Genomic DNA, 60,948 nt, shown 5'->3' on the forward strand with positions numbered 1-60,948 from the left:
CTTGCCACATCTGCTTCAGCTCAGGGCTGCTTGAGTGTCCTCATGACAGAGCAGCGAACCTCCCCAGAGGAAGTGATCCAAGAGAGCGAGACAGAAGCAGCATTGGAAGGCAGACTTCTGATGATAGTGTCACACTGAGGAGATCACATAGGACAAGAGAGCAGTTGGAGAGGAGAAGGAAAGTGGAGAGGGAGCCAGACATGGAATCTGAGGAGCAGGCGTCAGGAAAGTCGGGAGAGACGGGAAAGTGCAGCATCAGGAAGGAGAGGAGCATGAGGACGCAAGAGTGATCCTTGAATTTGGTAACACAGAGCTGCTGCTGCCCTTGGTGACAGCAGTTGCAGTGGAGCGGTGGGACAGAGCCTGACTAAAGGGGGCTGAGGAGAAAAGGGAGGTGAGAAGCAGAGAGAGCACACACCCACAGCCATCTTGAAAGTTGTGCTTCAAAACACTGCAGATGAGTGAGACAGTAGACTTGGTCTGAGCTCTAGAAAAGGAGGGAAAGGTTAAGTAGGTTGTGCTCAGTTTCATTTGCAATAAAGAAGACTTTCCCAGGGAGGTCCCGCTGCTCCAGAAAGGATGCCATCTCGTGCTCAGCCAGGGCATAACTTCTGCCCAGACTAACTCCCTGGAATAGGTTGGGCATCTTCAGTTCAGAGCAAAGCATTACTGGTACAGGGAAAGTAAAGTACTTTTTCTTGCAAATTTTAAATCCACTTTAGAGTAAATTGCCAAAGGAACAAGTAAACACTGTTGAGTGACAGGCTGAGGTGGAAAGTTCTCCACACTTCTCCTTAACCCCTTCCAGTTTATTCCAAGTCTTCATCTTACACTCTCATCTCTTTACCTCCATCCATCAGTCCCTCTTTGCAGCTTCCTTCTCCATTGTCCATTTCAGTGACATAGATGGAGGGATGCATCCACAAGCCAAGGGGTGCTGGTAGCTGGGAGAAGCTGGGAGAGAGGCATGGAACAGATGCTCACTCGGAGCCTCTAGAGTGAACCAACCTTTTCTGTCCTTGGTTTGAGAACTCTGGCCTCCAGAACTGTAAGAGGATAAATTTCTGTGGTTTAAGCCACGTGGGTTGTGGTCATTTGTTACAGCGGCCACGGGAAACTCATACAACCACTTTGCAATAAACAGGAATGACTACAATCAACAACATCAATGAATCCTCAAAATAATTATGCTGAGCAGAAGAAACCAGACAAACAAGAGCACTTCTTGTATGGTTGTATTTATATGAAATTCTAGAAAATGCAAACTAGTTCATAGTGAGAAGAAGCTGATTTGTGAGATAGGAAGGGCAGGAGGAAGGCATTCCAACAGGGCTTGAGGACATGGCACGTTCACTATATTGATAGTGGTGGGTCTGTCACAGGCATATACATATGTCAAAATGCATCCAGTTGTATTAAATTGTGTGCACTGTCTTATATGTCTGTTAACCCCAAGTACAGTAATAAAACTAATAGAGGTGAATAAACTCCACAACTTCATCTCATAGATAGTCTTTTGGCACAGTTCCTCTGCCCGCCATGCTGTCTTGTCTGCCTCTCTCTCCTCTGCTATGTCTCCTAATAATTACAAACAGACTTAGGCCTCTCCTGTCCTAACCCCCTTAGTCACCTTCATTCTCACCCTTCAAAAAACGCAACAAACCCTCCAAACAAACCCAAACAGTCTTTCTTTATCCCCGGCTGGTTTTCTCTCTCGCTATTTCTTTTCGTCTTTCCTGCCACTTCCAAAACTCGGTAGTCCACACTCAGGCTCCCAGTCCTCTCTCCCAAGTCCTGAACTTTTGTTTCTTAACTAATTAACGATTTGCTGTATTCGTCCTGTTAGTTCAAAGGTCTTTGCTCAGTTCCATCTTCTTCGACCTCTTACTGCAAATCCAAGCCCAGCCTCCCTTTCCATCAGCAACTTTCTTCCAGAGCTCCCCACCACCAAACTCCCTGCTCGTGCTGTGCAGTGGCTCCCTTTTCTCACTTTGGTGATTGATATGCTTTTCTTGCCAGCATGTGGTCACACTCATCCCCACCCATCCCGCTTCATTTCAAAGGGTGAGAATTTTCACAAAGTGAATAACAAACTGTCAAAGACAGCCCTCCCTCCTCCAGAGCCCAGGCCTGTGAAGAATGCTCTGAAAAGCGTCCAGAGTCTGACACTGGGTGGTGAAGGCAGCGTTTGGCAGGGCAGATGGCTGAGCCTCAAGAGTGGTGTGATCGCTCTCCCCCTCTCTGGCCTCCCCTCCTTCTTACGCTGAACTGCTCTCCCCACCGCCCTCTCATGCTAGCAGTGTCTTCTCCGTCATGAAGCCTTCACTGTGAACTCAACAGACACTGGGCCTTCCACAAGGGGTCCTTCTAGAAATGATGCTTTTTTCTGTTCTGTTCCCGTGTCCTCAGGTCATAGTTTCCTTGCCCTAACCCTGGGGAGGATGTGGAAGAGGGTGGTGGTGGTCAGCAGTCTTGGAGAGCGTCTCCTACACGGCAGGCCGGTGGCTGTTAGGCATTGTAGGTGGAGGCTGGGCCCCCGCACCTGAGTTGGGGATGCACTGAAGCTGATTAAATTCTGTTATTGTACCATCCTGACCCCTTGATTCTACCTCAAGACCTAGCCATATTTTTTCTGAGGTTGCCCTAAATACTGGTTGTTCTAGTACTGTTTGAGAAAATAAGGAAGGAAGAGTCAAGCCTGGAAACTTGGCAGCCATCTTAACCTCAATACATGGAATCTTCCTCTCCAGTGTAGATGAGTCACTGGGGTCCACAGAGGTTGGGATTGGTCTAGAGTCACACAGCGTTCACTGGTAACGTCAGCCTAGAGGCCAGGTCTCCTGAATCGCAGGCCAGAGCCTTTCCTATTTATTCGTTGTTTCAGGAACTACTTTTTGAGTTCTAATATACGAAGCTTAGCCCTAGATGCAGAGATAGCAGCCTGAACAAGAGGAACAAAGGCCTTTGACCACTAGGAATTTACATTTTAGTCGGAGCAGAAAGACCAGAAAGAAGAAAACAAACAAATCTCACAATCATAGTCTGTGATAGGGACGTGAAGAAACGTAAACAGGGACTCTAACAGAGTAGATGGGGGAGGGGATGGGAGGGCTGTACTTTATTTTTTCCTGGTTTACTGAGGTATAATTGAGAAATAAAATTGTAAGGTAGTTAAAGTGTACAAGACAATGTTTGATACACATCTACATTGTGAAAGGATGGCCCCCAGCGAGTTAATTAACACATCCATCACCTCATGTATTTATGTATTTATCTTGATGAGAACATTTCAGTTCTACTCTCTTGGCTCGTTTCAATTACACAACTCAGTGTCGTCAACTAGAGTCACCGTGTTACACATTAGATCCTCAGACCTTGTTTATCTTATAGCTGAAAGTCTGGCCCTTTTTCCAACAACAGCTCCCATTTATATGGTGAGGGAAGGTGACTCTGGGGAGGTGACATATAAGGTGAGATGTTAAAAGTGAGAAGAGGGGCCAGCCTGGTGGCGCAGTGCTTAAGTTTCCACGTTGGGATTCAGCCGCCCAGGGTTCACTGGTTCAGATCCCATGTGCCGACCCATGCACCATTTGTCAAGCCATGCTGTGGCAGGCATCCCACATATAAAGTAGAGGAAGATGGACATGGATATTAGCTCAGGGCTAATCCTCCCAAAAAAAGTGAATGAGAGGAAATCAGGCAGGCAGGGAGGTGGGCAAGAGGGTTCCAGATGAAGGACACAGCATTTTCGAAGCGCTGAAGTGGGAATGCATTCAGGGTCTTTGTGTACCCCAAGACAGAGGAGGCCTGGCTGGAGAGTAAGGGATAGTGGTATCGCCTGCAAAGGGGATGGCAGATGGACACTCCTTGATGTCCTGTCAAGGAATTTGCATTTTATTCTAAATGAAAGGAGCATCCAACATCTGGCTCTCTTCCATAAGATTTTGACTGGATGATACGGTATTTGGGAGGTGAAGTTTCACTCTGTAGGTATTTGAAAACATAACGTGAACTAAAGAAGAAAAACTCATCTGCTCCTGCACCAGAAAAGGATGAAGAAAAAACAGAAAACCAGTCATAGTGTGTAGATTTACCAGACTAAATTAAATCACCTTTCTGGAGTTTCCTGGATAAGCATGATGGTATAATTTGTAAAATTTGTAAAATAGGTGAATTACAATGTCCTGACATAGACAGGACAGGGGCCTGACTTTAACTATGACCACTATTTGCCAGGAGTGACCCACTGAGGAGGTGTGAGGGACTGGAATTGGCCACCCCAACATATGTCTCTGTGGCATAAGGATTATTTTGGGCTGGTTACTTTTAAAAACTGCAGACATGAGAGAAACTCTGAAAAGTAGAAGTTACCCTTTGTAAGAGACATTTACATTTTCAAGGGAAATCTCCATCTGTAAAGATGTCTCCCTCTCTGTACCAGGAAGAAGTCATCTCTAGAAATGCTTATCAATGTGGAAGGAAAGGACTTAAATCTGCATAATAACCTTTGTCTCCTTTACTGTGCTTTTCTGTTAATCTCCCATAGCTTCTCCTCCCACCCCTATCATCCTCCTTTTTAGCTGAAGGTGGTATTTAAGATGAGAACCTCCACCATTTTGGCCAGTTGCTCAGTTTTCCTGAATGTCTCCCATGTATACATATTATAAAGCTTTGTTTGATTTCCTCTTGTTATTCTGTCTTATGTGAATTTGATTTGTAGCCTGGCCAGAAGGACCTAGAGTGGGTAGAGGAAATGTCTTCCTCCTCTACAGAGGTGCGTGAGGATTAAAACGTTTTATCAGAACTATTTAAATATGCTCAGGGAGCTTCCTACCTAATCACCAGATTATTTCAAAACCAAAGCAGCTCTGTAATGGTGTCAATAATTGCCTCTAATATTGTGTTTTGTAAATTAATATTTTTATGCTGAGCTTCTTGAAATGAAGCTTCCGGTTCAAGAATATACTTGTGCATTCACACATATGCTCCCCGCATACACACATATGTGATGAGACAGGCACTAAATGCCCAATGGCTGAACTGCACTTAATTGAGAAGTTCCATGTTTTAAGATTGTTTGCCAATTTTAAAACATTGGAGGAAGATATATATGTGACATTGGGATTTCTTAAGGAAAGAATTGATTCTGCTTAAATTCCTTTTCTAATATAGTTTAAATGCATTTGTTTGCTTTCCTAGCTCTCATCTGATTGTCTTACAAAGCCTCATTTTCCACTGCGAGTAACAATTTAGCTCCCAGTTACCAAGTGACCCTCCTGCAAGGAGACTGAGGCACAGACTTTCCAAATCAGACAGACGTGTGCCGGGACAGCACCTTTATGGGAGCAAGCAAACCTCATTTTATGTCACAAGCAGGATAAATATTTTCCATAAAACAGAAAATGTGTATCAATACCCAATGACACTGGAAAATATACTGTGTGCTAGGATACTGGATGGACTTTCGCAGAGGGGAAATCCTTATTCTTTCTCCTAAATTACCCAAGAATCCGCATTACTAAAGCCCACATTCAGGAGACAAAGCAGAACAGAGGCATAATGCTAAGATGATTGGAGATAGAACTCCAGAATGCTGGGCTGAGGATTTAAAAAAAAAGACATGCAGTTACTGGTCTATTTAATTCATTTATTCTTGCACATTTTAAACAACGGATTATTCCCTTTGTTTTTTTTCTTTTTGTACTGCAGGGGTGAGGCAGGCTCCAAAGCTGTGAAATTCCCTGCTGAGCAGGTTTGTTTGCCTGCTGAAGTTCCTCGGGCCAGAATGAAATAAAGGCACAATAATTACTTCTAATCCCTCCTTTTCTGCAAATAGGTGGGGAGAGCTGTCATCAATGTTCTTAGAGTCATTGAGCCATCTTTTTATGATTTCCCTTGAATTAAGTAAAAGATAGATTGGAAGTAGTTAAGGAAGGGAAGAGAGAGCTGGAAAAAGCTGGTGGAAGATGATATTCGATTACTTTTGTTACTCAGAGTTCTGTTTGGTGTCATTTGTCTGAGGAAGTCAGTATGCTGTCTTCAGCAGACAAGTTCATTTGTAAAAATCCAGCAATTATTCTTGAATGTGTTTACTATGTACATAATACTTGAGTCACAGACATTAAAAATGTTTCTAATTTTTCCAAAGTTCATAATAAAGTTTTAGCTTTATTGAAAGCCAAAATTACAACTTGAATGGTTTAAAGTTAGTTGACCATATTGATTCAGTTATATTTGAATACTGGCCTGGGGATTTACCATTATACATGACATGTATGGCTAATCTCAAACTACATCTAACTGAGTTAGAAAAAGGACAAGAAACAAAGCCAAAAGTCAACAGAGGGAGAGAAATAATAAAAATCAGAGCAGAAATAAATGCAATTGAAACAAAAAAGGCAGGAGAAAGGATCAATGAAACAAAGACCTGGTTCTTTGTGACGATAAACAAAATTGACAAACACCTAGCCAGAGTTACAAAGAAAAAAAGAGAGAAAGCTCAGCTAAATAAAAATAGAAATGAAAGAGGAGAAATTACAACAGATACCACAGCAATACAAAAGATTATAACAGTATACTATGAAAAGCTATATGCCAACAAAATGGACAATCTAGAAGAAATGGATAAGTTCTTAGACTCTTACAACGTCCCAAAGCTGAATCAAGAAGAAATAGAGAATCTGAATGGATCAATCACAAGTAAAGAGATAGAAACCGTAATCAAAAACATCCTCCAAAATAAAAGCCCAGGACCAGACCGCTCCACAGGAAAATTCTATCAAACTTTCAAAGACCATTTAATACCTATCCTTCCGAGGCTATTCCAAAAAATTGGGGAAGATGGAACCCTTCCTAACACATTCCATGAGGCCAACATCACTCTGATACTAAAGCCTAACAAAGACAACACAAAAAAGGAAGACTACAGGCCAATATGGCTGATGAATATCAATGAAAAAATCCTCACCAAAATATCAGCAACTCAAATATAGCAATACATCAAAAAGATCATAGATCATGACCAAGTGGGTCTTATACCAGGGACACAGGGATGGTTCAACATCTGCAAATCAATCCATGTGATACAACACGTTAACAAAATGAGGAATAAAACCACATGATCATCTCAATAGACACAGAGAAAATATTTGACAAGATCCAACAGCCATTTATGATCGAAACTCGACAAAATGGGGGTAGAAGCAAATTACCTCAACATAATAAAGGCAATATATGACAAACCCACAGACAACATCATACTCCGTGGGGAAAAACTAAATACCATCCCTCTGAGAACAGGAACAAGACAAGTGTGGCCACTATCACCACTCTTATTCAACATAGTACTGGAGGTTTCAGCCGGAGCAATTAGGCAAGAGAAAGGAATAAAACGAATTCAAATAGGAGATGAACAAGTGGGGTTGTTGAGGGGAGACACACTTGCTGGATATTGAGTGTGAATCAGGAACATGAGTGTGTGAATCGGGAACATCGTGGAATCTCTCTAGTTCTCATTTTCTGTTGACCAGGCAAAGGTTTATGACATGAGGACCTTTGCCCCGGTCTTGACCAGGCCTTTGGAGGTGAGGAAAGTTGCCTTAAGGAAGAGAATTATGATCAAATATTATCTAAGATAAGATTCCTTTCCCTTTGTAACTTGATCCTCAGTCACAGGGCAGGGAGCTGAGTGTGAGGTGTGAGTCATTTGGCTCTGTGAACCTTAGGCCCCAATAAACACACCTCCCACCATAGTGCCAGCTTTAGTCTCCTGTTCATTCTGCTCCTCATAGCACCTCCACTTCCCATGATAGGAAGGTACAAACTCCACTATCTCCAATTACAGGACAGAAGAGTTGATTGAGTATGTTTCCAAAGGGTTTTTTACATTTCTCTGAATGTAATGAATGAATAAATAATTGTTCCTAAATGTTACACTATTGAGTCCCGCATTAAAGATGTGGATATTGAAAACATTTTGAATCTAAAATTCAATTCACACACACTTTTTTAGAAGTACATCTGATGCGGGCATCGTAAACCAAGGAATCAAAACAAAGATTTCTTTTTTTTTCGGCTTTTTCTCCCCAAATGCCCCCAGCACATAGCTGTATATTCTAATTGTGCGTACGTCTAGCTGTGGCATGTGGGACGCCAGCTCAACGTGGCCTGATGAGCGGTTCCATGTGTGAGCCCAGGATCCAAACCAGCGAGACCCTGGGTTGCCGAAGAGGAGCGTGCGAACTTCACCACTCAGCGAAGGGACCGGCCTCCAAAGAAAGATTTCTTGACCTCTCAAGGTCCAGTAGCAGTGCTCCTTTGTTCAGAGAATAGCACGGAGAGAGGACCCATGGGCAGTGAAGAGCTGCAATGAGTTGAGGGGAGGGCTAAATTTATAAAGCATCGGTATGTGAGTCATTTCTTTACAGGACAAAGGAAAGATCACGTAAAAAAGTCATTAAAATAGGATCAGTGCAGGTGGGCTCTGGTTATCAGGTGGTCCTATAGCTTTGGACTGGAGTCAGGTCGAATCAGGTGAGGACGGCCTGTGCTTCCTGGAGGATGACGTAGATCGGCATGTAGGCCAGGACGCCTTGGGCTTCTCTCCCTGGGGCAGCCTTGATCCACTCCATATCCACTGGGGAAAGAGAAGTATATTTTTGTCCCAACTCCACAACAATACAATTTTGCAAGAAGACTGTTAATGTTTTCTAAACAGAGCCTGGGATTTCGAGAGAAAATGCAACTGTTCCTCCCTAAGTCCTGGCTTTGGGACTCACACTTCTACTGACTCCTGCGTGCTTCCACTGACACGCACGAGAGAACCAGCCATGTCCACTGTTGGAGCCGCTGGGTGTCAGTCTCTGGTCCCCTGCTGTGTCAACTACCCATGCAGCCTGGGATGGAACAAGGGCTTTCAGAGTTTGCTGACTAGACACAACCAGTGTGTCTCTTACCATCACAATGACCAAATGAGTGTGCACACATCCACGCATGCAACACACTTATGACTTAAGCTAAAACTCCTGAAATGATCTTCACCTTGTCTGCATATGTTGCACTTGGATGGTTTCTATTGTCTTCTATTTCATTTTAAAAGTTGATGGATTTCACAATCCACTGGAACGTTGTCACGCATTTTTTTTAGGAAGATCAACCCTGAGCTAACATCTGCCAATCCTCCTCTTTTTGCTGAGAAAGATTGGCCCTAAGCTAACATCAGTGCCCATCCCATCTTCCTCTACTTTATATGTGAGATGCCTACCACAGCATGGCTTGCCAAGCGGTGCCATGTCTGCACCTGGAATCCGAACCTGCGGACCCCAGGCCGCCAAAGCGGAATGTGGGCACTTAACCTCTGCACCACCAGGCCGGCCCCTGTCATGCATATTTTTTAATAAACACTAATACAGAAAACGAGTCCTAGACTTTGATTTCAAATAGAAGTGGGTTTGAATCCCAGGTCCACCACCTACATTGGGCAAGTTACTCTAGAAACTCAGGATCCCCAGCTGTAAAATAAGAGTAATAATGGACTCCACAACAGCTGATTTTCTTTTTAAGATTTTGTTTTTCCCTTTTTCTCCCCAAAGCCCCCCGGTATATAGTTCTATATTTTAGTTGTGGGTCCTTCTAGTAATAGCATGTGGGAAACCACCTCAGGATGGCTTGTTGAGTGGTACCATGTCCACGCCCAGGATCCCAACCAGAGAAACCCTGGGCCACTGAAGCGGAGTGCGCAAACTCAACCACTCGGCCATGGGGCCAGCTTCCAGCTGATTTCCGTAGGATTAAATGAATATAAATGTTTGAGCATGGCCGCTGTATGACAGACAGTGATCAAATGTCAGTTCCACTCCATGTAGCGTAAAGTTAATGCAGTAACGTCCCTTTTTCAGGATTATAAGAAGAGGTAAAATGTAGAATTCCTTAAAGAGGAAGGAATCAGCATCCTGCGTCTGTGCAAAGGATTATTTGAGCTTCAGTTCAGCAAGTGTGAGCCCTAATTCCAGCTCTGGAACAAATGTAGCCTTAACTCTGCTCCCTCTCCCTGCTCACTGTCAGGAAAGTCCTCTGGTTCAAGGCCCTCAAAGGCTCCCAGGACCTGTGTCTGTGTGGGTTCCAGCCCGCCCTCCCTTTAGTCCTGGGCTGGATTTCCATGTCCCTCGCTACCTGGAGTGTGATTGTGTGCATGTTGTTTAACCGCTGAGCCTCGGTCTCATTAACTGACAAATGGGGATAATGACAACTATTTCATGGGGCCAGTATCAATTTTATAGGCAATTATGCCACCATTACAGAGCTGCTTTTGGTTTTGAAACAATTTGGTGAGTTTAGATAGGAAGCTCCCTGAGCATATTTAAATAGTTCAGATAAAACGTTTTAATCCACACTCACCTCTGTAGCGGAGGAAGACATTTCCTCTACCCAATCTAGGTTCTCTGGTCGGGCTACAAATTAAATTCACATGAGACAGCATATCAGGAGAAAATTAAATAAAGCTTTATAACATGTATACGTGAGACAGACTCAGGAAAATTGAGTAACTTGCCAAAATGGTGATTCTCATCTTAAATACCATCTTCAGCTACAAAGGAGGATGCTGGGGGTGGGGGGAGTCAGTTGTGGGAGATTCCCAGCAATGCTCAGTAAATAAGAGTGAGATCATTATGCAGATTGAAGTCCTTGCTTTCCACATTGATAAGAGTTTCTAGAGATAAGGTCATCCCCCTTCTTCCTGGTACAGAGAGGGAGACACCTTTACAGATGGAGATTTCCCCTAAAAACATAAATGTCTCTTACAAAGGGTAACTTCTACTTTTCAGAGTTTCTCTCATGTCTGCAGTTTTTAAAAGTAACCAGCCCAAAATAATCCTTATGCCAAAGAGAAATATCTTGGGGTGGCCTATTCCAGTCCCCCACGCTTCCTCAGTGGGTCACTTCTGGCAAATAGTGGTCTCAGTTAAAGTCATCCGTGTTAAAGACAGGCCCCTGTCCTGTCTATGCCAGTACATTGTAATTCACCTATTTTACAAATTTTACAAATTACACCAACATGCTTATCCACAAAACTCCAGAAAGGTGATTTAATTTAGTCTGGTAAATCCACACGCTGTGACTGGTTTTCCATTTTATCTTCATCCTTTTCTGGTGCAGAAGCAGATGAGTTTTTCTTCTTTAATTCAAATTATGTTTTCAAATAGCTATACAGTGAAACTTCACCTCCCAAATACTGTATCATCCAGGCAAAATCTTATGGGAGATAGCCAGACGTGGGATGCTCATTTCATTTAGACTAAAACGCAAATTCCCTGACAGGACGTGAAGGAGCATTCCATCTGCCATCTGCCGCCCCTTCACAGGCCACACTGCCATCCCCCACCCTCCAGCCAGGCCTCCTCAGGCTTGAGGTACACAAAGACCCTGAGCACTTTCCCACTGCAAGGCTTTGAAAATGCTGGGTTCTTCATCTGGAGCCCTCTTGCCCATCTCCTTGCCCGCCTAGTTTCTTCTCACTTTTTTTTTTTTAGGAAGATTAGCCCTAAGCTAACATCTGCTGCCAATCTCCTCCTTTTGCTCAGGAAGACTGGCCCTGAGCTAACATCCATGCCCATCTTCCTCTACTTTATATGTGGGACACTGTCCACAGCAAAGCTTGATAAGTGGCGAGTATGTAGGTCAACACCCAGGATCTGAACCTGCAAACCATGGGCTGCCAAAGCGGAAGGTGAGAACTTAACCGCTGCACCCCCAGGCTGGACCCTCTTTTCACTTTTTACCTCTCATTTTATATGTCGTGTCCCCAGAGTGGCCTTCTCTCACCATCTAAACGGGAGCTCTTGTTGGATAAAGGGTCCAGAATTTCATCTGTAAGGTAAACAAAGTCTGAAGACCTAACGTATAACATGGTGACTCTAGTTGATGACATTGTGTTGTGAAATTGAAGTGAGTCAAGAGAGTAGAAGTGAAATGTACTCACCAAAATAAATCAGTAAATAAATACGCGGGTGATGGATGTGTTAATTAACTCGCTGGAGGCCATCCTTTCACAATGTAAATGTATATCAAACATTGTATTGTACACTTTAAAGAACTTACAATTTTATTTGTCAATTATACCACAATAAACCAGGAAAAAATAAAAATATAAAGTAGAGCCCTCCCCTCCCCTCCCCCATCTACTCTGTTAAAGTCCCTGTTTGTTTCTTCACGTCCTTATCACAGACTATGATTGTGAGATTTGTTTGTTTTCTTCTTTCTGGTCTTTCTGCTCCGACTAAAATGTAAATTCCTAGTGGTCAAAGGCCTTTGTTCCTCTTGTTCAGGAGGCTATCTCTGCATCTAGGGCTAAACTTCATATATTAGAACTCAAAAAGTAGTTCCTGAATCAACAAATAAAAAGTAGAGGCTCTGGCCTGTGATTCAGGAGACCTGGCCTCTAGGCTGACGTTACCAGTGAACGCTGTGTGACTCTAGACCAATCCCAACCTCTGCGGACCCAGTGACTCATCTACACTGGAGAGGAAGATTCCATGTATTGAGGTTAAGATGGCTGCCAAGTTTCCAGGCTTGACTCTTCCTTCCTTATTTTCTCAAACAGTACTAGAACAACCAGTATTTAGGGCAACCTCAGAAAAAATATGGCTAGGTCTTGAGGTAGAATCACAGGGTCAGGAGGGTATAATAACAGAACTGAATCAGATTCAGTGCATCCCCAACTCAGGTGCGGGGGCCCAGCCTCCACCCACAATGCCCAGCAGCCACCGTCCTGCCGTGTAGGAGACGCTCTCCAAGACTGCTGACCACCACCACCCTCTTCCACATCCTCCCCAGGGTTAGGGCAAGGAAACTATGACCTGAGGACACGGGAACAGAACAGAAAAAAGCATCATTTCTAGAAGGACCCCTTGTGGGAAGGCCCAGTGTTTGTTGAGTTCACAGTGAAGGCTTCATGATGGAGAAGACACTGCTAGCCTGAGAGGGTGGTGGGGAGAGCAGTTCAGTGTAAGAAGGAGGAGAGGCCAGAGAGGGGGAAAGCGATCACGCCACTCTTGAGGCTCAGCCATGTGCCCTGCCAAACGGTGCATTCACCGCCCAGTGTCAGATTCTGGAAGCTTTTCAGAGCATTCTTCACAGGCCTGGGCTCTGGAGGAGGGAGGGCTGTCTTTGACAGTTTGTTATTCACTTTGTGAAAATTCTCACCCTTTGAAATGAAGCGGGATGGGTGGGGATGAGTGTGACCACATGCTGGCAAGAAAAGCATATCAATCACCAAACTGAGAAAAGGGAGCCACTGCACAGCACGAGCAGGGAGTCTGGTGGAAGGGGAGCTCTGGCAGAAAGTTGCTGATGGAAAGGGAGGCTGGGCTTGGATTTGCAGTAAGAGGTCGAAGAAGATGGAACTGAGCAAAGACCTTTGAACTAACAGGACGAATACAGCAAATCGTTAATTAGTTAAGAAACAAAAGTTCAGCACTTTGGAGAGAGGACCAGAAGCATGAGTGTGGACTGAGTTTTGGAGGTGACAGGAAAGACGAAAGGGAATAGTGAGAGAGAAAACAGGCTGGAGATAAAGAAAGACTGTTTGGGTTTGTTTGGAGGGTTTGTTGGGTTTTTTGAAGGGTGAGAATGAAGGTGACTAAGGGGGTTAGGACAGGAGAGACCTAAGTCTGTTTGTAATTATTAGGAGACATAGCAGAGGAGAGAGAGGCAGGCAAGACAGCATGGCGGGAAGAGGAACTGTGCCAAAAGACTATCTACGAGATGAAGTTGTGGAGTTTATTCACCTCTATTAGTTTTATTCCTGTCCTTGGGATTAACAGGCATATAAGACAGTGCACACAATTTAATACAACTGGATGCATTTTGACATATGTATATGCCTGTGACAGACCCACCACTATCAATATAGTGAACGTGCCATGTCCTCAAGCCCTGTTGGAATGCCTTCCTCCTGCCCCTCCCATCTCACAAATCGGCTTCTTGTCACTATGAACTAGTTTGCATTTTCTAGAATTACATATAAATACAACCATACAAGAAGTGCTCTTTTTTGTCTGGTTTCTTCTGCTCAGCATAATTATTTTGAGGATTCATCGATGTTGTTGATTGTAGTCATTCCTGTTTATTGCAAAGTGGTTGTATGAGTTTCCCGTGGTCGCTGTAACAAATGTTACAATGTTGTAAAAAAACCCGCATGGCTTAAACCACAGAAATTTATCCTCTTACAGTTCTGGAGGCCAGAGTTCTGAAACCCAGGACAGAAAAGGTTGGTTCACTCTAGAGGCTCCGAGTGAGCATCTGTTCCATGCCTCTCTCCCAGCTTCTCCCAGCTACCAGCACCCCTTGGCTTGTGGATGCATCCCTCCATCTATGTCACTGAAATGGACAAGGGAAAAGGAAGCTGCAAAGAGGGACTGATGGATGGAGGTAAAGAGATGAGAGTGTAAGACGAAGACCTGGAATAAACTGGAAGGGGTTAAGGGGAAGTGTGGAGAACTTTCCACCTCAGCCTGTCACTCAACAGTGTTTAGTTTATCCTTTGGCAATTTACTCTAAAGTGGATTTAAAATTTACAAGAAAAAGTACTTTACTTTCCCTGTTCCAGTAACGCTTTGCTCTGAACTGAAGAGGCCCAACCTATTCCAGGGAGTTAGTCTGGGCAGAAGTTACGCCCTGGCTGAGCACGAGATGGCATCCTTTCTGGAGCAGCGGGACCTCCCTGGGAAAGTCTTCTTTATTGCAAATGAAACTGAGCACAACCTACTTAACCTTTCCCTCCTTTTCTAGAGCTCAGATGAAGTCTACTGTCTCACTCATCCGCAGTGTTTTGGAGCAAAACTTTTCAAGATGGCTGTGGGTGTCTGCTCTCTCTGCTTCTCACCTCCCGTTTCTCCTCAGCCCCCTTTAGTCAGGCTCTGAACCACCACTCCACCACAATTGCTGTCACCAAGGGCAGCAGCAGCTCTGTCTTACCAAATTCAAGGATCACTCTTCTGTCCTCACGCTCCTCTGCTTCCTGATGCTGCACTTTCCTGTCTCTCCCGACTTTCCTGAGGCCTCCTCCTCAGCTTCCTTGTCTGGCTCCCTCTCCACTTTCCTTCTCTTCTCCAACTGCTTTCTTGTCCTACGTGATCTCCTCAGTGTGACACTATCATCAGAAGTCTGCCTTCCAATGCTGCTTCTGTCTCGCTCTCTTGGATCACTTGCTCTGGGGAGGTTCACTGCTCTGTCATGAGGACACTCAAGCAGCCCTGTGATGAAGCAGATGTGATAAGGCACTGAGACCTATTGCCAACAGCCAGAGCGGAACTGAGGCCTCTGCCAACAGCCAAGTGAGTGAGCTGTCTTGGAGGTGGACCCCATGACCAGTCGAGCATTGAGATGACTGCAGCCCCTGCTGATGGCTCGACTGCAACCCTCTGACAGATCCTGACCCAGATTCACCCAGTTCAGTTGCTCCTAGGTCCCTGACCCTCAGAAACTGCATAAGCTGAAAGATGTTGGAGGCAAGATGAATCAAACTCAGCACCAATTAAAGTTGTTATGACTCCTGGCTGCTTTGTTCAAGCAGCTGTGGTTGGCAGAATGTTTCTAATAAGTATCTGCTCTTCAAGAGCATTTTGGATAATTGACAAGTAATGGCTCAAATCGTGACCCAATTCCCGTAGTTCAGAGGAATTAATATCTACGTTCAATTCAGTTTTAGATACATGTGCAAATTTTCTACGAAAATGGTGGATGGTGTATGGATTCTATACCAAATGAAAATAATTTTGTCACAAGATATTTATGTGGTTATGTCACAGATTACCCAGGAGCAATATTCAAAGTATATAACCTCTGGTATGGCAAATATAAATTAATACATAAATCAGTACATATATGGAAAATTAAAAGCATATTTGGCTTTGTTTTGTAACTAAACTATGTGTAACATAAAAAGGGATAAAGCTATAATGCAAACCAGTCATGAGTCATTCTGACAGTTTCAAGTCATTTGTGATTTTTATAAACTGTCCATGTGTTCTAGGCTGTTTGGGTTGGCCGTGGGTACCTTCTTGTATGAAGGCCATCAGCTCTGTTGGGGTGGCCATTTCCTACACCTATGACTCTCAGCGCCTTCCCTGGTCCCTCTACTGCTCCCTGCCCTTGTCTCGTTGAGAGCTGGGAGCTAGAGGGCTCCCATGGTGGCTTGCTCCAGGGTGCTTCACCATGTTCTGGGTGCCTTAACCCTATCCCCAGCTTTGCACACAGGCATTTCCTTACACTCTCCTCACCACACTTTCTGAGTTAAGGCGAAATCATCTTCTTCTTGTATTCAGAGCACCAGCCACAATGAGGTAAATCTTACGAAACTCACTTCAGAATAATAAAAGGGGATTATGAATATATGTTATAAACTGGGATGAGGTTAAGAACTTCCGTTCCAGAGCAGGGATATGAGAGTACATTGTTGGAGGGATGTATAAAAATGGTGTGCCCTCCTCATCCATCCCTTGAGGAGTCTAGAACTGGAGAGAGAGCAGGTAAACTCATACAGGGAACTGGTAACGTCCTGGGAGGACATCTCGGCACATCTTGGTTGGGCTGAGTTGACCCAACGCTGCACAGACATAAAGGACACAAACCATGTGTCCCACATCTCTGTCTGCTCCACCCCACCCAGCTGTGGGGATGTTCAAGCTATGAAAATGGGCAGTCAGGACTAGGATCCTGGGCTCAGTCTCATAGATTCTGGATTTCCTGGTGGAGCCCCAATTATGGGCTCAGTATGTGGCTGGAGCTAGAAATGACTCTCTCCCAGGTGCTCCTGCACAGTGACACGACAGGGAGAAATGAATAGATATCTCAGGCTGCAGTTTAGATCGCAGGCCTGAGTGTCAGGAGGGAGGGAACACTCCTCTTCCATCCCTCTGCCTCTACAGGGCATGAGAATGCTGCTGTGTAAGTGGACTAATCGTGGCCAGGCTTTCCACCGAATCTACCCAGGTCAGAGGGTCGATGGGACACAGGAGCTCCAGGTGGCAGAAAGGGCAGCACAGACCAGGGATGGCAACAGAGGACGGGGGATTTTCCGTCAGTCTCAGGGCTATGTGACCCTTTGAATGGAGTCAGCCCCTGGTTGTTGGATTTAACACGGGAAGGAGACTCCAGGGAGGAGAATGTTCTTGCTGCTCTGAGATGGATGCTTGAGTGACTTAAAATGAATATTTAAAGGATGTGATTTTATCCTATTGTATATCAGGCTGGTAAGCAGGTGTATGGCTACACTTCAGTGGCTTCCTATTTTCCTTAGGACAGAATCCACAACCCTTGCCATGGTCTTCAAAGTCCTGAGCACTCTGGGTTCTGTTCTCGGACCTCACCTCCTTGGTGCTCCTCCCGGCCTTATGGCTTAATGCTCCACTAAGACCCAGTGACTCCTCTTTCCTCAAACACACCATGTTTAGTCTCTCTCAAGGCCATCAACCCTGCTGACCTCCTGCCTGGATTCCATCCCTGCTGCCCGATCAAGGTTCCGCCCACTTCCCTACCTGCCACTTGTCTCTCCTTCAGGGCTCACGGCAGCCCTAACTCCCCTCCTTGAGAAACCATGACTGACCCACAGATTCCAGCAAAGGCATCCTGGTTAGGGTTATGCCTAGCACTATCTCATCCCCTTGCATGGTGCTGTAGATTATCTTGCGTCTCCTAAGAAGAAGATATGCTGAAGTCCTGACCCTGGGTACTGATGACTGTGACTTTATTTGCAAATAGGGTCTTTGCAGATGTCATCAAGGTAAGATGAGGTCATACTGTACCAGGATGGGCCCAAACCCAATTACCGGTATCTTTATAAGAAGAAGGAACTTTGGGTAGAGACACACACACGGGAAGCACACCATGTGACAACGGAGGTAGAGATTGGACTTATGCATCTACAAGCCAAGAAATGCCAAGGCTTGCCAGCAAGGATGAGAAACCAGGAAGAGGTAAGGATGAATCCTTCCCTGAGGCTTCAGAGAGAGCGTGGCCCTGCTCAATCTTGAGTTTGCACGAAGAGTCCCCAGAACTGCGAGAAAATCAATTTCCAGTGTTTTAAGCCACTAAATTTGTGGTCATTTGTTACAGCAACCCTAGGAAATTGATGGACACGGCACGCATGATTTTGGATTAGAATGACATATTTTTTTCTTTCTCTCACTAGAGTGAACCCCATGAGGACAGAGACTCTATCTGTTTTGCTTGTCATCATTTATCCGCTCCCTGGACACTGTATATCACACATTAGATGTAAAGAAAGATTAGTTCCATAAGTGAACAGGAAAAAAAGTTCATTACCTGGTTTTGTAAAAATAAAAAGGGAGAAAAAAGTTTTTAGGTTGTAGGTCAGAAAGACAGCAAGTACAAAAGGAAAAGACAATTTTTGTGTAACTGAGAATATAGGTGAAAATTTCTGCTTCACTCTTTTTGACCAGGTATTTCATGACTGTTATATGACAATTTTTGATTAGATCAAAGAGTCCATGAAACTTTTTCTCGTTCTATTTATTTTTAAGTCCAGGAGACATCCTAGGAGGAAATAATTTCATGTTTGATCAAAACAAATAGATTGCTTTGCAACCAAATTTGCATAGTGGATTTCTGTTAAATTAGCACTTAAACAATGGATTAGTTTCTTAGTGTCACAATATTCAGGGTCTACATGTAAGACAAGCACTTCACAGTTGGAAAACTTCAGAAGATCGGTCCTGCCTGTGCTGGGGGCCAGGCCTGCTTTATCAAAACTTGAAAATCTTCCTTGACTTTTCTACAGATTTCTCATCCCCTGGAGGCTTCCTCGCCCCACCAGGCTGCAGAAACTTCTTCACGGTGGGCAGGTTGCTGATTCTGGCTTTCAGGGCCTGCAAGGCACAAGAGCAGAGCCTCAGAGTGGAGCCAAAGACCAAGCCGGTCATTAGCACAAGCCAGGGAATCTGAGACCCTCCTAGACGAGGACCACCTGAGTCTCCTCCATCAACATCAGCCTGAGGCTGGGAACGGACACCCGGTGAGACATGAGGATAACAGCAAGAAAATCCAGCTCAATAGCATTTTCTTCCCTATGTTCTTCCCTACACACTCATCCTGTGGATTCATGGCTTTTGGGCAACACAAGAAAGAGTAATGTGTCTGTCCGATATCAGCACAGATAAAGTCTCCAGTCAGGAAAAGCAAAGATTTAGGAAAAGTGGGCAGGACCTGAAGACAGGAAATATAAAAGGTAAACCATGAGGCTGGTAAAACCAATTTGCCCACCGAGAGAAAGAGACGAGGAGAGAGGGGAGACTGTGCGGAGAGAAACACAATGTGTGGAAGGAGGAGCAGGAGCCGAGGGGAGGACAGCTGCTCACAGACTCGGGTGTGGAAGGAGAAGGACACTCCTGGGTTGAGGGAATCACAGAGAAAAGAGGACAGAATCCGGAATGGAACGGAGGCCTGGGAGAGAGGTGCTGATGCTGGGTCCCCCTCATTGTAAAAGACAAATTATTCTTTTGGTGGCAGAATCCACTCAGATTTCTTCAGCCAAAGGAGATTTTGTTCATGCCTCACACCAGGGTCTAGAAGCTAAGTTTAGAGACCAGAGGGCAGGAAAGGCCTGCACAATAGTGGGGACCCTAGAGGCCAAATATTACATTCCAAGATGGGAGGTGTGGGCCTTCCGTCCTGAGGGCTGTGAAAGAGATCACCTTCAGCAGAGGGAAGTTGGCCAGAAGGCTGGGGTCAAGCTCTTCAACAAGGTAGAGAAGTTCCACCAGGTGGATGTCAGCCCTGCTCAGCCTGTTTCCAACCAGATAGTCTTGTCCGTGGCTCTTTAACACCTGGCGAATTGGAGGAATCGCATCATGAACACAGGCACAGGCAGGCTGGGCCCCCTGCTCCTCCCAGCTCTCTCCAGCCCGCTCTCCCTCCTCTGCTGCCCACTGGGCGGATGTGGAGCTCCAGACCTTCTCCACCGGCCCTGAATCCCTGACACAGAGGGAGGAGTGGGCTCTGCTGTTCTTCCCTCACTCCTCAGTGAAGCCTAGGATACCATTTCCTTTTCTCCTTCCCACATCACTGGGGCTCCCTACCAGCATCTTCCACTGGGTTAAGGGCTTAGCACCTCTGTGCCTTGATTCTTTCAGTCTCACACCCTACACTGTGCAGCCCTGAAACATCAGGACATGGCTCTTCATCTGTATCTCTCAGTCTCTCTCTCTCTCTCCGTTTTTCTTTCTCCTCTCGTCCTTGGGCAAACACTCCACCTTCATGACATCCTTCCTCAGTCCTGAGCAGACTATTTCAGAGTCTACATTTCTCCTCTGGTCTGCTCTCCTCATTTCCTGGTCTGTCTCTCTGGGACCTGAAATAACCCTGGGTCACCTTGAACTCACCATCCCCTTACAACACTGGCTCTGACTCCTACCCGACCTGTGTCTGTCAACAACATTGGTGGAATATGTTCTAATTTGCCTGCTGAAGAGTCTAGCCGTGACTGCACTGACGTCTGCACCTGCTTTAAAATGCAGCAAAAAATAATGTACTGAATTGGAGGAGAGGAGGATGGGGACACATATGATTAAGCAAACATCATTAAAAAAGGCTAATTTTTTCAATATAGGTGATGGCTATATATGAGTTCATTGTACTGTATTTCAACTGTTATGTATCTTTGAATAATTCATAATAAAATATTGAAGAAAAAATGTGATATTTATGAAAAATATGCAGAGATACGGAAATCACAGACAAAAAAGGGAAAAAACACACATGGCACCACCAACTAAAGATCATAAGAATTTGGCAAAGACCCTTCCAGAATATGTATGCTCATAGAAGTATGGATAAAAACAAATAATATAATGAAGCATGAAATGCCATATTGTAATGTGTATCTTTCAGTTATGTCATCACAGAGCTCTTTGATCTCAGAGGACAGATGTCCTCAAACTGCAGTGACTGAGGAGCTTGTCACCTGTGAATGTGCTGAACTCTCAGCACCACAAGGGCCAGGAGAGTGGACTTCATGGTTAGTGCTACACTGTTCCCGGCGTGAACAGGAGCTGACACACTAGCACTGAGTGCACACTTGTTGAATGAATGAAAGAATGATTTCATGCTCCATAATGATGGGGATGGCGAGATCAATCCTTTTATTTACATGTAAGGCTCCTGTATCTCTTACAATCAAGTTTTGGTTCCTGATTTCTATTTAGCATGATTTCAGGTAGTTGTGGTCTTGAAATATCCTCCTTGACCTTCAAAGACAAACATCCACTAGCACAGGTACTATGCTAATGATGGAACTTTGCATGACTTTTCTCAAAAATCTACTAGCTGTGCTCCCAAATTTGTAGATTCTTTTCCCTTAACATCCTTTCATCTCTCTCTTCTTCTTTATCCATGTCCCCCATCTCTGTTTCAATACATCTCGTTCATTCCCTGAAATTCCACCACATTCTCCTGATGGGCAGCTGGTCTCATGTCTCCCTACACGTGATACCAGAATATTTTCTTCTTGCTGAGGTAGGTTATCCCTGACTTCACATCTATGCCAATATTCCTCTGTTTTTTAGTATGTGGGCCACCAGCACAGCATGGCGCTAACAGAGTGGTGTAGGTCCACACCTGAGAACCAAACCCAGGCCCCTGTGGAGTGCCCTGAACTTAAATGCTAGGCCATGGGAGCTGGCCACAGAATATGTTCTGATGTATTGCTTTCATCGTGTTCCTCTTGGAGTTAAGCCCCTCTATGGTGTTCTGCAAGATCTGTTCCAATCTCTAGCATGGCTCTCAGAACCTTGCACAGCCCAAGATCTATGACCCCAAATTTCCGTTGAAGAGAGAATTCTAGATTGAGTCCTAGTAAATTGAAATTTCGCTAGCAATTAGAACTTGGCTAGAACTGCTACAATTCTTCCTCACAGTGGATTGTTATAAAATGCCTTGAGAGTCAGGATGCTCCATTAACTAGGATTCAGGAAGGCTGATTGGGAGTGAAGGTCCTTGTCCCAGGAATGCCCAGTTCTCTTCTTCTTTCTCCTCTAATCTCAGTGCCCCCAAGATGCTGAACAGCCAACTCACTTTTTCAAACGCAGGCAAATAACGATTTGTTGTTCTGTCTTTGATCAGCGTAATCTTAGCATCTTTTTCAGCAGGTGGGGTTATGGGTAAAAGCAGGATCATTTCATTCAAATCTGCCACACCTTCTATGTACATATCAATCCTGAAAGACAAAAATGAACAAAGTGTCAAATCTCTTCTACTTTTGGTTTAATAGTTTAAAAATATAAAGGAATGGGTCATCAGGAGGTGGCAGAGGAATCCACCTGCATTTTCGTAGGCCAGTCATCCACCCATGATTTTTTCTTAACTTTCACCTTTCATTTTAGAACAACCTTTCAAGGTAGATTATGTCTAAAATTTTTGGTATACGCAAGACAAAACATAAGGACAGAGCATCGGTGACCTGCCCCGAGTCACAGGCATGAGAGACATTGGTGGAATCACTGCAAGTGACCACTGAGACCCTAGCTAGGGTTTGCCAGCTCTGCTCGGTTTTTTGTGTGCACAAACTCAGTGTGATTCACACGGCCAAAGACCTGCCACCTAAGTCACCTCCACAGGGGGTCCCTGGCATTGCTGTCTCAGCCACGTCCCTCTGCTTCTTATCCTGTTACACCACCCAGGCCCAGACAATGCCCAATGTTAGCAGCTCCTCCAATGATTTCCATAGAACATGGTTCACAGCCCTCTCCAGGTGCTGCTGCCCAATGCTGACCATGTTTGCATTTCTCAAGAACAAACCTAGAGTATCCCCTGAAATGGTGCAATTCTTCATTCACTTCCCACCAGAGCACAAGCCAGGTGATTTGCTTTGTGTGTTCCAAACGAAGCTTCCTGCGAGAGGTTTTTAAAAATAAAAGCTTTGTTCACATATAATTCACCTACCATAATGTCATCCTTTTCAAGTGCACAATTTTGTGATTTTTAGTAAAGCCGAAGAATTCTGTACCACCACCACACTCTAATTCCAGACTATTTTTATCTCTCCCGAGGAGCTGCTGTGTGATTTCGCAGGCATTCAAAACTCTTCCCTCCATCTAGCCCTAGGCAACCACTCAACCACTTTCTGTTTCTGTCGACGTGAATGTTCTGGATGTTTCATGCAAAGGAAATCATGGAATATGTGCTGTTTGTCTCTGGTTCCTTTTATGTGACAGAATGTTGTCAAGATCCATCCATGTTGTAGCCTGCATCAGGACGTCATTTCCTTTCATGGAAAAATATTACTCCATTGCGTGGATAGACCACACTTTGTTCATCCGTTCATCACTTAATGGACAATGGTCTGTTTCCACTTTTGAAGATTATGAACAACACGATGATGAACATTTTCTACAGGTCTTAGTGTGTATGGCTTTTCGATTCTCTGGGGTACATACCAAGTAGTGGAATTGCTGCGTCATATGCTAACACTATGTTTAACTTTTGAGTAACTGCTACAGTTCCTTACACGGTTTTAATTTTAATCATGTGTTCCCATCACAACAAGGAAGAGACTGCCCAGATAAGTTTGTATTGAATAAATCTGCTGCTTCATCCCTGTATCAAAATGCTCAATGTAACCCTGGCATCTTGGTTTCAACGTTTCTAATCCTTGTCAAATGGCCCATTCATATAACTGGGTCATAATTTAGGGTCCTGGTCATCATTCTGGTAAATTCTAGGTTTGAGAATAGGCTCCTTCACTCCCCAGCCTTATCGTCTAAACCCTCAGACATTTTGTCCCTCCTCTCTAGCTGTGGGCTGGTGTCCAGCTCCTAAAGTCCTGAGCACCTGGAGTCATGACTCCACCATCCTCCTGCCTTCTAAGAATTCATCAGGGTTTGCAGACCTCTGTCACTGTGCCCTCTCCATGGGCTGCATCCTCTTCTATCATCCCACTGGCTTGAGTCCACTACAGGTTTCCTGTCCCTCATCCTCCGAGGTCTCTGCTGTCCTGCACCTCAGTCTACACCACCATAGCCACACTGCTGGTGGTCATGATCCCCCAACACGGTCTGGGTCCCCCAGGGAAGGACCTAAATTGTTTCTATTAATTCTTGACAAAACAGCAGGAAAAATACCATACAGGGCTCTCTCCTTGATGTCTTTCCCATAGAGGTTGTGTTTGGCGGCAACATAGTTGAGAATGGCTCTGCTCTGCACCAGCTTCATCCCATCAATTTCGACCATTGGCACTTGCTGGAACATCAAACTCCCATCTTTCAAAAGAAGAACAGGAAAAGTAGAGTGAAATGCTTTATGGATCTCATTCTTTGAAGATGAAAAGCTGTTTGTTGAAAGGACTAGCGATGTAAAATGGAACTGAAATTACTGGGTAACACTTTAACAGAAGAGCAGTTGTTGTGAGCTTTCTACAATCCATCTTTTGCCTATCAAGCTTCCATTCACTTTTGAACCTGTTATTTCATTTCTGGTTTTATTCCCCATCCAGATACTTGGTAGGTCCCTGTATTTCTTGTGCTCGATTTCTCGTCATGGATATTTGAAGAAGAAGTTGGGAGAAGCTACAACAGGACCACCAGCCATTTGTCATTTCAGGTGGGATGTTCCGAGAACAAGTCTATGGTGCAGCTGGCATTAAGGCCAGTAGTAAGTGAGATTTCTACGGAGGGTGATTTGTTCCACCATTGGATAGTGTTGGTGGGGGCCCCTGTTTTCCCCACCCAGTCCTGCTGGCCTCCCTCTTTCTCTCCACCTCACTCACTTACCTGGCATTCCGACTATCTCAGGACCATCTTGTGATCTGAGTCTATAATACGGTTAGGACTTCACTTTTTCCAACCCGTCAGGGAGAGAATTCTAGGCAACTGCTGGGCCTGTTTCTCCTCTTTCCCTCTATTGCATGTGTTTGCTGTCCTTTCTGGGAGGCTGTGGGATCCTGAGCTGATACAGCTCAGTCGTGGTGCAGAAAAGCAGGAAAAAGCAAAGAGAGGGATCCACGGGACACCGAGGATGGTCCTGTAGCAAATACTCAGAGAGTTTCAGCCCTTCCTGGTCCCGAGGGACTTACCAAAGCTGCTCAGGGAGCCCCACCCCATACATTTGAAGCACTTCTCTCCCTCTCTTTGGCCCCCAACTCCCAGCGTACACACACATAGGCATTGCCTGCGGTTAAATCTCAACACATGACTTCGACTAGATCCTCTCATCAGAGGAATTTAGACACTTGGTCTTACCATTTTTTAGCTTTTCAAAGTCTTCTGGAGTGTCTATAAATGTCTCTTCAAACTGGAAAGCAGAAACAGTAAGTGAGCTCCTGTTCTTTCATTCCACAGCATTATAAAAGTTTTAAACTTGAATGTCCGGCACATAATAAGGAGAAGGAAGATTTCTGAGCTTGTCAGAGTACATAGGGGAGTGTGATCAGGGTGACTGGAAATTTAGGTTAGAGCCACCAAGGAAAGAGCATGGGTGGCAGCAGGTAACGACTCATTCTTGAGGTTTCAATTCACCTCCACTTTGTTTCCACCTCTGTGGACGATCATGGTCATTGGGGGGATGTCACGGAGGGAAGGGACTGGGAAGTTCACCTAGTTACGGGGTTTTAATATCTCAGGAAAGCCTGCCTCTCCAGGTGAGATCACGACAGGACCTTGTGTGTCCTCCAGTATAGGGTAACCATGGGGCCATGACCATCCCAGAAGCTGTCACCAGTGACTTCTGCTGTCACTGACATCACTCCATCCCACGAGGCCCCGCTTAGTATGAAATGAGTCCTGGTTGCTGCACAGTTTTAACTCTAAGATTCAGAATTTCCTCTCCTGGAAAATTGGGACACCCTAGGTTAGATTCCCAACTTAAGAAAGGAAAAAGAGTTCCCAAACTAGTTTAGAAAAATTGATTTTTAATCAAGAAACCTTGGTTTCTGATATGACTGCCTGGATTTGAGCATCATTTCTTACACGTGCTACCTCTTGACGTTGGACATGTCACCAAATCTCCTCGTGTCTCAGTATCCTCATCTATATATGGGTATAGTTATGGCACCTACGTTATAGGTTGGTGGGAAGATCAAATCAGCAAGGTATGCAAAGGCCTTTAAACAGCACCATGTATACATGAGGTGCTCAATAAACAGAAGTTGTCAGGATTTTCCAAGATGGTTGCTTTCATCATGTTATCCCTTTTTTTTTTTTTAATTTAAAGCCACCTCACATTTGTGAACCTATCCTCCGTCCTTGACCTACACTCAGGACGTAGACCTTGGTGTAGATTCTCCTTCTCCTGAGGCAAGTCTCTCTGGTTCGAAGGGCTGCTGGCAGTAAGGCTGACCAGAGGCTCTGAGTGCTTGTGGGGTTTCAATACAAATATGAAAATCAGTGAGTATATGATCATGCAGTTTACTTAATCGGCAGAATCGACCAAACCAAAGGTCAAAAGAGACCAATGTCAAGAAAACCAATCTCAGCATTGATGCGATTTGGTTCCAGTCTTCGCTCTGCCTCACGGTAGCTGTGTGATCGGGGCACAGGCACTTAGCATCTCCAGGCCTCAGTTTCCTCCTCTATCAAATGCAGGGAGAACATTTTCTTATGTGGAATATGTTGTGTTAAAATACAGATTACAGGACCCGGGCCACACACACCAAGTATAACTAGTAGTGCTGTTTGCAGTGGCTGCTGTGGTTTAAAGGGTTCTTGATGGTGAAAAGCTTGGGAATCTGGGGAATTCTAACTTGTCCAGTGGAAGCATTTATTGTGGATCCACATGGCTCCACAGAGTCAGACTATAGAGATAGTGAGGTGGGGGAGCAGCAACTCCTAAAGCACCCAGTTCCAGACAAACATAAGGGATGGTGGTTGCTCATCTAGGGAGGGGGGCCAAGGTGGGATTGGTTGGCTGGTGAGATGACGTTTGTGAGGCTAATGGAGACGGATGGGATGGTGAGGACCAGCCTTTGGGCACAGGGAACCTAGAAGCTGTGACTGAGAGCCTCTGGTAAGTCCTGCCGCACCCCTCTTGTCAGTCAAGCTGATGGAGAAGAGGAAGCCTGGGATGCGCTCAGCATCTCCTCTACTTCCCCCTCCTGTGCTGAAGTCATCCTGCCAGGGGCTCTGAACACATCCCTGAACCCCACAGCTGACCCTGGAGGCAGCACAGTAGAGGTTCCTGTCACAGGATGCCACCTCACCTGGATCCCTCCTCTTCTGCTCCCACATGAGGTACAAGATCTCCTGAGCTCGTCAGTGACTCCTCCCCAGGAAAACCCTCCCAGACTTGCTGGTCTGTCTGATCTGGACTAAGAAATGTTTTTCACAGTGACACCTCCAGAGGGCAGCACTCAACAGAGTCCAGGAAGACCTACCAGCTTTCCACTGGGACTGTGGCATTTTGGCACTGTAAATGCTTGGGTGTCCTCCTAGATGCTCCCCCCTCCTTTTAATCACCTCCTTACTTGTGTGCAACCTCAATAGAATGTAAGCTGCCTGAGGACAGGGCCCTTGTTCATCTGTTTCTCTGCACCTGGTGCTTGAAGGTGCTGAACAAAATCACTGCTGAGTGTGTGTATTACATCTTTCACAGGTGGTTACTTACAATTCACTCCTCCCATATTTCTGGCTCTATCTTAGCTTTTATTATATTTTACTTAATTTTTCTGATTTTATTGTGGAAATTTCTAGCATGTATAAAGATAAACAGGAAAGTATAATGCTGCTCCGTGTACCCTTCATCCAGTACCATAATAACCAACTCAAGCCAGACTCCTGTCATCTGTATGCCCACGACTCTCCCTCTCTTGTCGTAATTTGAAAAATAGAAATATCATATATTTCATTTTTAAATATTTCAATGTACATCTTTAAAACAGAAGAACTACTTAAACAACAAGCACAGTACATTATCACACCTAAAGCATCAACAATAATTCTTTAATATTATCTACTATTTGTTCATGTTCATGTTTCTAATTATTGAATAAATGTCATAAATGATATTTTACACTTTGTTTTTATCCAAATCCAAGTAAATTCCACACATTGTGGTGAGCTTCTTAAATTTACTTTAATTGTTTATGCTGTTTGATGACAAGAAATTGTAATTTTATGTTAGGTCAAATCTGTTCATCTCTTAATCGCTGTATTTTTTTTCAATGCACAACTCTTGACAGATGGTTTAGAGAGAATAGTCTCCTAGCTCATGGGAGCAAGGACTTCGATAGTCACTTCTAGATCCAACTGAAGACGACCAAACTCAGAACTGACCTCGACTCCCGCAGCAGCCAGGAGCCACCGGATAGGCTCCATCCGGCCTCGTCCATTGAAGTAGTGAAGCATGGGCTTCACTGCCATGATGCAGTCTCCTGGGCTCTCTCCACCTGAATCAATGAAGGAATGAATGAATGAAACAACAGAAACAAAACTGCACTTTAAGAGCCATGGTTAGCAGCACCAACAATGCTGAGGAAGGGTCTGCCTCCTTCCTGGCAGACTTGGAGAGTCCCTGGAATGCCTTCCTCGGCCCAACTTCTCACCCTCAGGAGCCGAGCCCAAGAAACTGCATCAAACCATTCTCCAGTCTCCACTGGGTAAAATCTGGTGGGCTTAGCAGCCTAATAGGTGAGAGTCTGTGGTAAGGATGTGTGCTTGGTTTTAGGGGGAGGGAGAAGGATTAGAGAACCACTATTCATTGAATATCTCCTCTTAACAATCCTGATGGAATGCTAACTCCTTTGCATATATTTTATCTTTTTTTTTTCCTGAGGAAGATTTACCCTGAGCTTACATCAGTTGCCAATCTTCCTCTTTTTTTTGGCTTGATGAAGATTACCCCTGTGCTAACATCTGTGCCAATCTTCCTCTGTTTTGTATGTGGGTGGCCACCACAGCATGGCCAAGGAGTAGTGCAGGTCTGCACTCAAGATGCGAACCTGAGAACCCAGAATACTAATGCAGAGCGTGCCGAACTTAACTATTATGCCACGGGGCCAGATCCTGGATACATCACATCTTTAATCTCCTAACAACCCCATGAAATAGTTGTTATTTTATCCATTTTATAGTTAACGACACCACAGCTTAGACATTAAATGACACATCCACAGTCACACTTCAGCTAGTGATGGATGTGGAAATCCAGCCCAGGAGTAAAGGGAGGGTAGGGTGGGAACCAACACAGATGCAGGCCCTGGGAGCCTGTGAGGGCCTTGAACCATAGTGCTTCCCTGACAGCGAGGAGGCAGAGGGAGCAGTGTTAAGGCTTCATTTGTTCCAGAGCTGGAATTGGGGCTCAGACTCACTGAACTGTGGCTCAAAAGATCCTAATCCTTTGCACAGATGCAGGATGCTGATTTCTTGCTTTTCATGGAATTCTACTTTCTACCTCTACTTGGTGCATTTTATAATATATAGAAAGGGAAGTTACTGCATTAACTTTTCAGTATATGGAGTGGACATTTGTTCATTGTCTGTCATACAGTGGATGCTCACAAATTTGCCTTCATTTAATCCTACAAAAATCTCCTGAGGTGGAATCTCTTATTACTCTCACTTCACAGCTGGGGAGATGGAGGTTTCTAGAGTAACTTACCCAATGTAGGTGGTGGTCCTGGGATTCAAACCCACTTCTACGTGAAACCAAAGTCTAGGACTCATTTTCTGTATTGGGATTTTTCAAAATACACATGATCATCCTTCAGTGGATTGTGAAATCCACCAACTTTTAAAACAAAATACAAGACAGTAGACACTATCCAAGTGCACCATATGCAGACAAGGGGAGCATCATTTCAGGAGTTTTACATTCAGTCATAAGTGTGTTGCATGCGTGGATGTGTGCACACTCATTTGGCCAACAGATGGTAAGAGAGACACAGGTTGTGTCCAGTCAGCAAACTCTGAAAGCCCTTGTTTCATCCTAGGCTGCGTGGGTAGTCGACACAGCAGGGGACCAGAGACTGAAGCTCAGCGGCTCCAACAGCGGACATGGCTGGTTCTCTCATGGGAGTGAATGCACGTGAAACTGGCAGTTAGCCATTGATGATGAAGTAGCTAGGAACTAAAGGTTTTTTCCTTGTTGCAATTACTGACTCTAGCTTTCAGCTGTTTAACCTGCCCATTGTTAACTACGCTGCTTAGGCCATATGCTATCTGACTCCCACTAGGCTCCTATAGATACCATCTTCCTGGAGCCTGGGTCACCATGGTGATTGCTATTTGAGCTATTTTTCAGAAATTAGAACTCTTTTTCCACTCCAGGCTAGCTGATACCACCAACATATCAACTGGGCCTGCACAGATGTCTGATAGGTGACATTTTGAGGTCAAGAAGCTAAAAACTCCACCCGCAGATCATGCTCACACCGCCATTTTGTGAGCATGGGTCCTGTGAAGAGGCGTGGAGTCTGACTACGCTTGCACAGATCATCAATTGCCTCACCTCTCCTCCCCTCCAATCACCTCTCTCCACACTTCAGACCACCTTGCCCCCATCCCATAAACATCCCTGAGTCCCTATTTTTGGGGAAGCAGATTTGAGGCTCATGTTTTCGCTTCCTACATGGCTGCCTTGTCATTAAACTCTCATCTGCTGCAAATTGGTCATCTCAGTGTTGGGCTTTCCACGTGGCACCAACAATGAACCTGGTGCGGCAACAGAAACACGCAGGACTCGTTCCAAGCAGCAGTCCCAAAGCCAGGACTTAGGGAGGAACACCTGCATTTTCTCTGCGAATCTCACGCTCTGTTTAGAAAACATTAAAATTCTTCTTGCAAAATTGTATTGTTGTGGAGTTTGGGACAAAAATATACTTCTCTTTACTCAGTGGATATTTCTCTGAGTAAGTGCGTATGACTTGAATTTTAGATAACGCAATGTTTTCAATATCCACATCTTTAATGAAGGACTCAAAAGCCTAACCTTTAGAAGTAAAAAATCCTTTGGAAACATACTTAATCAACTCATCTGTCTCGCAATTGGAGATAGTGGAGTTTGTATTTTCCTATCAAGGGAAATGGAGGTGCTATGAGGAGCAGAATGAACAGGAGACTAAAGCTGGCACTATGGTGGGAGGTGTGTTTGCTGTGGCCTAAAGGTCACAGAGCCAAGTGACTCACACCTCACACTCAGCTCCCTTCCCTGTGACTGAGGATCAAGTTAGAAGGGAAAGGAATCTTATTTTAGATAATATTTTACCATAATTCTTTTCCTTAAGGCACCTTGTTCACCTCCCACTAAGAGATTTCCAAAGGCCTGGTCAAGACTGGGGCAAAGTTCATCATATCCTAAAGCTTTGCGGGTTAACAGAAAATGAGAACTAGAGAGAGTTGATGAATTGCAAAAGGTCACACACATATGTTCCTGATTGACAATCGATGTCCAGCAAGTTGTCTGCCCTCGACAACAACCCAGGAAATAGCTTCTAATGTCCTATTTTAAAAATGAGGAAACTGGAGTCACAGACACACAGCAGCTTCCCTGGGCTCAAGCATTCGTCCTCGGATGTCAGGCCACGTGATTTCAGGTTTGACTTCCCCGAGTGAAACTTAGGCTCTCTCTAGGCTTCTCTCTGAGACTCCTGTTTGGTGTTTCGCACTCGGACTCCATCACCAACTAGCAGTTGAAGGGAGGAAGAGAGAGAAACACGGAATTCGTGAGTTCCTCTCTGTCAGCTGATTTTAGGGGCCTGATAAGAAGAAACATTGATAATTGTGTGCCTCGCTTTACTTTGACTTCCTAAAACTCTACTGTGAGTAAGCTGAGGACTAGAATAACTACATTAACCTTAATAGGGGGGAGGGCTTATGTTCCTCAAATGCATATGTGCATGATAATTCCAGGGGTAAACTAAAGGAGTGATGCTGGGGGAGGTCCTGATTACAGCGCTTCTTAGCAGAGAGAAGGGAGACTGGAGCCAAAGCCCAGCTCCTTTCCTCACGAGGAACAGAGACCCCGGCAGGGTGTGTCATGTCTGCACCACAATTTTCTCTTCATAAAATAGAGTTCTCTCTACTTTTGAGGGCTGTAGAGAGTTAAATGAGATAATGTACAGAAAAATTCATAGGGATCATAGGGATCCCTATGATCATAGGGATCAGCAAATGCAACTTCCCTCCTGCTCCCAGGTCCTGGGAGATGAGTGAGTTGAACACACCAGGGAGCACAGGTGTCTTCTTTCTTCTGTCTGTCTGTCAGTCTGTCTGTCGATCTATCTATCTGTCTATCTATCTATCTCTTGACAGATAGAACTCCCATAGGAATAAGACTTGATATAGTAAAAAATATATATATATGTCCAGACTTTTTCTCAAATGTCATAAAAAGGCTCTTTGTATTTAGCTCGTGGAGAAAGATTAGTGATCTTCACTCATTGCTTAACCTGGATTGCAGGAAGTTTTTGGGGAAGGTTCCAGGTTCTGGCAGGTCATTAAACACAGCCTTGCATAGCCCCAAATGCAGCAGATCCCTGGTTCTGCCCCAGAACCCTGCACCCCACGTGCCTCTCTCCCCAGGCCAGCCCCGCTGCCTCTCCCTCCCTGATCCGGGCACTATGGACTCTGTCCTGTGCCCAGGCCCCCTGCGCATGGGTTCCAGCCATTGGAATCTGGGACCCACTGCTTGTCTCTCCAGCTGTTCTCAGCGCTCGGGCGGGTCTCCCTGTCTACACTTGATGAACTGATCACGTCTCTCCACGTCCTCTTGCTTACCTGGAAACGCACACATTCCACTGATCCTTCTCTGACACTTGCTTCTGGTTTACATGTTGAAGTGTTTCATTCTTTTAAAAAGTTTCCTTCAGAGCCAGCCCTGATGGCCTAGCAGTTAAAGTTGGACACTTAGCTCAGGTGGCTTGAATGCTTTCTTGGTGCGGAACCACACCACTCGTATGTCAGTAGCCATGCTATCTCGCAGACTCACATAGAAGAACTGGAAGGACTTACAATTAGAATATAGATTTATGTGCTGGAATATAGAATATAGATTTATGGGCTTTGGGGAGAGAAAAAAAGAGAGAGAGAGGAAGATTGGCAACAGATGTTAGCTCAGGGTGAAGCTTTCCCACTAAAAATTAAAAATAAAAAATTTCCTTCAAATTCCCTCAGCCAACACTCCCTGAGCAGTTTTGCATGCTGAGAAACGAGGGCTGGTCGGGGACAAGATCCAGCCTGATCTGGTCCCTGACCTAAAGGGCTTTAAGTCTGGTCAGTAAAGCAGGTTTGTGGACAACTGACAGAGCACAAAGGGCCCAGCAGGGACTTCACTTTGGGTGGTTCCAACCAACAGTCACGAGTCTCACAGCCAAGCAAGTCAGAGCAAGGTGAGGAGGCTGCCAGGGGACACAGCTGAGGGGCTGCTGCGTCTGTGCAGGGCGCTCCCTCCTCCTGGGCAGCATCCGGTCGCAGCTCCCTCCTCTCTCCCCAGTGGGCTGCCTTCCTCCCCTGCACAGGAGGCCCTGCCTCATCCCTGCCACACTTGCTCTCCAGAGAACCTTGCCTGGTGCTTTCCCTCATCGCCATTGCTGTACCTTCTCCCATAGGTCCTAGAGCTTTCCCCGTGGGTTCTCTCGTGTTCGGACTGCTCCCGGACTTTCACATTATCTCCAAGAATCTCTCTCTCTCTCCTGTGTGAGACTCTACCTTTTCCCCCCAATATTAATACTTATAACAGAGTGTGGTTGACTCTTATGTTCTGATCTGAATGACTCTTGCATTCTAGCTAGGAGGATTCCTGTGCTTTTATAAATTCATTCTATGCCCCTGTGATTATCTAGTTTTGCCATCGAGACTTCCTGAGCTGGGAATTTTGAGAGGTCATGTCATCCAGGGACTATTAACAAGGGGTGATTTTGTCCCTCTGGCTCCGGAGGACACTTGGCAATCTCTGGAGACATTTTTGGTTGTCAAAGCCAGGAGGAAGGGTGCTATATCCTTGGGGTCGAGAGCAGAGGTGCCTCTGATGTGGAGTGGGGCGATGCCTCGATGTGCATCTGAATGCTTGTTACCCACCCTCGGTCCTTCTGCATGTTACCCAGCTCATTTGTCACCCAACATGTCATCCTAACAGACACACTGATTGGATATTTAGTTGGAACTACCTTGTGGTGGAGTGTGATTGGCTCCTGCAATGTGTCAGCTCCCTAGGATAAAGGTTTTTTGAAAAGTATATTTTCGAACAGTAGAATAATTCTTCTCTATCCTTGTGTAACTCTCATTGGACTCTCCAACTGCCACCAGCACTGGGATGGAACTTGACCTTCACACTGTGTTCTTTCTACAAGGACAGAGTGAAAGGAAAATAAAAAGTGAAAGTGGGAGTAGTGTTGATGCAATGAAGATTTCTTATAAGTATAAAATAAACCATCGTTGTGGATGTGTTAATGGTGTAAAGTTTGTAAAAGAGAAAATATATATGTTAACACTATTGTTAAGTGCATTCCTTAAAACTAATTTAGTGTGCATTTCTATAATAAATAATTTTTCTTTTTTTTGAGGAAGATTAGCCGTGAGCTAACATCCACCTCCGATACTCCTCTTTTTGTGGAGGGAGATTGGCCCTGAGCTAACATCCTTGCCCATCTTCCTGTATTTTATATGTGGCATGCCTGCCACCGCATGGCTTAATGAGCGGTACAAGGTGTGCTCCCAGGATCTGAACCAGCGAACCTCAGGCCACCAAAGCATGCAAACCTAACCACTACGCCACTGGACCAGCCCCTATAATAAATACTTTTTAACTAAGAAGAAAACTAAAAAAGAAATCAAACAGGACAGCTCCCCTCAAGAAAGGATTACCCAACCCAAAATGTCAATATTCCCAAAGTTGGGAAACCCTGTTCCAGCCACTTTTAGAGTTTGCCATGAGTTGGTTGAACCCCAAAGAGAGAATGAGACTTCCCAGCAAGTTAATTCCAGCAGAGACAGAATTAACATGCTGTTGTGCTGACATCGGGACTAATTTATTCCTCTTATAACTAATATTCAGCCTGAATTTCCACGGAGAGTATTACAGTGTCACACTTCACAACTGTTGCGTGTCGACTACTTCTGTACAGAAAGTAACTTCCCCCTAAACACCCTCACTCTCTCTTGCACAGGTCATATTTTCAAATTGTTAAATGCTATCACTTTTTTTCTCCTCCTGTCTTTAATTTTGTTCATATGTAAGTTCTCGTGCCCTAGTTTTTGAAATTCTGTATTGTTACTTTTCTGTAAAGATGCATCAAACAGCAATTGCATAAATAACTCTTGAACTCACCCCTAAGCACACCAAGAAGGCACGGTGTGAGTCTAAAAGAGGTTGTTCTTGTGCTCAGGGTACATTTTTGTGGTGACCTAGATGTGAGGATGTGAGGCAGGGTGTGAAGATTCATAAAATCAGCACTCACCTTCTTAAAGTCTGTCTCCCACCTGGCTCAGCAACTCAGTGCTAACCCTTCAGTTGTTGACTAGCTGGTTTTGTAATGGAGTAACTCCTCCCTCTGACGCAGGGGGAGTCCAGGAAAGGAAAAGCCCCTCCTACAGAGTTCAGGGCCTGAAGCTCCAAGCTAGTTTAGAAGAAAACTGGCAAGTCATCCCCTTATCACAAAATAATTTGTTAAAACGTTCCGTTTCAAGGTTGGCAATTGAAGGATGAAACAAACATTTTCAGGATGTTTGGACTCTCTCTGCCTGTCAGTGGGGCATGGCTTTTTGAAGAAACTTACTGTGAGGTTCTCATGAATTGGGTGCAAGGACGGAGGCAGATGAGAAACCTCTGCCGTGAGCAGAGTAGGAGCTGACATCAGCAAGGGGCAAGGGGAGTTCTGGAATGCTTTTATATGGGGTCACGGATAAAACACAGGACAACCGATTAAATGTGAATTTCAGACAAATAGTAAATAATTTTTTAGTCCTAAATGTTGTAGGGGAAAAAATCCAATGTATCGATCCCCGGCTTCAGCAATTGCCAACAATTTTTATCCTCCACACCCTGTAGTGGGTGGTGTGGTGGGCCCCTAGAAAGATAGGTCCATGTCCCCATAAGGGGAACCTGTGAGTGTGACCTTGCTTGGAAAAAGAGTCTTCACAGATGTAATTGAGTTAAGGAAGTTGAGATGACAACATTCTGAATTCCCCTGGGGGGCCCTGAATGCAATCACCCGTATCCTTATAACAGACAAGAAGACCCAGACACAGAGGGTGAGGCGAGATGAAGATGGAGCCAGAGGTTGAAGTAATGTGTCCGAGAGCCAAGGAAGCAAAGAACGCAGACAGCCCCTAGAGCTGGGAGAGGCAGGAAGGTGCCTCCCCCAGAGCCTTTGGCGGAATGGCAGCCCACTGACGCCTTAACTTTGATTTCCAGTCTCCAAAAGTGTGAGAGAACATGTTCTGTTGCTTTAAGCCACCCAGTCTGTAGTAATTTGATACAGCGACCACGAGAAACTAATGCACACTCCCACCTACTGCCCACAACCACGGGATTACTTTGAAGCAAATCCCAGACAGCATATCATAGCATCTACCAAAAATCTAGTATGTTAATCTCTGAAGAGTGAGGACTCTTTCTCTAACATGATCCGACTAATCTTTTATCATAGTAAAACTTCCCATTCCTTCATTTCATTACGTATTCAGCATTCTAATTTCCCCCAAGGTCTTGTTAAGGCTTCCTTCCTTACAGTTGGTTTCTTTGCATCAGGATCCTGGCAAGGCCCACACATTGCATTTGGGTGATAGGAATAAACTTTTTTTTTCTTTTGAGGGAGGTTAGCTCTGAGCTAACATCTGCCGCCAATCCTCCTCCTTTTTGCTGAGGAAGACTGGCCCTGAGCTAACAACTGTGCCTGTCTTCCTCTACTTTATATGTGGGACACCTGCCACAGCATGGCCTGACAAGGTGTGGGTAGGTCCACACCTGGGATCTGAAGAAGCGAACCCCAGGCCCCAGAAGCAGAACACACGGACTTAACCATTGTACCACCAGGCCAGCCTCAGAAATAAACGTATTTTGAAGACGTGGGGGAATGGGCACAGATGTCAGGCAGGAGTGAATGTGGGGGAATTGTGAGGAACTCCCAAAGCCCAGATCACACCCTTAGGTCACCGAGGTGGGCGTGGAGCTATGCGCAGTGCTGTCACCCTTGGTGAGGGAGACCCAGGGAGACTGCAGGGCCCTGCCCGACACCAGGAGCTCATAGGACGATGGAAGAGGCAGTGACCTTCACGTCTCTGAGAGGGTCACAGGGTTCGGTGGGGGCCCAGAAGAGAGTCCAGCTCCCCCTGGGAAGCTCCAAGGGCAGGACCTGAGTGTGGCCAGTGGGGAGGAGCTTGCCGGGCAGGGATAGCACACGTGCCCAGGCAGGAAGGCAGGAGGCCCCGTCTCGCCCAGGAGTGTGATGGGGCTGGAGGGCGGTGGGAGGAAAAGGTGAGGAGGCCGCCCTGCAGGCCATGGGAGTCACTGAAGGAGTTCAAGAAGGGGGTGAGACTCAGATCTGCACTTTAGGAAACACTCTGGCTGTGAGCAGAGAACAGACTAGAGGGAGGTGAAGCCTCAGGCAGGAGCCCTGGGTCTGTCTGCTCCCTGCCCCACCCCCCACTGTGGGGACCCTCACACTCAGGCCAGGAGAACTCAGTGTGCCAAAGCCCACAGTTTCGGGGAGAGTTACTCATTGGCCCTGGGGGTGGCTAAGCTGGAAATCACTTCTAACCCAGGCGCTAGGGCCCAGAACGATGACTTTAGACACATTCGTTTTTATATAATTCATGCAGACAGTCTGGGCCTTGGAAGCCCGGGTCTGAGGGACGTTCAGTGAACTGAGAGGGAGGCTCATGCCCGGGGCCCACAGAGCATTAAGCCGCAGAGCGATGATGTGCCAGGGCTCATGGACGGGACGGGACAGCAGTGTCCCCCAGAGCAGAGCTCGGGTCTGTTTTGTTCTTCATTCCTTCCCCTCAACCCAGAACATGAAAGAGTCCATAGTAGACATAACAGCTGCTCAAAAATGTAAGAAAAACATTTTTACAGTTAGAAGAATAATGGCTCTCAAAGGAAAACAAAAATCTCTTCCGCCATTACCGACAAAGGTAGCTGTTTACTGTGAACACCTGAGAGTGTCAGATACGAAGTTCTGCACTTGACTCTCGGGTGGCTCTGTGACAGAGGTTGTATGACAAAGTCTGGAAAAGATCAAGGAGACCACATGATCTATGTTGTCCTTTTTTATTTCATTTTCATTCCAAAAAAGAGACAGGATAGAAAGAGATTAAAAATCTGATTTCATATTTGATCCTAAAGAAAAAGATATAACTAAATCTGTTCATAGTAACTGTTATATATCTACCATTAAAACTTGGGAATAATGTATTGGCCCCACAATAGTCAGGATCTATATTTAGATCAAGCACTTCATTGTTGGAAAACTGCTGAAGATCACTCCTGCATGTGCCGGGGGCCAGGCCTGCTTTATTTTAACTGGAAAATCTCCTTTACTTTTGCTAAACATTTCTCATCCATGGGAGGCTTCCTCGGGCTGCCAGGCTGCAGAAACTTCTTCACGGTGGGCAGGTTGCTGATTCTGGCTTTCAGGGCCTGCAATACACAAGAGCACAGCCTCAGAGTGGAGGCAAAGACCAAGCCCGTCATTAGCACAAGCCAGGGAATCTGAGACCCTCCTAGACGAGGACCACCTGAGTCTCCTCCATCGGCACCAGCAGGAGGCCGGGAACAGACATCCCATGAGACATGACGATAAGAGCAAGAAAATCCAGCTCAAGTGCATTTTCTTCCCTGTCTTCTTCCCTACACACTAATCCTGTGGATTCATGTCTCTTGGGCAACACAAGAAACAGTAATGTGTCTGCGCAACATCAGGACACATAAAGTCTCCAGTGAGGAAAGGCAAAGATACAGGAAAAGTGGGCAGGACCTGAAGACAGGAAATATAAAAGGTAAACCATGAGGCCAGTCAAAACCAATTTGCCCACCAAGGGAGAGAGAGAAATGAGGAGGGGGGCAGACTGTGCGGAGAGAAACACAATGCGTGAACGGAGGAGCAGGAGCCGAGGGGAGGACAACTGCTCACAGACTCAGGTGTGGAAGGAGAAGGACACTCCTGGGTAAAGGGAATCACAGAGAAAAGAGGACAGAATCCGTAATAGAACAGAGGCCTGGGAGAGAGGAGCTGATCCTGGGTGCCTCTCATTGTAAAAGACAAATCATCCTCTTGGGGCAGCATCCACTCAGATTGCTTTGACATAAGGAGATTCTTCTCATGCCTCAGACCAGGGCCTAGGAGCTAATTTTGGAGACGGGAGGGCAGCAAAGGCCTGGACAAGAATGGGGACCCAAGAGGCCAAATATTAGATTCCAAGAGGAGAAGTGTGGGCCTTCCATCTTGAGGGCTGTGAAAGAGATCACCTTCAGCAGAGGGAAGTTGGCCAGAAGGTTGGGGTCAAGCTCTTCAACAAGGTAGAGAAGTTCAACCAGATGAATGTCAGCTCTGCTCAGCCTGTTGCCAACCAGGTAGTCTTGTCCGTGGCTCTTTAACACCTGGCGAATTGGAGGAATAGCATTATGAACACAGGCAGAGGCAAGCTTGGCCCCCTGCTCCTCCCAGCTCTGTCCAGCCCGCTCTCCCTCCTCTGCTGCCTCACTGGGCGGATGTGGAGCTTCAGACCTTCTCCACCGGCCCTGAATCCCTGACACAGCGGGAGGAGTGGGCTCTGCTGTTCTTCCCTCACTCCTCAGCTGAAGGCCAGGTTCCCATTTTCTTTTCCCCTTCCCACATCTCTGGGGCTCCCTACTCGCACCATCCACTGGGCCAAGGGCTTAGCACCTGCTGCAACATGTTTCTGTTGGCCCCACACCCTAAACTCTGCAGCCCTGAAACTTCAGGATATGGCTCTTCATCTGTGTCTCTCTGTCTCTCTCTCCACACTTATCTTTCTCCTCCCTCCCTTGGGCAAAGTCTCCACCTTCACGTCAGCCTTCCTCAGTCTTCAGCAGACTATTTTAGAGTCTACCTTTCTCCTCTAGGCTGCTCTCCTCATTTCCTGGTCTATCTCTCTGGCACCTGAAATTACCCCGGGTCACCTCAACTCACCATCCCCTTACAACAATGGCTCTGACTCCTACCCGACCTGTGTCTGTCAATAACATTGGTGGAATATGTTCTAATTTGCCTGCTGAAGTGAATGGGGTGTGACTGCACTGATGTCTGCACCTGCTTTCAAATGCAGCAAAAAATAGTGTACTTGATTGGAGCAGAGAAGGATGGAGACAGATATGATTAAGCAAACGTCATAATTAAAGATTAATTTTTGAATGTAGGTGATTCGTATCTGTCAATTGATAGTATAGGTCTTTCAACTTTTATGTAATTTGAATTATAATAAAACATTGCAGAAAATATGTGATCTTTATTAAAAATATTGCAAACACATGGAAATCATAGACAAAAAGAGAAAAAACATGGCTGAACCAACTGAAGACCACAACATTGTGGCAATTACCCCTTCAGACTGTGTATGCATATAGAAGTAGGGATAAAAAATGAAGAATATATTGAAGAATCAAATGCCATATTGTGATTGTGCATCTATCTTTTATGTCATCACAGGGCTCTTTGATCTCAGAGGACAGATGTCCTCAAACTGCAGTGACTGAGGAGCTTGTCACCATGTGAACCTGCTAAACTCTCAGCACCACAAGGGCCAGGAGAGTGGATTTTCTGATTACTATTAAACTCTTCCCCACGTGAACAGGAGCTGACATAGTAGCAATTGAATGCATATTTGTTGACTGAATGAAAGAATTATTTGATGCTTTATAACGATGAGTGTGTCAGTGTTAATCCTTTTATTTATATGTAAGCCTCGTATATCTCTTACAATCATTTTTTGGTTCCTGATTTTTATTTAGCATGATTTCAGACAGTTTTGATCTTGAAATGTTCCGCTTTCCCTTCAAAGAGAAACATTAATTAAGCTAGTACTATGTGTAATGATGGAAATTTATGTCCTTAGTTTACATGACTTTCCTAAACGTCTAAGCAGATGCCCCCCCAAATTATAGATAATTTTCCCTTAACATTACTTCATCTGTCATTTTCTCTCCGTCCCACCACCCCATCTCTCTTTAGACACATCTCATCCATTCCCTGAAACTCTACCACATTCTCCTGATGGGCAGCTCGTCTCAAGCTGCCCTTTATAAGTTGCCAGAATATTTTCTGATGTGTTGCATTCATCGTGTTCCTCCTGGAACATAACCCTCTGTATGATGTTCTGTGGGATCTGCTCCAGTCTCTAGTGTGGCTCCCAGAGGCTTCCACAGCCCAAGATCCAAGACCATGAAATTCCAGGGAATAGAGAATTGTAGATTGGGTCCTAGTAAATTGAAGTATTGGTGGAAAATAATAACTTGGGTAAAACTGGCACAATTATTCCTCACAGTGGATTTTTGGAAAATGCCTTGAGAGTCAGGATGCTCCATTGACTAGTATTCAAAAGGGCTCACTGGAGGTGAGGGTCAATGCCGCAGGAATGCCCAGGCACTCCTTTTCTTACTCCTCTAATCGCAGTGCCCCCAAGATTCTGAACAGTGCACTCACTTTTTCAAACGCAGGCAAATAACGATTTGCTATTTTGTCTTTCATCTGGGTCATCTTGGCAGCTTGTTCGTTGGGTGGGCTTATGGACCAAAAAAGGTACATTTCATTCAAATCTGCCACACCTTCTACGTACATGTCAATCCTGAAAGACAAAAATGACCGAAGTGTCAAATGTCTCCTGCCTTAGATTCTATAGCTGAAAAATGTAAAAGAATGGGGTGTCATAGGTGGCAAATGAATTCACCTCCATTGGTTGCATTTTTATAGGCCAGTCATGGCCATGACTTTTACGTAATTTTCACATTTCATTCTACAACAAGCTATCGTGGTAGATATATGTCCAAAATTTTTGCTATACACGTGACCAAATATAAAGTCTCAGATTATGGGTGACCTTGCCTGAGTCACAGGCATGAGAGACTTTGGTGGAATCACTGCAAGTGACCACTGAAACTCTAGCTAGAGTTTGCCAGCTCTGCTGGGTTTGTTCAGTGCACAACTCAGTGTGATTCACATAGCCAAAAACCTGCCACTTAACTCACCTCCAGAGAGAGTCCCTGTCACAACCATCTCAGTCATGTCTCTCTCCCTCTCATCCTCTTACACTACCCAGCCTCACTTATGCCCAATGTCAGCAGATCTTCCAATGACTTTCCATAGAACATGGTTCCACAGCCCTCTCCATGTACTGTTGTCCGACACTGGCCATGTTTGCATTTCTCAAGACCTCACCTAAAGTATCCCCTGAAATGGTGTAATTCCTTATACACATCCCACCAGTCCATGAGCCTGGGTTTTTTTGCTTGTGTTCCAAACAGAGCTTCCTATAAGAATTTCTAAAAATAAAAGCTTTATTGACATATAATTCCACTACCATAATGTCATCCAATTCAAGTGTACAATTTTGTGATTTTTAGTAAACTCACAGAATTCTGTACCATCGCCACACTCTAATTCAGAATATTATCATCCCTCCCAAATGAACTCATATGTGCCTTCACAGGCATTCTAATTCTTCCTTCCCTCCAGCCCCAGGCAACCACTCAACTACTTTCTGTTTCTATGGATAAGAATGTTCCTGAGGCCGGCTCCGTGGCCGAGTGGTTAAGTTTGCGCACTCCATTGCAGCGGCCCAGGGTTCGGATCCTGGGCGCAGACATGGCACCACTCGTCAGGTCACATTGAGGTGGCGTCCCACATCCCACAACTAGAAGGACCTGCAACTAAGGTATACAACTATGTACGGGGGCGTTGGGGAGACAAAGCAGAAAAAAAAGAAAAAAGATTGGCAGCAGTTGTTAGCCCAGGTGCCAATCTTAAAAAAAAAAAAAAAAAAAGAATGTTCCAGACATTATGTAATGTGGAATCATACAATATGTGCCCTTTGTGTCTGGTTTCCTTATGTAGCCTAATGTTGTCAAGGTTCATCCATGTTGTAGCCTGCATCAGAGCTTCATTCCTTCCCATGGACAAATAATATTCCACTGCATGGCTGTACCACACTCTGTTCATCCATTCATCACTTGATGGATGGTTGTACTGTTTCGACTTTTTGAAAATATGAGCAACATTGTTATGAACAGTTGTATACAGGTTTTAGAGTGGATGTATTTTTGATTCTCTTGGGTACAAACCTAGTAATGGAATTGCTGAGTCTTATGTTAACTTTATGCTTAACTTTTGAACAACTGCCACAGTTCCTTACAGGATTTTAATTTTAATCACGTGGTCCCATCACAACAGAGAGCAGTCTCCCTCTCCCCGATATGGTTGTATTGACATAACCTGGCTGCTTCAGGTCTGTATCCAAACTCTTGATGTAACCCTAGCCGTTTGGGCTCAACCTCTGCTAATCGTTTTCAGATGGCCAGTCCACATAACTGGGTCATAAGATAGGTTCCAAGTCATCATTCTACTAATTTCTGGAACTTAGGAATTAGCTCCTTTGGGTCCTTCCCTAACCCAGCCTTATCCTCTAGACCCTCAGACACTTTGTCCCTTGTCTCTACCTGTGGGCTGGTGTCCAGCTCCTAAAAGCCTGAACACCTGGAGTCATGACTCCACCATCCTCCTGGTTTCTTAGTTGATCAGAGTTTTCAGATCTCTCTCACTGTGCCCTCTCCGTGGGCCGCATCCTCTTCTATAATCCCACTGGCTTGAGTCCACTGCAGGTTTCCTGTCCCTCATCCTCTAAGGTCTCTGCTGTACTGGACCTCATTCTATACCACCTAGGCCATGCTGCTGGTGACCATGATCCCCCTGACACGGTCCTGCTCCCTCAGGGAAGGACCTAAATTGTTCTTATCAATTGTTGATGAAAGAGCAGGAAAAATACCGTACAGGGCTCTCTCCTTGATGTCTTTCCCATAGAGGTTGTATTTGGCGGCGATGTAGTTGAGAATGGCTCTGCACTGCACCAGCTTCATCCCATCAATTTCCACCATTGGCACTTGCTGGAACATCAAACTCCCATCTTTTGAAAGAAGAAAAGGAAAAGTAGAGTGAAATGTTCTATGGATCACACTTTCAGATGAAAACCTGTTTTTTGAAATGACGGAAGATATGAAAGGAGACAAAAAATTACTAGCCAGGAACATTGGAAGGAAACAGCATTTTTACCTCTCTATAATCTTTTTTCTTATCAATCTGCCTTTTACCTTGTCACCTGTTCTTTCATTTATCTTTTATTTCCGCTCCGCTATATGGTAGGTCCCTGTATTTTTTTGTGTTTGATTTCTCTTCATGGATATTTTAGGAAGAGGTTGGGAAGAAGCTGCTACAGGGCCAACAGCCGTTTGCCATTTCAGTTGGGAAGTTGCCAAAATAAGTATATGATGCTACTGGCATTAAGGCCAGTACTAAGAGAGATTTCTACGGAGGGTGTTTTGTATGCTCTTCAAATCCCACCATCGGATAGTGTGTGCAGAGAAGCCCTGTTTTCCCAGCCACTATTGCAGGCCCTTGACTTTCTCTCCCTCCTCACAGGCTCACCTGGCCTTCCAACTAACCCAACACCATCTTGTTATCTGAGTCTGTAACACTGCTAGGACATCACCTTGTCAAACTCATCAGAAAGAAGAATTCCAGGCACCTACTGGACCTGTTTCTCCTCTTTTACTCTAATACTTGTGTTTAATGTCTTTGGTGATGGCGCTTTAGGATCCTGTGCTGGCACAGCTCAGTCATGGTACAGAAAACCAGGAGAAAGCAAAGAGAGGGATCCACATGGCATGGGGGATGGTCCTAGAGCAAATGCTCGGAGTCGTAGCTGTTCCTCGTCCTGAGGGAGTTGCAAGCACTGCTCATGGAGCGCCTGGCCCCCACCCCTCCTTCCATTTGAACCATTTCTCTCCCTCTCCTAGTCACCCAACTCCCAACGTACACACACATAGGCAATGCCTGGGGTTAAAACTTCAAATTATAACTTCTACTAGTTCCTCCCATCAGAGCAATTTAGATACTTGGTCTTACCGTTTCTTAGCTTTTCCAAGTCTTTCGAAGTTTCCAGAAATTCTTCTTCAAACTGGAAAGCAGAAACAGTAAATGAGTTCTTGTTCTTTCGTTCCATAGCATTACAGAAGTTTACACTTGAATGGCCCCTGTCTGGACATAATAAGCAAAAGGAAGATTTCTGACCTGGGAGGGCGACAGGGGAGTGTGATCAGGGTGACTGGAAATTTAGATTAGAGCCATCAAGGAAAGAGCATGTGTGGCGGCAGCTAACAGCTCATTCTTGCAGTGTCAATTCACCGCCACTCTGTTTCCACCTCTGTGGATGATCCTGGTCGTTGGGGAGGGGGATGTCACGGAGGTAGGGGACTGGGAAGTTCCTCTAGTTATGGGGTTTTCCTGTCTCAGGAAAACCAGTCTGTCCAGGAGAGATCACAACAGGACATGGTGTGTCCTCTAGCATAGGGTACACCACGGGGCATTGGCCATCTCCGATGCTGTCACCAGGAGGCTTTGCTGTCATTGACATCACTCCTTCCCACGAGGCCCCGCTTACTATAAAATGAGTCCTGGTTGCTGCACAGCTTTAACTCTATGGATTCAGAATATCCTCTCCTTGAAAATTGGGACACACTAGGTTAGAATTCCTAATTGAAGAAAGGAAAAAGAGTTCTCAACCTACTTAAAAACATTTTTTTTAATGAAAAATCTTTGATTTCAGATATGACTGGCTGGATTTGAATGTCATTTCATACATGTAGTGAACTCCAGATGTTAGGCATTTTACTGAATCTTCTCATGTCTCAGTATCCTCCTCTATATAACGAGTATAGCTATGGTACCTACATTATAGTTGTGTGAAGATTAAATCAGTAAGGTATGCAAAGGCCTTCAAACAGTACCATGTATACACTAAGTGTTCAATCAACACAAGTTGTAAGGATTTTTATAAATGGTTGTTGTTTCATCATAGTGTGCTTTTTTTTAAATTAACGCCATCTAACATTGCTGAACCTATACTCCGTCCTTGACCTACATTCAGGATGTAGACCTTGGTGTAGATTCTCTTCTCCTGAGGCAAGTCTCTCTGGTTGGACGAGCAGTCAGCAGCGAGCCCGTCAATCTGACCAGAAGCTCTGAGTGCTTGTGGGGTTACAATACAAATATGAAAATCAGTAACTATATGATCATGCAGTTTACTTAATCGGCAGAATCGATCAAACTAAAAGTCAAAACAGACCGATGTCAAGAAAACGGATCTCAGCGTTGATGCGACTTGGTTCCAATCCAAATTCATGCATTGATGGTGTAAAGCTTGGAAATCTGAGGAATTTTAACTTGTCCAGTGGAAGCATTTATTGTGGATCCACATGACTCCACAGGGTCAGACTATAGAGATAGTGAGGTGTGGGTGCAGAAATTCCTAAAGCACCCAGTTCCAGACAAACATAAGGGGTGGTGGTTGGTCGTCAACGGAGGGCAGCCAAGATGGGATGGGTTGGCCAATGAGACAACATTTGTGAGGCTGATGGAGACGGATGGGATGGTGAGGACCAGCCTTTGGGCACAGAGAACCCAGAAGCCCTGACCAAGAGCCTTTGGTAAGTCATGCCCCACCCATCTTGTCAATCAAGCTGATGGAGAAGATGAAGGCTGGGATGCTCTCAGCATCTCCCCTACTTCACCCTCCTGTGCTGAACTCATCCTGCCCAGGGCCTCTGAACACATCCCTGAACCCCACAGCTGAAGCTGGGATACAGGGAAAACGGGTTATGGATTTATAGAGAGAAAATGACCTGGAAGGGCACTATTTGGATGTTTTGTGTCCTTGTTCCTTCATGAAATTGAGAGAGGATCAGGCTAAAGTCCCATGCATCCATGCAGCAATCGAGAAAGTGTAATCCCACGGCTTCAGTAAACATGTTGTTACGAGGCTGAAGGGAGCACAGTAGAAGTTCCTATCACAGGACACCACCTCACCTGAAACAGTTGTTTTCTGCTCCTACCTGGTGGATGAGATCCTCTGAGTCTGTCCATGACTTCTCCCCAGGAAAACCCTCCCAGAGATGCTGGTGCCCCTATCTGGACCGAAAAGTGTTCTTCTCAGTGACACCTCTAGAGGCAAGCACTCAACAGAGTCCCAGGGAAACCTACCAGCTTTCCACTGGGACTATGGCATTTTGACACTGTAAATGCTTGGGTGTCCACCTAGATGCTCCTCCCTCCTTTTAATCACCTCCTTACTAGTGTGCAATCTCACTAGAATGTAAGCTGCCTGAAGATGGCACCCATGTCTGTACTGTCCATCCATGTATTCCCAGGATCTAACAGAGGACCCGGCACTTAAAGGTGCTGAACACATTCACTGATGAGTGAGTGTATGACATCTTTCACTGGCAAATTATTATAATTCACTCTTCCCTATATTACCGGTCATATCTTAAATTTAATTATATTTTATTTTAATGTGAAATATTTTTATCTTTTCATTATGGAAATTTCTAGCAAGCATAAAAATGAACAAAAAAGCACAAAGGTCCCCCTTGTGCCCTTCACCCAGCAGCAATAATTATCAACTCAAGCCAGTCTCCTGTCACCATATGCCCACTACTCTCCCTCATTTGTAGTAATTTAACAAATCAGAAATATGATACATTTCATCTTTAAATAATTCAGTCTGTACCTCTACAACATAAAAATTATTTAAAAAATAACCACAGTACATTATCACACCTAGAACATTAACAACTTTTTAATCTTATCTAGTATTCCATGATGTTCCTCTTTCTAAGTACTGAATAAATGTCCTAAATGATATTTTACAGTTTGTTTAAATCCAAATCCAAATAAAGCCCACACATGGTGGTTAGTTACTTAGCTTTATTTTAATTGTTTTTGCTCTTTGATAACAAGAAATTCTAATAATATATTAGGTCAAATCCATTCATCTCTTTTAATCACTGAATTTGTTGTGATGCACAACCTCTTGTCAGGTCATTTAGAAAGAATAGTCTCCTAGCTCATGGGAGAAAGGACTTTGATAGTCAGTTTTAGATCGAGCTTAAGATGACTGAACTCAGAACTGACCTCGACTCCAGCAGCAGCCAGGAGCCACCGGATTGGCTCCATTCGGCCTCGTCCATCAAAGTAGTAAAGCTTGGGCTTCGCTGCCATGATGCTGTCTCCTGGGTTCTCTACACCTGAATGAATGAATGAATGAAACAACACAAACAAAACTGCACTTTAAGATACATGGTTAACAGCACCAACAATGCTGAAGAAGGGTCTGCTTCCTTCCTGGCAGACTTAGAGAGTCCCTAGGATTTTCCTTGGCTCAAATTCTCACAATCAGCAGCCAGCCCCAGGAAACTGCACCAAACCACTCTGCAGTCTCCACTGGGTGAAGTCTGGTGTCTTGGCAGCCTAACAGGTGAGAGTCTGGGGTAAGGATGCATGAGTGGGTGTCCAAAGTGGGGGCAGGATCAGAGAACTAATATTTATTGAAAACCTCCTCCTAATGATCCTGACAGAGTGCTGATCCCTTTGGCTACATTATATCTTTAATCTCCTAACAGCTCCAGGAAATAATTGCTATTATGCGCATTTTTCACTTAATGAAATCGAGACTCAAAGGTTCAACACCACGCCCACAGTTATGCTCCAGGAAGTGATGGACATGGAAATCCACCCCGGACTGAAAGGAGGGTGGAGCTGGAACACCCACAGATGCAGGCCCTGGGAGCCTGTGAGGGCCTTGGAATCAGAGACCTTCCCTGACAGCGAGGAGGCTGAGGAAGCAGAGTTAACACTATGTTTGTTCCAGAGCTAGAATTAGGGCTCAGAGTCAGTTAGCTGTAGCTCCAAAAATGCTAATCCTTTCCACACACGCAGGATGCTGATTCCTTCCTTTTTTTTTGGAATTCTACATTCTTCCTCTACTTGGTGCGTTTTGTAATCAAGAAAAAAGGGATGTTACTGCATCAACTTTACAGTACATGGAGAGGAGCCAACATTTGTTCAATGTCTGGCATACAATGGAGGCTCCAAAATTTATCTTCACTCCATCCTACAAAAATAAGCTGAGGTGGAGTCTGTTATTATTCTCACTTTACAGCTGGGGAGACAAAGATTTCTGGAGTAACTTGCCCAATTTGGTGGTGGTCCTGGGACTCAAACTCACTTCTATGTGAAACCAAAGTCTAGGACTCATCTTCTGTATTAGCGTTTTTCAAAATATGCATAACCATCCTTCAATGGATTGTGAAATGCACTTATTTTTAAAATGAAATAGAAGACAACAGAAACTATCTGATGTGCTAAATGGAGACAAGGTGAGCATCATTTCAGGAGTTTCAGCTTCAGTCATAAGTGTGTTGCATGTGTGAATGTGTGCACACTCATTTGGTCACTGTGATGGTAAGAGAGACACTGGTTGTGTCCAGTCAGCAAACTCTGAAAGCCCTTGTTCCATCCCAGGCTCTGTGGGTAGTCAACATAGAAGGGTACCAGAGACTGACACTCAGCGGCTACAACAGCAGACATGCCTGGTTCTCTCATGGGTCTGAGTGGAAGCACACAGGACCCGTTACAAGCAGGAGTCCCAAAGCCAGGACTTAGGGAGGCACACTGGCGTTTTCTCTCCAAACATCAGGCTCTGTTTAGAAAACACTAGGATTCTTCTCACAAAATTTTATTGTTGTGGAGTTTGGGACAAAAATACACTCTTTACCCAATTCATGTATCTCTGAAAAAGTGTGTGTGACTTCAATTTTAGATATCAAAATGTTTTCCATATCCACATCTTTAATGGGGGACTCAATAATTTAACCTTTACAAAGTAAAAAATCCTTTGGAAACATACTCAATCAAGTCATCTTTCTTGTAATTGGAGATATTGGAGTTTGCACTTTCTTATCAAGGATAATGGTGGTGCTATGAGGAACAGAATGAACAGGACACTAAAGCCAGCACTAAGGTGGGCAGTGTGTTTGCTGTGGCCTAAGGTTCACTGGGCCAAGTGACTCACACCTCACAGCTCTCTTTCCTTTTCACTGAGGATCAAGTTACAAAGGGAAAGGAATTCTTATCTTGGATAATATTTTATCATAACTTTCTTCCTTATAAGCAGCCTTCTTCACTGTCACTAGGAGGTTTCCAAATGCCTCGTAGACTGGACTAAAGGTTATCATAAAACCTTGCCTGGTCAGGTGACATTAGCAAGATGGCAGAGTGAGCTGTTCCCTTTATCTCTGCCTCTTCAAACTTCAATTAAATGGACATTCATTGATCAATGGAGGATAGCCACACAGCACAATGGCATACCTGAGACCCAGACAGCTATACATCTGAAGGTGGACTGACTACCCTCTGGAGGTGGTGGAGATAGGTGAGTATTCTCCAGGCCCCCACCAGCCCTGTGCATGTATGCGGCTTCTCTCCTGGCTGGAAAACCCATAGCACTGCTGCAGCCCAGAGGGTGGGAGTACACCTTGGTGCAACTGTGGCAACAGGTGACAGCAGCTCTGACCCCCACATGATCACTTTCATTTCGCATCGGAGAGGCGAAAGTGCCACCACAGTCCCAGGGAGGGGCTCAGGCTCTGATCCCATGTGGAGGGCCCACCCACCAATCATAAGTTCCAGTATGACCTAAGAAGAAGCATTGGCAGATCTGCATGCCAGAGCAAATGATTTCCCAGCCCCTGTGATGCCAATAGCATTGCTCTGGCCCTAAAGGTGGGAGCACACCACAGAGGGACTGTGGGAGCAGGTCGTGGCAGATCTCAGCACATGCATGATCACTTTCCCATTGAGTGGGAGAGACTACAGTGTTGCTGCAGTCCCAAGAAGGGGCTCAGGCTCAAACAGGCACAGCTGCCAGGGATCATGCTGTGCTCATAATACACAGCTCCTGTCCCCCCTACCCCCAGTGGTGCTGGGTGGAATCTGTGAACAGTTACTACCACTATTTGAAGGCACAAATATTCCCCCATCGAATAGTGTGAAGAGTGTATTAACACTGCAGGCAAGAAGGGAAAAGACAAACACCCAGACGTCAATCCTGACAGCACACAAATTTACAATCTGACTGACAGAGAATTCAAAATAACTATCATTAAAAAAAAAACTCAAAGAGTTACAAGAAAACTCAGAAAGTCAGTTCAATGAAATCAGAAACAAAATTATAAGCAGAGGGAAGTCTTCACAAAAATTATTGAAAATATATTTTTAAAAAAATCAGAAATGTTGGAGATGAAAAACATAATGAATGAGATCAAGAAAATGTGAGAGTCCTTAAATAACAGAGCTAGAATCATGGAGGATGGAATTAGCAATTTAGAGGACAGAAATATAGAAATGCTGCAGGTGGAGGAGGAGAGAGAACTAAGACTCCAAAGGAAAGAAGAAATTCGCCAAGCAATATCCTACTCAACTGGGAAATGCAACATAAGGAATATAGGTATCCTAGATGGAGAATGGAGCGGAGGGCTCATTCAAAAAAATAATAGCTGAGAACTTCCCAAACCTGGGGAAGGAGCTGGAATTACAAGGAAAAGAAGCTAATAGAACTCCAAATTACAACAATGTAAGAAGACATTCTCCAAGGCATGTATTAGTAAAACTGGCAAAAGTCAAAAACAAAGACAAAATATTAAGGACAGCAAGGCAGAAAAAAATAACCTACAAAGGAACCCATATCAGGATTTCAGTGGATTTCTCCACAGAAACCTTAAAGGCTAGGCGAGACTGGAATGATATATTCAAAATTCTGAAAGACAAACAGCTTCAAACAAGAATACACTATCCAGTGAAAATATCCTTCAGATATGATGGAGAAATAAAAACTTGCCCAGGTAAACAAAACCTGAGGGGGTTCAGCACAACCTTCATCCCCTAGAAATGATCAAGAAGACCATCATACCTGAAAAAAAATGGAAAGGTTGACAAAGCCTTCAGCAAGGAGATAAATGGACAGAGAAAAATCGGAAAATTGCAGCTCTCAATCAGAACAGGTTAGCAAACACTTAATTAGAACATTCAAGATAAAGACAAGGAAAACATCAAGAATACCTATAATCACTTCGTTTTAACCACAAACTCACAGCACAAAACAGAGTAAGTTGTGACAACAATAACTGAGAAGGAGGGTAGGAAAGTGATGGAAGCTGCTTAGGCTAAGGAAATAAGAGGCTATCAGAAAATGGACTATCTCATCTATGAAATCTTTTACACAAACCTCATGCTAACCACTAAAAGAAAATCAGAACAGAGACACAAATGAAAGGGGAAAGTGAGAATATCATCATAGAGAACAAACCACATTGAACTGGAAGTCCCATATACACAGAATAAGAAACAAGTGAAATTCAGTCACCAGAAAACAAGTGAAAAATGGCAGCATCAAGCCCTCATATATCAAGAATCACTCTAAATGTAAATGGAGTGAATTCTCCAATCAAATGACACACAGTAGCTGGATGGATTAAAAAAAGAGACCCAACAATATGCTGCCTGCAGGAAACATATCTCAGCTCTAAAGACAAACACCAGCTCAGAGTGAAGGGATGCAAGATGATACTCCAAGCTAAACGGAAACAAAAGAAAGCAGACGCTGCCATACTTTTATCAGAATAAGCAGACTTCAAGATAAAAAGGCAAGGAGGGACACAGAGGGATAGTATATAATGATAAAAGGGACACTCCACCAAGAGGACATAACACTTATAAATATATATGCAGCTAAAATAGGAGCAACAAAGTATATAGCGCAAATATCAACAGACCTAAAAGGAGATATTGACAGCAACAAAATAATAGTAGGGCACCTTAACACTCCACTTACATCAACAGATAGATCATCTAGGCAGAAAGTCAACAAGGAAATAGTAGGATTAAATGAAAAATTTGACCAGATACACTTAATAGATATATAGAGAATACTTCATTCAAAAACAGAAGAATACGTCTTCTTCTCAAGTGCACATAGAACATTCTCAAGGATAGACCATAAGTTGGGAAACAAGGAAACCCTCAATAAATTTAAGAAGATTGAAATCACATGAAGCATCTTTTCTGACCATAATGCTATGAAACTAGAAATCAACTATAAGAAAAAAGCTGAGAAAGTGACAAATACATTGAGATTAAACAACATGCTACTCAACAACAAATAGATCATTGAAGAAATTAAAGGAGAAATCAGAAAATATCTGAAGAAAAATGAGAATGAAAATACACCATACCACCTCATATGGGATGCAGCAAAAGCAGTCCCAAGAGGGAAATTCATAGCAATACATGCACACTTTAACAAACAAGAAAAATTTGAAATAAGTAATCTTAAACCATACCTAACAGAACTAGAAAAGAAGAACAAACAAAGCCCAAAGTCAGCAGAAGGAAGAAGATAGTAAAAATTAGAGCAGAAATAAATGAAATAGAAACCAAAAAGCAAAGTAGAAAGGATCAATGAAACAATGAGAGGCTTCTTTGAGAACATAAACAAAATTGAGAAACCCTTAGCAAGATTCACTAAAAAAAAGAGAAAAGTCTCAAATAAATAAAATTTCAAATGAAAGAACAGGGCTCAAGCCCCACGGCTGAGTGGTTAGGTTTGTGCGCTCTGCTTCAGCAGGGCAGGGTTTAGCTGGTTTGGATCCTGGGCTTGGATACGGCACCACTCATCAAGCCATGCTGAGACTGCATCCCAATTGGGTAGAAGGACCCACAACTAATAATATACAACAATGTACCAGGAGGCTTTGGGAGAAAAAGGAAAAATAAAATCTTTAAAAAAAAGAAATGAAAGGAAAGAAATTACACTACATTCCACAGAAATACAACAGATTATTAAAGAATACTCTGAAAAGCTATACACCAACAATTGGACAATCTAAAAGAAATGGATAACTTCTTACATTCAGAAAACCTCCCAAAAGGGAACCAAGAAGAATTAGAGAATCTGATTAGACCAATCACAAGTAAAGAGACCAACATGGTAAACAAAAACCTCACAAAAAAATAAAAGTCCAGGACCTGATGGCTTTTCTGGAAAATTCTAGCAATCATTCAAAGAAGATTTAATACCCAGCCTTCTCAAACTATTCCAAACAAATTGCAGAAGATGGAACACTTACTAACACATTTTCCAAGGCCATCACCCTGGTCCCAAAGCCAGACAAGGAAATCACAAAGAAGGAAAATTACAGGCCAATATTGCTGATGAACATAGATGGAAAAAATCCTCAAAAGTATTCATAAAACAAGGGGCCAGCTGGTGAAGTACTGGTTAAGTTCGTGCACTCCACTTCAGGAGCCTAGGGTTGGCTGGTTTGGAAGCCAGGCACAGACCTACCCACTGCTCATCAAGCTAAGCTCTGGTGGTGTCCCACATACAAAATAGAAGACTGGCAGAGATGTTAGCTCAGTAACAATCATCCTCACCAAAAAAAATAAAAATTTGGCAAACCAAATACAGCATTACATTAAAAGGATCATAGACCATGATCTAATGGGATTTATATCAGGGATACAGAGATGGTTCAATCTCTGTAAATCAATCAAGGTGATACAGATTATTATCAAAAGGAGGAATAAGAATCACATGTTCATCTCAATAGATGCAGAGAAAGCACTCGACAAGATCCAACATCCATTTATGATAAAAACTCTCAATAAAATGGTTCCAGAAGGAAAGTACCTCAATATAATAAAGGCCACATATGACAAACCCACAGCCAATATCATACTCAGTGGGGAAAAACTGGAAGCCATCCCTCTGAGAACAGGAACAAGACAAGGGTATCCACTCTCACCACTCATTCAACATAGTGCTGGAGGTTTTGGCCAGAGCAATTAGGCAAGAAAAAGAAATAAATGGTATTCAAACCAGTAATGAAGAAGTGGAGCTCTCGCTGTTTGCAGACGACAGGATTTTATATAGAGAAAGTCCTAAAGAATCCTTAGGAAAACTATTAGAAATAATTAACAACTATAGCAAAGTTGCAGGGTACAAAATCAACTTTCAAAAATCAGCTGCATTTCTACACTCCAACAATTAACTTAACAGAAAGAGGACTCAAGAATACAATGCCATTTATAATCATAACAAAAGGAATAAAATATCTAGGAATAAATTTAACCAAGGAGATGAAAGATCTATACACTGAAAACTATAAGAAATTGTTGAAGGAAATCGATGCTGACATAAAGAAATGGAAACATATTCCATGCACCTGGATTGGAAGAATAAGCTTAGTTAAAATGTCCATGCCACCTAACGCAATCTATAGATACAATGCAATCCCAATCAAAATCCCAATGACATTCCTCACGGAAATAGAACAAAGAATCCTAAAATTTATATGAAACAACAGAAGACCCAGAGTAGCTAGAGTAATCCTGAGAAAAAAAGAACAAAAGGGCAGCATCAAAATCCCTGACTTCAAAATATACTACAAAGCTATAGCAATCAAAACAGCATGGTACGGGTACAAAAACAGACACAGAGATCAATGGAACAGAATTGAAAGCCCAGAAATAAAACCACACCTACACGCAGCTAATCTTCAACAAAGGAGCCAAGAACATACAATGGAGAAAGGAAAGTTCCTTCGATGAATGGTGTTGGGAAAACTGGACAGCCACATACAAAAGAATGAAAGTAGACCATTATCTTTCACCGTACACAAAAATTAACTAATGGATCTAAGACTTGAAGGTAAGACATGGAACCATAAGACTCATAGAAGGAAATATATGTACTACACACTTTGACATTGGTCTTAGAAGGATCTTTTCAAATACCATTTCTACTTGGGTAAGGGAAACAAAAGAAAAGAGAAACAAATGGGACTATAGATCAAAAAGCTTCTGTAAGGCAAAGGAATCCAGGAAGAAAGTGAAAAGACAACCCATCAACTGGGAGAAAATATCTGCAAATTGTATATCAATAAGAGGTTAAATCTTCAAAATATATAAAGAACTCATACAACTCAACAACAAAAAAACGAACAACCCGTTCAAAAAGTGGGCAGAGGATATAAACAGACATTTTCCAAAGAAGGTATACAGATGGCCAACAGCCACATGAAAAAATGTTCAACATCACTAACTATTGGGAAATGCAGATCAAAACTACTATAAGATATCACCTTACACCTGTTAGAATGGCTATAATCACCAAGACAAAAAATAAGAAATTTTGGAGAGGATGTGGAGAAATGGGAAGCCTCATACACTGGTGTTGGGAATGCAAACTCGTGCAGCCACTGTGGAAAACAGTATGGAGATTTCTCAAAAAATTAAAAATAGAAATACCATAGGACCCAGGTATGCCACTACTGGATATTTATCCAAAGAACTTGAAATCAGCTATTCAAAGAGACTCACACACCCCTGGGTTGATCGCTGCATTATTCACAATAGCCAAGACTTGGAAGCAACCCAAGTGCCCATCGATCGAGGACTGCATAAAGAAGATGTGGTATATATATATATATAATACACACACAATGGAATACTACTGAGCCACGAGAAAAGACAAAATCGTCCCATTTGCAACAACATGGGGAGACCCTGAGGCCATTATTTTAAGCACAATAAGCCAGACAGAGAAAAACAAACACCTATGATTTCAGTTATACATGGAAGACAAATAAGTAAAGGGACAAAGAGAACACATTAGTGGTTACCAGATGGGAGGGGGGTTGGAGAGTGGCCATAAGGGGTAAAGGGGCACATTTCTATGGTGACTGACAAATAATAATGTACAACTGAAATTTCGCAATGTTTAAACTATTATGACACCAATAAAAAAAACAAAAAATACAGGATCTGAACCCAGATTGTCTGGATTCAAATCCTGGCTCTCCAATTTGCTGGCTGCATGAAGAAAAACTTTGCCCGGTCAACAGAAAATGAGAACTAGAGAGATTCGATGAATTGCCAAAGGTCACGCATGTATGTACCTGATTCACACTTACTGTCCAGCAAGTGTGTCCACCCTTGACAACAACCCAGGAAATAGCTTCTAATGTCCTATTTTAAAGATGAGGAAACTGGAGTTCATAGACACACAGTAGCTTCACTGGGCTCAAACATTCGTCCTCGGATGTCAAGCCACGTGATTTCAGGTTTCACTCCCCGGGTGAGACTTAGGCTCTCTCTAGGCTTCTCTCTGAGACTCTTGTTTGGTTTTCCCATTCGGAATCCATCACCAACTAGCGGTTTAAGAGGAGGGAGAGAGGGAACCATGGGATTCTTGAGTTCCTCTCTGTCAGCTGATTTTAGGGGCCTGATAAGAAGAAACATTGATAAAAATGTGCCTTGCTTTTCTTTGACTTCCTAAAACTCTACTGTGAGTACGCTGAGGACCAGCATAACTACAGTTAACCTTAATAGGTGAGAGGGCTTACGTTCCTCAAATGCATGTGTGCATGATAATTCCAGGGGTAAACTAAAGGAGCGATGCTGGGGTCGGGGGGCGGGTCCTGATTACAGTGCTTCTTAGCAGAGAGAAGGGAGACTGGAGCCAAAGCCCAGCTACTTTCCTCACGAGGAACACAGACCCTGGCAGGTTGTTTTATCTCTGCACCGCAATTTTCTCTTCATAAGATAGACTTCTCTCTACTTTTGAGGACTGTGGAGAAAGTTAAGTGAGATAATGTACAGAAAAATTCATCATAGGGATCAGAAAACCAACTTCCCTCCTGCTCCCAGTTCCTGGGAGATGAGTGAGTTGAACACACCAGGAAGCATACGTGTCTACTTTCTTCTGTCTGTCTGTGTGTCAGTCTGTCTAGTTCTCATTCTGTCTGCCTATCTATCCATCTATCTGTCTATCTATGTCTTGACAGAGCTCCAGTGGGAATAAAATTACACATAGTTTATACATATATATACACACATATCTCCAGACTTCTTTTCAAATGTCATTTAAGGCTCCTTGTATTTAGCTCATGTGGAAAGATTGGTGATCTTCACGGATGACTTAACCTGCATTGCAGGAAGATTTTGGCAAAGGTTCCCGGCTCTGGCAAGTCATTACCCACAGCCTTGCATAGCCCCAAATGCAGCAGATCCCTGGTCCTGCCCCTGGACCCTGCACCCCACATGCCTCTCTCCCCTGGCCCGCCCCACTGCCACTCACTCCCTGATCCAGGCACTCTGGACTCTGTCTTGTGCCCAGGCCCCCTGTGCATGGGTTCCAGCCATTGGAATAGAGGACCCACTGCTTGGTTCTCCAGCTGTTCTCAGCACTCGGGTGGGTCTCCCTGTCTACACTTGATGAAATGATCATGTCGCTCCAGCGTCCTCTTGCTTACCTGGAAACGCACACATTCCACTGATCCTTCTCTGACACTAATTTCTGGTTTACATGTAGATGTATTTCCTTATTTAAAAAATTTCCTTCAAACTTCTGCAGCCAACACTGCTTGAGCAGTTTTGGGTGCTGAGAAACGAGGGCTGGTCGGGGACAAGATCCAGCCTGACCTGCTCCCTCACCTAAAGGGGTTAAAGTCTGTCAGTAAAGCAGGTTTGTGGACAACTGACAGAGCACAAAGGGCCCAGCAGGGACTTTACTCTGGGTGGTTCCAACCAACAGTCATGAGTCTCACAGCCAAGCAAGTCAGAGCAAGGTGAGGAGGCTGCCAGGGGAGACAGCTGAGGGGCTGCTGCGTCTGCGCAGGGCGCTCCCTCCTCCCGGGCAGCATCCAGTCCCAGCTCCCTCCTCTCTCCCCACGGGGCTGCCTTCCTCCCCTGCACAGGAGGCCCCGCCTCCCCCTGTCACACTTGCTCTCCAGAGAACCTTGCCTGGTGCTTTTCATCGCCATTGCAGTACCTTCTCCCATAGTCCTAGAGCTTTCCCCGTGGGTTCTCTCGCGTTCGGACTGCTCCGGGACTTTCACATCATCTCCCTGAATCTCTCCGTCTCTCCTGTGTGAGAACTTTCTTTTTTCTCCAAGACTAATACTTATAACAGTTCGTGGCTGACTAATGTTCTGATGTGAATGACTCGTCCCTTCTATCTAGGTGAATTCCTGTGCCTTTTAAGAACTCATTCTACACCCTCTGATTACCTAGTTTTGCCATCAAGACTTTCATGCTGGGGAGTGTGAGAGGTCACGTCATCCAGGGACTCTTAACAGGGGGTGATTTTGCCCCTCCAGCCCCAGAGGACACTTGGCAACCTCTGGAGACATTTTTGGTTGTCAAAGCCAGGAGGGAGGGTGCCACATCCATGGGGTCGAGAGCAGAGATGCCTCTGATTGGAGTGGGGCAATGCCTCGATGTACATCTTAATGCTTCTTATCCACCCTCAGTCCTTCTGCATTTTACCCAGCTCATTTGTCACCTGCCATGTTATTCCAATAGACACACTGAGTGGATATTTAGCTGGCACTACCTTGTGGTGGACTGAAGTTGCCTATTACATCCGTGTCACCTTCCCAGGATAAAGTTTTGTTGAAAAATACAATTTTCAACAAGAGAGTCATTCATCTCTATCCATTTGCTCCTCTCGTTCGACTCTGCAGCTGCCACCAGCACTAGGATGGAAGCTGATCTTCACATTGTGTTTTTTAACAAGGACAGAGTGAAATGAAAAGAAAAAATGAGAGTCGAGTATTGATGAGACTATCATTTCCTGTAAAATGTGTAAGCAAACCATCACTGGAGATATCTTAAAGGTGTAAACTTTGCAAATTTGAGGAAAATGGACGTTAACACTATTCTCAAGTGCATTCCTTAAAACTAATTAAATGTAGGTTTCTATAATAAACATTTTTTAACTAAACAAGAAAAGACAATGGACAGGACAGCTCCCCAGGACAAAGCATTACTCAGCCCACAATGTGAACAGTGCCAAGACTGAGGTCACCCATTCCAGCCATTTTCAGGGTTTGCCATGAGTTGGTGGGACGCCAGAGAGAGCATAACACTTGCCTGTGAGCTAATCCCAGCAGAGACTGAACTAGAATCTAGTTCTGCTCACCTTCAGACTAGTTTATTCCTGTTATAATCAATCTTAACTTTGAATTTTTACAGCCTACCTAGCATTACAACATTACAGTTCACAACTCTTGTGCGTCAACTCCTTCTGTAGAGAAAGTAACTTCAGCATAAACACCCACATTCCCTCTTGCACAGGTCATATTCTCAGATAGCCTAAAATGGTATCATTCTTTTTCTCCTCCTATCATGTATTTGCTCATATCTGAATTCTCCTGCCCTAGTTTTCAAAATTTTTCATTTTTACATTTCTGCAAAGATGATCCAACAGCAATTGAATAAATAACTCTTGAACTGACCCCAAGAACACCAAGGGGGCATGATGTGAGTCTAAAACAGATTTTTCTTGTGCTAAGGATACAGTTTAAAGTATTTTTGTGATGACCTAGATGTGAGGATGTGAGGCAGGTATGAAGATTCATAATATCAGCACTTACCTTCTGAAATTCTGTCTCCCACTTGGCTCAGCAGCTCAAGGCCAGCCCCTCAGGTGTTCACAAGGTGTTTTTATAATGGAATAACTCCTCCCTCTGGAATGGGTGGAGCCCAGTCAAGGAAAAGCCACTTCTACAGAGTTCAGGGGTTCAGAGTTCATGCGAGATTAGAAGAAAACTGCCAAGTCATTCTCTCACCACAAAACAATTGGTTACTATATTTCTTTTCAAAGTAAGAATTAAAAGATAAGACACAAAATTTCAGCACATTTGCACTCTCTCTGCCTGTCAGTGGGGTATGGCTTTTTGAAGAAACTTACTGTGAGGTTTTCACGAATTGGATGGAAGGACAGAGGCAGATGAGAAACCTCTGCCATGAGCAGAGCAGGAGCTGATGTCAGGAAGGGGCAAGTGGAGCTTTGGAATACTTTTATATTGGGTCAAAGACAAAACAGA

The 60,948-nt window shown here is 44.3% G+C and overlaps 2 protein-coding genes across 9 annotated transcripts; both read right to left on the reverse strand.

Annotated features, from left to right (window-relative positions):
• Positions 1-18,510: 18,510 nt before the first annotated feature.
• GSTA3 (glutathione S-transferase alpha 3) lies at positions 18,511-35,705 on the reverse strand. 6 transcript variants are annotated; one of them, XM_070243984.1, is made up of 8 exons: positions 35,393-35,465; positions 31,361-31,620; positions 28,275-28,387; positions 25,248-25,299; positions 24,137-24,269; positions 22,087-22,228; positions 19,710-19,841; positions 18,511-18,884 (listed from the first exon to the last, which is right to left on the reverse strand). In XM_070243984.1, exons 3-8 carry the CDS (start codon positions 28,359-28,361, stop codon positions 18,762-18,764), a joined length of 669 nt encoding a protein of 222 aa, XP_070100085.1. In that variant the 5' UTR covers positions 28,362-28,387; positions 31,361-31,620; positions 35,393-35,465; the 3' UTR covers positions 18,511-18,761.
• Positions 35,706-38,186: 2,481 nt separating this feature from the next.
• LOC100056462 (glutathione S-transferase A1) lies at positions 38,187-60,672 on the reverse strand. Of its 3 annotated transcripts, XM_070245666.1 has the most exons (8): positions 60,496-60,628; positions 48,134-48,246; positions 47,053-47,128; positions 45,068-45,199; positions 43,937-44,069; positions 41,597-41,738; positions 39,403-39,534; positions 38,187-38,574 (listed from the first exon to the last, which is right to left on the reverse strand). In XM_070245666.1, the coding sequence occupies exons 2-8, from the start codon at positions 48,218-48,220 to the stop codon at positions 38,449-38,451; spliced, it is 828 nt and encodes a 275-aa protein (XP_070101767.1). In that variant the 5' UTR covers positions 48,221-48,246; positions 60,496-60,628; the 3' UTR covers positions 38,187-38,448. The 3 variants fall into 3 exon arrangements, with proteins under 3 accessions (XP_070101767.1, XP_001503123.2, XP_070101768.1); XM_001503073.5 differs by lacking the exon at positions 47,053-47,128 and having other exon boundaries at positions 45,068-45,119; positions 60,496-60,672; XM_070245667.1 differs by lacking the exons at positions 47,053-47,128; positions 60,496-60,628 and adding an exon at positions 58,372-58,600 and having other exon boundaries at positions 45,068-45,119.
• Positions 60,673-60,948: the final 276 nt, after the last annotated feature.

The sequence above is a fragment of the Equus caballus genome, chromosome 20 (genome assembly GCF_041296265.1).
Source record: "Equus caballus isolate H_3958 breed thoroughbred chromosome 20, TB-T2T, whole genome shotgun sequence".
Taxonomy (NCBI): Eukaryota; Metazoa; Chordata; class Mammalia; order Perissodactyla; family Equidae; genus Equus; species Equus caballus.

Coding starts and splice junctions, on each gene's coding strand:
- GSTA3 (XM_001503066.5), bottom strand. CDS start 28,361: ATGGCAGTGAAGCCCATGCTTCACTACTTCAATGGACGAGGCCGGATG. Junction 24,270..25,247: donor CTTTGAAAAGCTAAAAAATG/GTAAGACCAAGT, acceptor TTCTTTTGAAAG/ATGGGAGTTTGATGTTCCAG. Junction 22,229..24,136: donor GACATCAAGGAGAGAGCCCT/GTATGGTATTTT, acceptor TTTGTCTTTCAG/GATTGATATGTACATAGAAG.
- LOC100056462 (XM_070245666.1), bottom strand. CDS start 48,220: ATGGCAGCGAAGCCCAAGCTTTACTACTTTGATGGACGAGGCCGAATG. Junction 45,200..47,052: donor CAGAGGATCTCATCCACCAG/GTAGGAGCAGAA, acceptor TATTATGTCCAG/ACAGGGGCCATTCAAGTGTA. Junction 44,070..45,067: donor CTTGGAAAAGCTAAGAAACG/GTAAGACCAAGT, acceptor TTCTTTCAAAAG/ATGGGAGTTTGATGTTCCAG.